Source organism: Bombina bombina, chromosome 6 (genome assembly GCF_027579735.1).
Source record: "Bombina bombina isolate aBomBom1 chromosome 6, aBomBom1.pri, whole genome shotgun sequence".
Classification (NCBI taxonomy): domain Eukaryota; kingdom Metazoa; phylum Chordata; class Amphibia; order Anura; family Bombinatoridae; genus Bombina; species Bombina bombina.
The window spans coordinates 439,013,130-439,085,218 of NC_069504.1; the positions used below are offsets into that span (position 1 = coordinate 439,013,130).

The 72,089-nt window shown below is 36.7% G+C and overlaps 1 protein-coding gene across 2 annotated transcripts; it reads right to left on the bottom strand.

Annotated features, from left to right (window-relative positions):
* Window positions 1–3,805: 3,805 nt before the first annotated feature.
* On the bottom strand, window positions 3,806–53,776 carry LOC128663058 (F-box/LRR-repeat protein 3). Of its 2 annotated transcripts, XM_053717198.1 has the most exons (7): window positions 53,657–53,776; window positions 50,701–50,763; window positions 34,749–34,844; window positions 23,387–23,762; window positions 21,290–21,412; window positions 11,538–11,709; window positions 3,806–5,496 (listed from the first exon to the last, which is right to left on the bottom strand). In XM_053717198.1, exons 3-7 carry the CDS (start codon window positions 34,808–34,810, stop codon window positions 4,853–4,855), a joined length of 1,377 nt encoding a protein of 458 aa, XP_053573173.1. In that variant the 5' UTR covers window positions 34,811–34,844; window positions 50,701–50,763; window positions 53,657–53,776; the 3' UTR covers window positions 3,806–4,852. The 2 variants fall into 2 exon arrangements, with proteins under 2 accessions (XP_053573173.1, XP_053573174.1); XM_053717199.1 differs by lacking the exon at window positions 34,749–34,844.
* Window positions 53,777–72,089: the final 18,313 nt, after the last annotated feature.

The following is a 72,089-nucleotide window of genomic DNA, read 5'->3' on the forward strand; positions in this document are numbered from 1 at the left end:
TTTTCTATAATTTTCAGTCAGGGTTAAAGAGTTTTATAGCCTGCCTTAAAGGGGGCTTACTTCCATAAACCACTCTGAAAGGGGCTTGGTCGGAAACATGACCGCAGAAAAAACTGTATTTAACTGTAATTTCAACCCAATCGTTTTTTCATCCTACATGGGAGGTTGTCGGCAACAGCGTATTTGACCATTCTTCATTCAATCTCCATGGAGCAGAGGCTATTCTTCTGGTAAAGTTATAGGTTCTATTATTTCCTCCTTTTTGTTTTATAAGACCTGTTTGCTGTGTGTGTTTTTTTTGTTTACTCCTTTTTTTATATAAATGCACTGTGAGTCTTTTTTGTGCGTAATAATTGTTCCTTTATTAAGTTTTGCCTTCGTCTAATATTTGAAACACATTAGAAGAGACTGATAATAATAGTACTGTGGTTTTTTTAGATTTATTTTTTAGATTTTTAATCTGAAGTCTGGGTTTTTTCCTTAGGAATTCCAATATAATAATCTTAAAGTCGTGGCAGCAGAGATATTTTAGTGTGGGTGGCATTATAGGGGAGTTTTTTCTAGGTCTAGTGCAGACAAAAGAGTGTTTGTTAACCCTTACAACCACAGAACTAAATTACAGACTTGTCTGGAGTGACTAGTCTTTTAAAAAAAAACTGGTTGAGTTGGAAAGGGTCTGTCAATACCTTCTATGACAAACTGTTGATTCTTGCAGGGTTGGCTAACCCTGTACGTCACATAAAGTATATATTTTTTTTTACTTATTTAATAAAAAAAAAACTTGATTCTATTAAAATATTTGCATCAGACCATAGCAGTGAAGCACCCCTGAGTGATACATAATCTCTTTTACAAACTGATTAACTGAAGCTAAATACCTTACCTAATCAATAAAATATTACTAAAAGGGCTATGGTACCCAAAAAAATTCTTTCATGATCTAGATAGAACATTCAATTTTAAACAACTTTCTATTTTACTTATATTATCTAATTTGCTTCATTCTCTTGGTATGCTCATGAGCTGAGAGCTAGCTGCTGAATGGTGGCTGCACATATATACCTCTTATCATTGGCTTACCAATGTGTTCGGCTTGCTTACAGTAGTGCTTTGCTGCTAATTCAATAATGGATTTTTCAAGAGAATGTAACTAAATTGATAATAGAAGTAAATAAAAAAATTTAAATTGTAAATCTGAATCATGAAAAAAATTGGTGGGTTCATATCCCTTTAACCATTATTAGGAATGGATATGATACATTATGTTTGTTAGGGTAAGCATTTTTCTTACTGAATGGGCAACTTCACATTTATAAAGTTATTATTATAATAATACTTAAGAAATATCATGCTGATAGAAGCATAGAATTTGACGGTAGATAAGAACCAAAAAGGCCCATCAAGTCTATCCATATTACATGTTCCTTTTTTCTTATGATAGCCTTATGAAATTCCCAGGCATTTTTAAATTATTTTACCGTCTTTGTGTTTACCACCTCAATTGGAAGTTTATTACATGAATCCACTACCCTTTCTGTAAAACAAAATGCTTCTTCACATTTCTCCTGACTCTGCTACACTCTAACATTAGATTGTGACCTCTTGTTTTGGCATTTTTTTGTGGCTTCTACTTTATAAAAGGGACATAAAATAGGTTGAGATCTGTGCATATCATGAAAGGGCTAATTAATTAAAAAATAGTTTGCATAAAAAAATTGTTTAAAAATTGCTGGCAAGTATTTTAAAATAATTTTCAAAAATAAGCAAAATTAATTACATAGCTAAGCTGCCTGAAGAAGCCAACTCCACTCCCCTTATCAGTGTTTAGACACAGGCATTGTATTTCAACTGAGTTCACAGCTTCTAGGCATGTTCCAGCAGATAATCCCTATGTATTTTTGCATTCTACCAAAGCAACAAAAGATATAGATACAGCCATAGAAGGAAATGTGTGGGGCGAGTAAGAGCTTTACAATTCAGAAACTAAAAAGAAATGGTTAATGGCGAGGCACTGCAGTATACATTTTTAGGTAAAGTAATTAAAGTACATATTATTATATTTTGTCTCTATCCCAACTTGTTTTGTGTCCCATCAACTCCCTTTATATATCTGAAGGTTTCTATCATGTCACCTCTTTCACTTCTATCCTCTAAACTATACATATTTAGGTCATGGAGTCTTTCTTTGTACGTTTTATATTTTAGTCCTTGTACCATTTTAGTGGCCCTCTTTTGGACAGCTTCTAGTTTATTTAAATCTTTCTGAAGATATGGTCTCCAGAACTGTACACAGTATTCCAGATTTAGCCTAACTAATGATCTGTAAAGTGTCATAAGAACCTTGCTATTTCTGCTAATAATACCTTTCCCAATGCAACCAAGTATTTGACTGGCCTTACTGGCTGCACTGCTGCATTGTGTACCCAATTGTAAATTATCTGAAATAATAATTCCCAAGTCACTTTCTTCTTTAGTTACAGTCAGTAATGTACCATTGAGAATATAATTGGCCTTTGGGTTTTTGGATCCTATATGCATAATTTTGCTCTTGAAATATTAAATTTCAGATCCCATTTATTTGACCAGTTCTCTAGTTTTTTTTAATATCACTGTTCATTTGATCAACCCCTCCTGGAACATCAACTTTGTTACAAATGTTTGTATCATCAGCAAACAAGCAAACTTTCCAGTTAAGCCCACTTCCAATATGACTTAAGAACATGTTAAACAAAACAGGCCCAAGAACTGGCCCTTGGGGAACACAACTAGTAACTGACCCCTCATTTTAATGTACTCCAATTAAACAAAACTCTCTGCTGTCTATCCTTAAGCTAACATTCTACCCACTTAACAATCTTGGCATCTACTCCTAGTCAATGCATTTTGTGAATACATTTGTTGGATGGGACAGTGTCAAATGCTTTGCTAAAGTCTAGATATGCAACATCTACGGCTCCTCCCTGGTCTATTAACCCCTTCACCCATATGGATGTAAATATACAGTGTGCGGTACTTTGGCTATCGTACCGCACAATGTATATATAAGTCCGAGCTTCAGGAAGCTCCAGCACTCTTGGCTGTTAAGTTATAGCCGAGAACTGGAGTTCCTGAAGCTCCAGGCATCTGGTGCATATGGAGCCGGAGTGTGATCAGTGCTCCGGCTCCATATGAGGGCAGATGCCTGGTTGTTACAGACAGTGAACCTGTGTGTGTCACCGTCTGTAAAAATCTTCTGCTGTTGCTGGCGGGAGGTGGGTGGGCGGATCAGCAGCATAGAGGGGAGGGAAGGGGAGAGAGTGGTAGGGCCCTACGCTACAGAAAAAAATAAATAAAATGAAGGGATATGGGGGCCCTAACAAAGATCATGGGGGGGGAGGTAGGGGGTACACTACGCTACAGAAAATAAAAAAAAATAATTAAAATAAATTGAAACCTCTTCCTCTGTAAAAAGAAAAGTACTACTCACATAATCATTTAAATTAACATCCCTTAAGAGAATCTCATTATATTTACCATCTGTTGTAAAGACTGAACAAAAGTAATAATTTAAACAGCTTGCAATTTGTGTATCTTCTTCCACTACTCTATCATCATTTGTGAGTCTTACTATCCCTATGTTAGTTTTTCTCTTTTCACTGATATATCTAGAGAAGGTTTTGTCACTGTCTTTTATAGTTTTTTGTACAAGGGGAATCTCTTGAGCAACTAGTAAAATAGCCAACACGTAAAGGAACTGTATTCGATTTAGTACTTACAAACAGTGATATAGTATCTGAAGTGTCTGTGGTGAGAACTTAGGCTCTAGTGATCATCAGTCTGTATGGTTTAATATTCAGGCAAAGGTACTGTACAACCATAGTAAAACAAAAGTTTTAAACTTTAGAACAACTGATTTTTCTTACATGGGCAGAAACCTAAATGAATCTCTAAAATGGATGGTGCAAATTTCAGGAGTACAAGAACAATGTGAATAAAGCTATTCTAGATGCAACTAAACGCTGTATTAAGCTTGTTTGTAAAAGTAAAAGAAAACCAATATGGTTTTCAAGAGAAGTAGCACATGTAGTTAAAACAAAAAACAGTCTACAATACATGTAATGGCAAAAATACAAAAGCATAATTTTACAGACATTTAAAAATAATCTGGCATACAACACAGTAATATATATACAAAAAACAAAGAACATTAGTTTCTTGCTAATGATTCCATTAAATATTATCGTAATGATATAGGGTAATGTATTTGTGGTGTGTTTTAACATACATATTCACCGCTGGTGCTATTCACATAGCATATAATAACTGTAAATTAGATAAAGAAAATAAGAAAAGTTGTATATGTGTATATTTGTGCGAGAAAGAGGGAAAATATCATCCAATATACAATGAACAAGAGGCATAAAAAGATAAATGTCTACCTCTACTTTGTATTTAGAATTGTCGAATAAATAGTTTATTCAACCAAGTGTGTTTAATTAATTATCTTAAAATATATCCAATTATTAATTACCTATACACAGTACAATTTACAAATTATACAAAACTATAAACATTTTTACACGTTAAGTTATTTCAGCATTTTAAGTCATAACCATCGGGCAATGGACATACATTTTAAATCTAGAAATATGTCCTTAAAAGTGCTTAAAAGTGATGCTCCATATTGATAACAAACATTATCATATTTTATACATTTGTGAAATAAATCAGATTTTAGAAAGCAATTATATTTTTTAACAAATTCCTTTTTGTATATACGTATACTATTCATATTCTAAGGATTATGCAAAAATATTGCATAGTTTGTAGAGCCAAAGGCCAACCAATTTTAGAAACTCAAATTTGACTCAAACTACCATGTAGGCATCATATCAGGAAACCACATTCTTCCAAGATGCTTTGAGACTTCATAATGGATTTGTTCCATGTTGTAGTCATTATCTGGGATAAGTACTTCTTCCATAATAGAAAGTTGTGTCAGTCTTTGTCCACACATTTTCACAAACTCAACAAAAGCACTGCAAGTAACTTCACACTCTCCAAGTCCAATAGCTGTTAAGTTTTTGCAACGATCTGCAATTCGAATCAGCTCATCGTCCAAAGGTTGAACTCCATTAGCACATACTACCAGCTCTACCAAGCGAGGGCAATTCAAGCCTATTCGACCTAGCATTGCTTTGCTCACTGCACGTCCAAAGTAAAGATGAGTGACTGGGGTCTCCTCTCTAAAAAATACATCAAATTCTTCTTCATATAAAAAGAAGTACATAACAATATTCACTTTAGGTGAGTGCTTGATAAGGGCATCCCAGCTTTGTTTCTTAATAGTATGGAATTGTGTTTGTCCTGGATTTTCACTTACAACATCAATACGAAGATGTTCAAGGCGCACATGTTTTTCAGTTGAAAGAGCCAGTAATAGTTCATCACTTAGTAGATGATAATTTAGTGCAAGTTCACGAAGTCCATGACATTGATCGGCCACACACAGAATTCCTTGGGAAAAAATAAAAATAAATATATGCATAGATGTTTATTTAAGCAAAACTCAGCTCTGCATTTATCTAGTACTTTCTATACTAAACCTATTTCTCAAGTGCACTAACCCGACATGAACTACTAATATTTCACGTTACAATGCTCCTCACATAGCAGAATATGTTCTATTTATTCATAAATTCACATTTGTATATATATATATATATATATATATATATATATATATATATATATATATATATACACACACACTATATATATATATATATATATATATATATTTAAAAATACTTAGAACACATAAATACATCTCTACACACACATACACATACATACTTAGACATGTATATGTATGGACTTTAACACCTGAGACCTCATATCTTTGAGCCCTTTAAAACTTTTTTTTTCAATTTTTTTAAAATAATTTTTATTAGATATTGTTATTATGAGTGTAACTTTACTTTCAAATGTATTTTTAATGTTTTTTGTGCAACTTTTTAGTCTAGCCTAACAGTTAACCAGAGCTCTGAAAACGTGCTATCCTGACACACGTTTAATTCTATTGCACTTGAGCGAGCTCATTTGATTTCAAGAATGTTAGTCTTTATGTGTTGGCACTTATATATTCTGATAGACAATAACCCATAACAAATAATATGGCACTGTACAATTATGTCCAACTGGGGCTAATTAAAAGCCCATGGAACTATCCTCCTCACTCCTCTTACCTCCAAATGCCACTTGGATAATGGTAACACTGCTAAACCCTAGGAGGTCTATGTATAATCTACCGACCTATATCTTTGGCTGGATTTCATTTGATTTCAACTCATAATACGCAAGGTACTTCCGAAGCATGCAAAGAGCCATTATAAACCCCTTTTTTGCTTGTGCGCAACTGATAGCGCGCCACTCGTAATCTAGCTCTAAAGCATATAGACAAAGAAATAAGTAGAAGAAAATGTATCTGTCATGAAGATGTATAAATTTAAAAAAAAAATGAATTACAGGTTTTAGGATAAAGATATATAGGTGTCTACTAACAGAGGAACGTGATACGTCCAGAAAATATAATCTAGTTAATCAAATGTATATAAATGACAGATGGTATAGAAAAGAGGTATTGTGGCTTATAAATAAAATCTAACAGTATCAAAGAAGATTGACTCTAGAGACTAAGAACTTTCTAGTCAAATTGACTAATTTAATAATCAGTTTAAAATGCAAGCGAATCAGGAGGAAAACAATTACCTGCTAAAATGACATGCTCTAACTATATCATAGAGCATACATTTCTATTTAACTACAATGGCCTTTTAACCTTTGAGTTTAACTGCCTATTAGCTAGTCAGTAAGGCAACATTTACTCTAATAAACTACAGCAAATCATTTTTGCATTAGAAAGTCTGTTTAAGATTGGTGAACATCAAATGCATGTTTGAAACAGGACACTTAGGCCTAGATTTAGAGTTCGGCGGTAGCCGTCAAAACCAGCGTTAGAGGCTCCTAACGCTGGTTTTGGGCGCCCGCTGGTATTTGGAGTCAGTGATTAAAGGGTCTAACGCTCACTTTTCAGCCGCGACTTTTCCATACCGCAGATCCCCCTACGCCATTTGCGTAGCCTATCTTTTCAATGGGATCTTTCTAACGCTGGTATTTAGAGTCGTTTCTGCAGTGAGCGTTAGAGCTCTAACGACAAGATTCCAGCCGCCTGAAAATAGCAGGAGTTAAGAGCTTTCTGGCTAACGCCGGTTTATAAAGCTCTTAACTACTGTACCCTAAAGTACACTAACACCCATAAACTACCTATGTACCCCTAAACCGAGGTCCCCCCACATCGCCGCCACTCGATTAAAATTTTTAACCCCTAATCTGCCGACCGCCACCTACGTTATACTTATGTACCCCTAATCTGCTGCCCCTAACACCGCCGACCCCTGTATTATATCTATTAACCCCTAACTTGCCCCCCACAACGTCGCCGCAAGCTACTTAAAATAATTAACCCCTAATCTTCCGACCGCAAATCGCCGCCACCTACGTTATCCCTATGTACCCCTAATCTGCTACCCCTAACATCGCCGACCCCTATGTTATATTTATTAACCCCTAATCTGCCCCCCACAACGTCGCCGACACCTACCTACACTTATTAACCCCTAATCTGCCGAGCGGACCTGAGCGCTACTATAATAAAGTTATTAACCCCTAATCCGCCTCACTAACCCTATCATAAATAGTATTAACCCCTAATCTGCCCTCCCTAACATCGCCGACACCTACCTTCAATTATTAACCCCTAATCTGCCGACCGGAGCTCACCGCTATTCTAATAAATGTATTAACCCCTAAAGCTAAGTCTAACCCTAACACTAACACCCCCCTAAGTTAAATATAATTTTTATCTAACGAAATAAATTAACTCTTATTAAATAAATAATTCCTATTTAAAGCTAAATACTTACCTGTAAAATACATCCTAATATAGCTACAATATAAATTATAATTATATTATAGCTATTTTAGGATTAATATTTATTTTACAGGCAACTTTGTAATTATTTTAACCAGGTACAATAGCTATTAAATAGTTAAGAACTATTTAATAGTTACCTAGTTAAAATAATTACAAATTTACCTGTAAAATAAATCCTAACCTAAGATATAATTAAACCTAACACTACCCTATCAATAAAATAATTAAATAAACTACCTACAATTACCTACAATAAACCTAACACTACACTATCAATAAATTAATTAAACACAATTGCTACAAATAAATAACATTAAATAAACTATCTAAAGTACAAAAAATAAAAAAGAACTAAGTTACAGAAAATAATAAAATATTTACAAACATAAGAAAAATATTACAACAATTTTAAACTAATTACACCTACTCTAAGCCCCCTAATAAAATAACAAAGCCCCCCAAAATAAAAAATTCCCTACCCTATTCTAAAATACAAATATTACAAGCTCTTTTACCTTACCAGCCCTGAACAGGGCCCTTTGCGGGGCATGCCCCAAGAATTTCAGCTCTTTTGCCTGTAAAAAAAAACATACTATACCCCCCCCCCCAACATTACAACCCACCACCCACATACCCCTAATCTAACCCAAACCCCCCTTAAATAAACCTAACACTACCCCCCTGATGATCTTCCTACCTTGTCTTCACCATGCCAGGTTCACCGATCCGTCCTGGCTCCAAGATCTTCATCCAACCCAAGCGGGGGCTAGACATCCACTGAAGAAGTCCAGAAGAGGGTCCAAAGTCTTCCTCCTATCCGGCAAGAAGAGGACATCCGGACCGGCAAACATCTTCTCCAAGCGGCATCTTCTATCTTCTTCCATCCGATGACGACCGGCTCCATCTTGAAGACCTCCAGCGCGGATCCATCCTCTTCTTCCGACGACTAGACGACGAATGACGGTTCCTTTAAGGGACGTCATCCAAGATGGCGTCCCTCGAATTCCGATTGGCTGATAGGATTCTATCAGCCAATCGGAATTAAGGTAGGAATTTTCTGATTGGCTGATGGAATCAGCCAATCAGAATATAGTTCAATCCGATTGGCTGATCCAATCAGCCAATCAGATTGAGCTCGCATTCTATTGGCTGATCGGAACAGCCAATAGAATGCGAGCTCAATCTGATTGGCTGATTGGATCAGCCAATCGGATTGAACTATATTCTGATTGGCTGATTCCATCAGCCAATCAGAAAATTCCTACCTTAATTCCGATTGGCTGATAGAATCCTATCAGCCAATCGGAATTCGAGGGACGCCATCTTGGATGACGTCCCTTAAAGGAACCGTCATTCGTCGTCTAGTCGTCGGAAGAAGAGGATGGATCCGCGCTGGAGGTCTTCAAGATGGAGCCGGTCGTCATCGGATGGAAGAAGATAGAAGATGCCGCTTGGAGAAGATGTTTGCCGGTCCGGATGTCCTCTTCTTGCCGGATAGGAGGAAGACTTTGGACCCTCTTCTGGACTTCTTCAGTGGATGTCTAGCCCCCGCTTGGGTTGGATGAAGATCTTGGAGCCAGGACGGATCGGTGAACCTGGCATGGTGAAGACAAGGTAGGAAGATCATCAGGGGGGTAGTGTTAGGTTTATTTAAGGGGGGTTTGGGTTAGATTAGGGGTATGTGGGTGGTGGGTTGTAATGTTGGGGGGGGGGTATAGTATGTTTTTTTTTACAGGCAAAAGAGCTGAAATTCTTGGGGCATGCCCCGCAAAGGGCCCTGTTCAGGGCTGGTAAGGTAAAAGAGCTTGTAATATTTGTATTTTAGAATAGGGTAGGGAATTTTTTATTTTGGGGGGCTTTGTTATTTTATTAGGGGGCTTAGAGTAGGTGTAATTAGTTTAAAATTGTTGTAATATTTTTCTTATGTTTGTAAATATTTTATTATTTTCTGTAACTTAGTTCTTTTTTATTTTTTGTACTTTAGATAGTTTATTTAATGTTATTTATTTGTAGCAATTGTGTTTAATTAATTTATTGATAGTGTAGTGTTAGGTTAATTGTAGGTAATTGTAGGTAGTTTATTTAATTATTTTATTGATAGGGTAGTGTTAGGTTTAATTATATCTTAGGTTAGGATTTATTTTACAGGTAAATTTGTAATTATTTTAACTAGGTAACTATTAAATAGTTCTTAACTATTTAATAGCTATTGTACCTGGTTAAAATAATTACAAAGTTGCCTGTAAAATAAATATTAATCCTAAAATAGCTATAATATAATTATAATTTATATTGTAGCTATATTAGGATGTATTTTACAGGTAAGTATTTAGCTTTAAATAGGAATTATTTATTTAATAAGAGTTAATTTATTTCGTTAGATAAAAATTATATTTAACTTAGGGGGGTGTTAGTGTTAGGGTTAGACTTAGCTTTAGGGGTTAATACATTTATTAGAATAGCGGTGAGCTCCGGTCGGCAGATTAGGGGTTAATAATTGAAGGTAGGTGTCGGCGATGTTAGGGAGGGCAGATTAGGGGTTAATACTATTTATGATAGGGTTAGTGAGGCGGATTAGGGGTTAATAACTTTATTATAGTAGCGCTCAGGTCCGCTCGGCAGATTAGGGGTTAATAAGTGTAGGTAGGTGTCGGCGACGTTGTGGGGGGCAGATTAGGGGTTAATAAATATAACATAGGGGTCGGCGATGTTAGGGGTAGCAGATTAGGGGTACATAGGGATAACGTAGGTGGCGGCGATTTGCGGTCGGAAGATTAGGGGTTAATTATTTTAAGTAGCTTGCGGCGACGTTGTGGGGGGCAAGTTAGGGGTTAATAGATATAATACAGGGGTCGGCGGTGTTAGGGGCAGCAGATTAGGGGTACATAAGTATAACGTAGGTGGCGGTCGGCAGATTAGGGGTTAAAAATTTTAATCGAGTGGCGGCGATGTGGGGGGACCTCGGTTTAGGGGTACATAGGTAGTTTATGGGTGTTAGTGTACTTTAGGGTACAGTAGTTAAGAGCTTTATAAACCGGCGTTAGCCAGAAAGCTCTTAACTCCTGCTATTTTCAGGCGGCTGGAATCTTGTCGTTAGAGCTCTAACGCTCACTGCAGAAACGACTCTAAATACCAGCGTTAGAAAGATCCCATTGAAAAGATAGGCTACGCAAATGGCGTAGGGGGATCTGCGGTATGGAAAAGTCGCGGCTGAAAAGTGAGCGTTAGACCCTTTAATCACTGACTCCAAATACCAGCGGGCGCCCAAAACCAGCGTTAGGAGCCTCTAACGCTGGTTTTGACGGCTACCGCCGAACTCTAAATCTAGGCCTAAGGCAATACATTGTCAGCAGCACTTCCAATGAAAATTTGATACTGAAAGGAACATGCAGAAACAGAACGAGAACCTATAACTCTTTTCTCTTAAAAATTTAGTGAGAAGATCTGTTGTTAGTAGCTACAATGGTAGGGCTTCTCCTTAGTCAAAGTACTGTCTGATCCATACTATTTTTAAATTCAGTTTAGCTAAAGCAACCACTATTCCTCATATTTACTTTCTTACCTGCAGGAGACACATGGGGACAGCTGCTCATTTTCAGTAGCTTTAATGTATCACTGTTATTCGCAACCAAAACCTTTAATGAAGGATCATCAACCGGAGTATCATCAATCTTTATTGATGACAGTGATTTTGAGTTAACAAAAACAACTGTCAGTGCAGATACAAAGTGAGACTACAAAGAAAGAAAAAAAAAAGGAAAATTATTAACAATATAAATTTGCTATTATTATTATTAATGACATATTAAAACCATTTCTTTAAAGTGCCATGCAGTGTAATCATAAAAATAAAGAAAAAAGGAAACATGATAAGGAATAGATATCAAGACCACAAAAAAAAAGAAATGATTAATAGGACATCATTCAGTAATCTGAAGATACATATTTGTTTTAGTGCAGAGTAACTGCAGTCTTATTTTTTAAACAAATATTTTATGTTTCTATCATTTCATGAAAAAACTGAGTTAATTTAATTAAAAAAAAATAAGTAAATATTTTCCCCTACGACATCCTGTTGAAATTTAATATTTTTCTATTATTTCATATATTTATACAAATAATACTTTCAACAAATAAACTATAAATAGTACATATATGTTTATAGAAGTCAATCATAAACCAAAACCATATCAAATCATGATAAACAAAGAAGAGAGAAAAAAAAAGGGGGGGGGCAAAAATATGTTTGTTCCCTTTCTTTCCCACACAATCCCCTCCAGGCTAATCATCTATGCATGTCCTTTGTCCCCTGAGTCTATACTCCAGCAATAGTACCGAGTGTGCAAAAGGATGTAGGATTTGTTTTTTAAATTCTATTTCTTGTGCCAATATAAATTACTCCCATTTCTGTATACATTTTTAGACCATTTTCTGTAAGAGATAAAGTGTCTATTTGCTCTAATATGATCTGAATACGAAGTTCAGATATTAAATCCTTTCACATAGGGGCTTTTCAGGATTTCCACATCCTAAGTATAATTTTTCTCCCTGTGAGTATTGTCAGGTTTAAGAATTTTGTATTTTCTTTAAATTTGGACCCGTGTAGTAAAATTTTTTTTATCTCTAAACATTCCAGATCAATTTTTATCTGAAGTATTGTACTCAACCAATTCAAGATTTTTTGCGAAAAGTTTCGAATTTTGTAACAATACCAGAAACAATGTAAGATGTTTACATTCCTAATAGTTAATTTGCTACATTGGGTCTCTCTATTTCAGCAACCTTTGATAACCTTTTAGGTGTTAAGTAGGTCCTATGAATAAATTTGATTTGCGCCTCTTGATGGTAAGCTGCCAAGGAAGCCTTTTTGACTCTTTTAATACTTTTAGCTATTGTATTATCCATGAGCCTGACTGACAACAGTCTCTCCCATTTATTATGACTTTTCATGATTCTTCTCTCGCTCTTTTTGTGCATTATAAATTTATATAAAAAGGATATTGAGAAAATGTTGGTTCTAAATTGTGAGAAAACTTTATGCATGAATTCATAGTCCCAGTTATAACTATATTGTTGAATTAATCTTATAGCACAACTTTTTGCTTGGTAATAGGCAAATAAATGATTATTAGGGATATTAAATTCTTGTTTAAAGGGACAGTCAAGTCCAAAAAAAACTTTCATGATTTAAATAGGGAATGTAATTTTAAACAACTTTCCAATTTTGCTTTGTTCTCTTGGTATTCTTAGTTGAAAGCTAAACCTAGGAAGTTCATATACTAATTTATTAGATCTCGAAGACTGACTCTAATCTGAATGCATTCTGACCACTAGAGGGCATTAGTTCATGTGTTTCATATAGATAACATTGAGCTCATGCACGTAAACCCTGGTGTGAACACTGAGTGGCTAAAATGCAAGTCTGTCAAAACAACTGAAACAAGGGGGCAGTTTACAGAGGCTTAGATACAAAGTAATCATAGAGGTAAAAAGTGTATTTCTATAACAGTGTTGGTTATGCAAAACTGGGTAATGGATAATAAAGGGATTATCATTCTTTTTAATCAACAAAAATTTGGGTGTTGACTGTCCCTTTAAGTTCTTGAAACGTTTTATATGAATTGTTTATTTTATTAACTAGTTGTGAGAGTCCTAGTCTCGCCCATTCTCGAAATGGTTGCGTTGTAAATCCGGCTATGAAATCGGGGTTACCTTGTATGGGATAACATTCTGAGAAATTAAAATTTTAATTGCCTAGTCAACATAGGTCTTGCCAGGCTTTTATGGGTTCCCTTATAACGGGCATCTTTTAATATATTATAGGTAAGTTTTTAATTTGTATCTGGGCTAAGGCAGCTAATGAGAATGAGGAAGCTATTTCTTGCTCAATCTCTAAGTCTGTATAATAATTTCCCTGAGTCAGCCAGTCGATCATGTATTTTGCTTAGACTGCTTTGTTATATATTTCACAATTTGGTAAATGCATTACCCCCATGTCCCTAGGCATTTGAAGCTTTTAAAGACTTAATACTGCTCTTTTCCCCTGCCAAAAAAAAATTGTTTTTGTTTAATACAGATATGTCCGATTTATGCAAGGGGAAAGGTATAGTCTGCATCAGATAAATATTTTAGAAAATAAAATAATTTTAACTATATTAACTTTGCCCATTAATGATAATGGTAATTTGAGCCATCTTTGTAGTCTTGCTATCACATCATTACATGTTTCCTTATAATTTAATTCATACCAGAGTTTTGGTAAGAAGGGGATACCTTAATTCCTAAAAATTTGAGATAGGTTTTTACTTTTCAAAAAGGATGGCTAATTTTAGAATGTTTCCTAGATAACCAGAGTAATTCAGATTTCAGTAAATATATTTTAAATCCAGAAAAGGATCCAAAATTTGTAATTAGGTGTAAGACTATTGGTATATACTTCTCTGCTCTATTCATACATAATAAGCGGTCATCTGCATATAGAGATATCAATATTTCCTTGCCCAGAATCTTGATTCCTTTAATGCTAGCTCCTAATGTAATTGCTAAAGACTCTATTGCCAAATTGAAAAGGAATGGTGACAGAGGGCATCCCTGTCTTGTCCCTCTGTATAGCGTAAATTAATTTGAAATTGATGAATTGACTATCAAGGAGGAGGTTGGAAAATTATAACATGACTTTAATAAGTCCAGAATTTTACCCTTAAAGCCAAATTTATTAAGAGTTGTGAATAAATGTTCATAGAATCCAAAGCATTTTTGGCATCTAAAGACAGAATTATAGGGTCAACTAACTTCAGGTCTTTGTCTAGGGAGTCTTGGACATTTAAGTAGGACAGTAAAACAAAAAAAATCCATAAATTTGATATAGATGATCTACCCTTTCTGAAACCTGATTGATCCCTATGAATTAATACCATTCATTACATTTTGTATCCTATTGGCTATAATAGATGTCAGAATTTTGTACCATTTCAAACTCTAACTAAATTGAAATATTTGCCTTCACTGTATTGTCTTTCAAATAAATTATTTGTTGGTGCAATCAAGATATTCCAAGTTTTGTTTATTTGATTCACAATTTAATTCCTTCCAATATATTGAATTTATTATTTTAGTTTTCCTGTTTGTTTAGAGGGGATTCAGTTTTGAATTGAAGCATTTTTGTAAAATACATGCTTTATATTTACAAGCTATAGATTATCTGGTAATGATTTGAAGCCAGGTTACAAGTGGAGCAGAACTTAACGCTCCCACTCACATGCTAACTCTACTAGAAGTAAGCTTTTTGCACGTATTCGGTAGCACTCGTATTACAAGTTGAAAACTGTAATTACAATTAAACGTTTTACAAGTAAGCTGTTTTTGCATGAGCGCTAACCGATGCGCGCAAAAAGCCAAACTTAGTATATTGCATAAATTAATGTATTCCCCAATAGAAGCCAATGGAGCAAAATAAATGGGAAAAAACTAACATCTTATTCACGCAAAAAAACGCATTGCATATTCTCAAGTGCGCTAACCAGATATGAAAATATTAATATTTCATATTCCAATGTTCTTCACATAGCAGAACGTGTTCTGTGTATTCATAAATACATATTTCTACATAGGTCTGATGGTGTATTGGTACAATATATATCTATATACATGATTATATATATAGGAATAGATATATACAGATATATTTATAGGAATAGCTACAGTGCCATTTACTAATATTGACACCCTTGGTAAATATGAGCAAAGAAGGCTGTGGAAAATTGCCTTTATTGTCTAACCTTTTGATCAAAAAATACACAAAAATACTCTGTTCTCATGGATATCAAACAATTGCAAACACAAAACAGGTTTATCAAAAAAAAAAAACTTTGTTAAATATATGTGTGACATAATTTTTGGCACCCCTATGAATTTATATGAGGAAAATATATTTGGAGTATATTCCCACTAATATTTAAAATGTTCTAGTACACCTGGGTGACTAGGAACAGGAAATTGTTCAACCATGACTTCCTGTTTCACAAGGGTATACATATGAGGTAACACATAGGGCAAATTCCCTTAGTCATTCATTACAATGGGTAAGACCAAGGAATATAGCTGTGATGTGCGGCAAAAGGTTGTTGAGTTTCACAAAATGGGAAGTGGCTATAAGAAAATAGCAAAAGTATTGAAAATGCTCATTTAGAACCACCAGGGCAGTAATTAATAAGTTCTAGTCAACTGGAAATTTTATGAATCAAACTGGAAGAGGACATGTGTCTATATTGTCTCAATGCACTGTGAAGAGGATGGTTCAAGTGGCCAAAATATCTCCAAGGATCACAGATGGAGAATTGCAGAAGTTAGTTGTGTCTTGAGGTCAGAAAGTCTCCAAAACTACAATCCAACGTCACCTACATCACCACAAGTAGTTTGGAAGGGTGTCAAGAAAAAGCCTCTACTCTCACCAAAAAACAAACTCAAGCGTCTTTAGTTTGCCAGTCACTAATTGGCGCACACAGAGAATTAGCCATATGGAAAAGTACCTCATGCTCACTGTTAAATATCGTGGTGGTTCTTTAATGTATTGGGGCTGTTTTTTGCCATAGGACCTGGGTAGGTGGCATAATAGACTATCAAATATCAACAGATATTAAATGAACACCTGACTGCCTCTCCCAGAAAGCTTTAAATGGGCCGTAGTTGGATCTTCAAACAGGGCAATGATCCAAAACATACATCAAAATCAATGCAGAAATGGTTTACTGACCACAAAATCAAGGTCCTGCCAGAGGAGAGTCCACCAGCGTCAACCTTTAAATTTTAAGAATCTGGAGAGATTCTGTATGGAGGAATGGTCTTAGATCCCTTGCCATGTATTCTCCCACCTCATCAGGTATTAAAGGAGAAGACTCAGAGCTGTTATCTTGGTGAACGAAGGTAGCACAAAGTATTGACTAAAAGGGTGCCAATAATTGTGGCACACAAATATTTAAAAAAGATTTTTTTTGGCTAAACCTGTGTTGTGTTTGCAATTGTTTGATATCTATAAGAGCAGCACATTTTTGTGTACTTTTTGAACAAAAGATCAAAATGTTAAACAATAAAGACAATTTTTCACAGTATTCTTTACTCATATTTACCAAGGGTGCCAATATTAGGGGAGGGCACTTTATTTATAAATACTAAAAACTATTCTGCTATGTGCAGAACATTGGAATGTAAAATATTTACAGTAAATACACAGTATAATACCTTTTTTTTTTTTTTTTTTTTTTATAAATATTTTATAGAGGTTGTGCGAGAACAATACAACTTAAATTAAACAGCACATCAGTAAAACAAACACAGATGTCACATTTCAATGTAACAATTTCTATATATGTTGAAAGATAAAATTCTCAATATGAAGTGGCTTATTAAAAAAAAACAGAAAACTGGAACCTCGTTTTCTTAATTAGTAGTGTAAATGATTGTATGTGAACCAATAAACTCTAATTAGTTTAGCAATTGACGCGTTAAGTATAAACACAAATGAAAATGCAGTTCTACTGTGTAGGTAATATGGTAAGATAGATAAACATAAATAGGTGGGTTGCGGCATAGACAAGAGAAGCCGCGTGGTTAGACCTCCTGAGTTAGGAGGTTCATTATGGGGGTGGGGGGGGGAGGTGGGAGAATGAATGCGATGGATAGGATATGTAGTTAAGGAAGCATTTAAATTGTAGATTATCACAGGCAGGGCAGGTAAACCTCAAGTAATGGCTTGTCAAACATTTTAGGTGAATATCAAGGCTAATAACCTGGAGTCCGATGGGAAAGTTCTAACAATACTAGTGGTATATTATGGATTTTAGATCTATTATTACCATAGTAAACAATCAGGGTCTTTATGGGTTTAATTATGAAATTATGAAAGATATCTCATCTCTGCTCCATGCATAATCAAGCAAAATGGAAGCCCACAAACATGAAGCAACATACGATTAGATATTTAGGCCACCAGCTAGAACTATGGAGTGAGGCTGACTAGTGTAAAGGGTCTACTGTTTTATCTCTAATACTACCTATATAGACTCGTGGCAGAATTGTAGCTATCAAGACAAGACTATTTGTGAAGTCGGAGTCTACTCCTATAATCATTTTAAGCCATGTCACCTGAGTACGGGCCCTATACCCAAGGACTAGTGTGTAAGTTATTTTGAGAAATGAGGTAGGCTCTAACGTAAAATCATTCTTTGACCCTAACAAACGTGATCATACATGTCAGCACAAGTTTAACTAGGTTGGGAGCCTGCTCCCAACATCTAACAGCCACACACGCTCATTTACATCTTCATGAGTTATAGTGTGTATTTCTTTCTTGTGTCAGCAAAACCCTAGTTTAGGTAAACAGTGACCTCCATCATATTTTTAAGAGTGAGAAAATGAGGCATACCGAGAGTGCTGTAACACTGATTGGCTCTACATAAATATACAGCAAAAAACTAATAGGTATTACGGTATTTGAGAAATATATATACAAATTCCAGAGCCTTATGACATTTGCAATATATGAAGTCAAATTAGACAAGAGAGCACTGTGAGGTGGGTTAACAACAGTTAATATGTATAGAGAACTGTGTCTAACCCAGTCTATGAATTAGCTATGGGAAAAATATCCTAACCTATACATCAAACGAAACCTTATGAGATAAATCTAGAGTCACTCATAGAACCATAGAGGGTGACTGCCTAATGAGCCTGAGCAAAACATATAGCGGCAGCTGCTGCAAACTCAAATAATACTACAACACTGTTAAACAAGGAATCATGATATGGTATAAACACAGGGTAACATATTACATCTTTCCTCCGCTCAAAGCTGTATTATAAAATCTATAGATTAGGTGGTTAACTTAAAAGTAATAGTATGCAGGGAAGGCAATATACAACAGAGGGGAAACATATACTATGAGTTACTCAGACCCCCAAAAAAAATAGGTGATGTTGCTGTCACTTGAGACTTGTAATGTAATATATACCATGTTAAATATCTTTCCAAGCTACCTAGATAAGCCTGAAAGCATGTGCTCATTAATAATAAAACGTAACAGCATGGACTTTTCCTAGAACTGGGATAAATACTGCGATCTGGTTGCAGATTATAAGCATGTATAGTGTAGAATTAGGTAGTGAATCTGGGCATAGCAGCTCCAAACACACTAGGTTAGAGGCCGTGGAGGGGGTACAGGTAATAGAGAAAAGTAAACTGGGAGAGAACTTAAAACTGTGCAAACTCATTGTCTCTGCTATCTCCAATACAAATACAAAGACCTGAAGGGCCAAAGTTAGTAAACCTGTGTCCCAATCAGCCAACTCCGGTGCGGCAGACCGAATGAGGAGACAGTCCCAAGCGCGTAAGGCAAGAGTCTCTCCTAGTAGCTATTCCTCTGAACCGATCTGTCCACGGCTGGTCCCAATGGACCCTGTGCAGTCCGCTGTAAGACACTAGGCCCTTCACCGATATTCTGCGACTGGTTGCATCGGATGACACACAAGGTAGGCTGCCGCAGTTCAGGAGCTGTGAGCATTCAGATGTGCACGTTTTTTCCCCAAAGTCCGCATCAGATACACAAGATGCCGCTGTTTCATAATTCACATCCATGGGATTTTGAATACGGCACTCTGTAGGTGGCGAGCTCTGCGAGCCCTCAACTCCCCCATTCTCCAAAACAGGTGTGAGTAAGTAGGCAGTGTGGGTTGTCCTCGTCGCTGCAGATTGCTGGAACTCCATTATAGGTTGGCGTCTTAACATAACGCTACACTCGTCTAGAAACCTATGCATCTGTTCCACAATGCTCTCTGCATCCTCCATGATAGGATAAATTAACGGTCCTCTCAGTTGAAGGTTAAGTATGACAGCCCTTGGTTAATTTTGCTCCCGGTTGGAAGTGTCAGTCAGGCCGCAAGATGGCTGCTTTAGACCACGCAGTTGGTTATAGTGCATCAGGATTGTGGGATCCCACATATGAAGTATTCCTTGCTTTAAGAGTGATCGTTGAGAACGTCCATGATTTCAGGCCATCATCAGTGGTTCCCATAAAAGAGTAGTTGAACCTAGACAGTCGCTAATTTTATTTGTTGTAAATGTTATAGTTGGAGCTGCTAAGAAGTGCGACCGTCTGGTTTGAAAGCTGGCTCCGCCCCCCAGTATAATACCTTTTTAAATATGAATATTGCATAAATATGCTTTTTCATGTTTTCAACTACTTGACAGCAAAGGGCACCAATGCACTATATACGTATAAATATGTATGTTTTAAATATGTATTTATGTGTTTATATGTGTATACATGTCTGTAAATACTTATATACAGATATAAATGCATATGTACACACACACATAATACGTATACATACATATTTAGACATGTATATGTATGTATCTCAATTTTAAAGCCCTTTGCTGCCTACATACACCTACATGTTATTCTCAGACTAATTTTTTATTTGAATGCATCATTCTATCTAGCATTTATTTAGTGTCTAATGTTTCGTTAATTGCTGACATGATAAAAGCTCTCTGGCTCTCTGAGCAGCTGTTGTATTTAAAAGTCTGGTGCGCTGAGAATATCTAGCTATGCTTCACATGCATGTGCAGAGAAAAATGTTAACACTAAAGCAGTGATAACTTTTACTAGAAATAATTTTGCCTTTATATATATATATATATATATATATATATATATATATATATATATATATATATATATATATATATATAATGCAAATATGTTTCTATTCAAAAATATAATTCATCTATGTGCATTAAAATTTTTTTACCGGAATGTCCTTTTAACTTGGAATTGATAGTTCCACTTCAGTTGATTAGGGACTTTAAAATATAAATATATTTTTTAGAATGTTTGTAAAAAACTACTACTTTTCTCATTGCTACATTAAATATGTACATGTGTCTGTGTTTGTGTATGCAAAACATTCAAAATAATATCTATTTACAAATGTGTTCTTGTTTTAAAAACTTTTTTTAAAAAAACTTTAAAAAGTAACGATTTTCATCTTTACAATATACTTGCTTACAGATCACTGACAAATGTGTTTATAATGAAATCTATTTGTTTATATGTAACCCCTTAAATTAGAGACAGTTATAAATAGGTCACTAGAGTGTGCAGCCAATGGCTGTGTGGAATAAAACTGTTCTGCACTTCCATTTTTAACAGGAACTGAAAAGCTCACAATCTCAGAATGGAAAATGGGACAAATAAATGATAAAAGTATATAACAGACTTAGTCACACTATTTCCATACAGTTGGGCATAATATTACCTTAGACACATTCATAAAGCTGGGTTTTGCTGTTGATATCAAGCCAAGTGTTTTGATGGAGCAGTTTACAAGCTGAGAGAGAATATCACATGCTGCTTCTGCAGACTCAGTACAGCTGTCAACCTAAAACAGACAGATAAACATAAAGTATACATATTATACAAAAGTTACAAATTAAGCACAAATCATATTTTTAATCCATGGCACTTGTATGAAAATAAATTATCATCTGATTGTTAATTAAGGATTGCAATGAAGAGTTTGGAGGTTTAAGCATGTGAATTATAATTTATAATTTGACTGGTTAAATAAAAAAAAAACAAGAAACAAAAAAACATTCTAACAGTCAACATAAATATTAAATTATTATAGAGCGTGGTTACTTTGGTTTGGTTGTGAATATTTGGCTTCTATGAAGGTCTGTGAAAACCCGTCTGAAATTCTTGATATTCCTGTTTGACTAGATTTTGCTTTCATGTTGAAATTTGACTTTGAAGATTGAGATTATAGGGTGTTGCGTGCATTTCTGTGAGGAGAAGTATGTTCAAATGCTGTACAGTATAGCATGTGATGAAATGTAGTATTGTAGGAATTCATATTCTGTATTTCGTATATAGAAATACATGCAACATTAAAATACAAATTAGCACTGCAAATAATTTGATTTGAATTTCATTGAAAGTTGAGCTTTTAGCAGTGCAAGATACTCCATGTAGCACACTGCACCTTGCTTTCCATACAAAGACCTTAATTACATCCTATGGTAAGCAATTTCTAAATATATTTAAATGAGAATTGTCATATAGTTAGAAGACCCACCATGTATTTATTAAAGGTATATGAAACTCAAACATTTTATTTTGTGATTCAGACAGAGCTTGCAATTAAAAAAAAAAAAATTCAAAATGACTTCCATTCTAAAATTTGCTTTGTTCTTATAATATTCTTTGTTAAACTGATACCTAATTAGGTGTCTTAAGCACTACATGGCAGGAAATAGTGCTGCTGATATCCAGTGTCCACTGCACATTCATGGGCGGACAGTTTCACAAGACTGAAACCTTGTCCACACCCGGCTTTGTACATGGGCCCCCTAAGAGTTTACTACTTTATCCATTTAATCACTAGGTAGACATTATATATAAATTGTCAGTTTAGATTTCTGTGCATATTTAACAGATTATATATCAGACAGATTTTATATAACTAAGGTCTAAGGTGTGCATATGCTTAAGTTTAAGAAAGGTATTATTTTCAATGATAAAACTGAAGGATTGCATTTCAATTTAATTTCTTCTAGTTATATTTAATTAATGCAAGGTAGTTTCACAATATAATTTCTGTAATATATAATATTATTTTTCATTTTTACAATGATACTTAAAGGGACAGTCTGTTCCATAATTGTTATTTTTTAAAAAGATAGATAATCCCTTTATTACCCATTCCTCAGTTTTGCAAAACCAACACGGTTATATTACCTTGTATGTAAGCCTATGCAGATTGCCCCCTTATCTAGGTTCTTTTGACAGGCTTTCATTTTAGCCAGTCAGTGCTGACTTATAAATAACTCCATGGTAGTGATCACAATGTTATCTATATGGTACACACGAACTAGCGCCGTCCAGCTGTGAAAAACTGTCAAAATCCACTGAAATAAGAGGCGGCCTTTAAGGACTTAGAAATTAGCATATGAGCCTACTTAGGTTTAGTTTTCAATAAGGAATTCCAAGAGAACAAAGCAAATTTGATGATAAAAGTTCATTGGAAAGTTGTTTACAATTGCATACCCTATCTAAATCACCAAAGTTTAATTTTGACTAGATGGTCCTTTAACAATATATTCAACTTAAATTTGCATAATGAGTACAGTTTTTTGTGCTTGTGAGGTGAGTCACTTTTCACCAGTAGAGTGTTGCTTATCGGCCAATAAGCAATCGGTCCTTGGGTTCAGTTGCACACAAATATACACTTCCAGCTAGCTAAAAATAAAAGCTAACAGTTTAAAATGTAACCTTTTCTTAATGCGAAAATATTTTAACAAGTTAAAGAGCACGCTTTCATAGTTCATACAATTTATTTGTCCTTTAAACTTACTTTGAAGCTAACATATTGAAGATGATCTGCATGCTTTTTAATAATCTGTTGAATAAGATCTGGATGGGTAGACTTCAAGTAGGAAGTAGCAGGTTGATTAAGCTCAAACTCAAACTTTCTCCACAGCTCAGGAATATGGAAAACTTCATTCCAGCGACGACAAACAGAGGATGCACGTGCACGGTCCACTAATGGAAGATACTGAAAAATTTGTAAGACCACATGATGTGGCAGATTAGCCCAGTCTATGTAGTTTTGTTGATGCAATTTGCTCAATCTTTGTTTTGGGGGACTTTCCATTTTCTGTCTTTTAATTCTCTGTGGTCCTTGTACAGATTGACTATTAACTGTAACAGTCAGTCTACTTCTTTTCATTCTGAAGAATAAAAAAACATGAAAAACAGGATTAATTAAAAAAAATGTAAATAGTTATCCCAATTCTTGAAGTCTGTGATTTTAATTATTTAAAAACCTAAAAATGACTTTATTATCATCATCATTTAGAAATATATATTATTTATACAAAATTTTCATACATACTTAGGGGCCTCGACTTATCATTGTTTTGTGATCACAACTAGTGGGCAGCAGCATACTGCCAGCTTTTATAATTGCACAAGTAGCTGCTACTGCAGCCCCAATTGCACAGGGGGTGTGGAGAGGTTAAGAGAATGCTGATACTTAACTATCATTTGCTGATTCAGTTGTTCGAGTCTGAAACAAAAGATCTCCAAAACTGCTTTGCCAGATTGATAAATGGAGTCATATATGTACACTAGAAGTGAGAATGGTTTTGTAGTGGACAGCGCCAAAAAATAAAGTACTGGCTCAACTTCTAGAAAATGACCGCCCAATACGGTCATTATAAGTTACAACAAGAGATAGAAAGAATTTAGGAGCGCCAAACAGGGAGGCTATAGTACTTATGATGTTGTTTAAATGAGATAATGAATAGTTAATGGATTAGCCACTAGTTCGTTAAAAAATGAATGAATCACTCAGAAGTATACGTTTTTTAAAAAATATATTTGATACAATAAACAATGAGTTCGGGTAGAAATAATGTATATATATATATATATATATATATATATTATCGGGTTATCAAACACAAATTAGATACATAAATTAGGAAAACATCTGCGCATGTCCCTTTGAGCGCAAAACACAATTTAAAAAGCCTAAAGCGCAATTTAAAATTATCTTGTGATATCTGTTAGACTAGTACATCCACTCGGAGGGCATCTAATAGAGCAATAGTAACATTTAGTGGATTTTGGAAAGTCAATAAATATAGTGATACAGTGTATCGGTGTAAAAACGAAAGTAGAATAAGAACACTTGTTAAGTGTGAATAGCAGAAATACAATGTATCAGTGCGAGAACAATAATAGTAGATTAAAGAGACACTTATCGTGTGTGAATAGCAAGAAAAAAGAACGTTATTAGAGAAAGTTTGATTGTTTAACTGATTTAGACATACATTAGTATTATTATCTATGACTTACAAGATTTGCTATTAGTTTGTTGTTTATGTATTATATTTAGATGGCGATTTTAGACTGCAACCCAAAATAGTACATTGTTACGATAGGTAAGTTACAGGTGTTGAATATATTGCCCATAAAGACAGGTTATAAAAGTTGCATATCACAGTTAGTATGCAAGAGGAGGGAATGGTCTTTAAGAATATTCTTAAAATATATCTCCTATCTCATTGCATATTCATGAACAAAAAAACAGTCTTTTAGGGGGTTTTTAGGTATTGATCGTAAAAAGGGCCAATATATATTATATTGACCAGACTAAAATAGATTAAAAGCATATAGAGACATATTATGGATGTTGATTATATTCCTTAAAAAATGGTTTACAAGTTTCACATATCGCAATAGGTATTAAAGACGTATTGGATTATAAATGTGTAATATATTTTATGAAAAATGTTTTACAAGTGTCATATATTGCAATAGATGTGCATAAAAGAGGGGATGATCTTTAGAGGTATTTTTAGTATATATCCCTTATTATAGTTTTTGTGCATAAAAAAAAGAAGAAAAAAAACGAAAAAAGGATAAAAAATGTGTTTCTGTTTTGGACATAGAAGGACCAATATATATTATGTTACCCAACTTAGATAATAACAGATAGAGTTAAATCCTAACTACAGCCTGTATTCTAGTTGTATTAGATATCAACAGACAACCTAAAGGATATATATATTGTTGAATGAACTTTTACTACTTGGCATAGTGTTACTGGAGAAGTTATGAATCTTGTAGACAAAGCCTGTAAGAAATAAGGGGACCTGAGGATAAGGTTACGTTTTCTTAGACTTTCTTAAAATTTCTAAATAAACTTTGCCTTACAGATTGAACTCTTAACTAGCATGTGATTGTAACTAGGTATAATTATAATGTTACTGTTAATAAGGACAAACTAATTACTTAGGCCTAGATTTGGAGTTTTGTCGGTAACGACCCGAAAAACTAACGCCGGCTTTTTTCTGGCCGCACCATAAAAATAACTCTGGTATCGAGAGTCCACATAAAGGCTGCGTTAGGCTCCAAAAAAGGAGCGTAGAGCATTTTTAACGCAGCTTCAAATCTCGATACCAGAGTTGCTTACGGACGCGGCCAGCCTCAAAAACGTGCTCGTGCACGATTCCCCCATAGGAAACAATGGGGCTGTTTGAGCTGAAAAAAACAACAAACACCTGCAAAAAAAGCCACGTTCAGCTCCTAACGCAGCCCTATTGTTTGCTATGCGGTAACCCTTCCTACGTCTGCACTTAACACTCTAACATGTACCCCGAGTCTAAACACCCCTAACCTTACACTTATTAACCCCTAATCTGCCGCCCCCGCTATCGCTGCCCCCTGCATATTATTATTAACCCCTAATCTGCCGCTCCGTAAACCGCCGCTACTTACAATATACCTATGTACCCCTAATCTGCTGCCCTAACATCGCCGACCCCTATATTATATTTATTAACCCCTAATCTGCCCCCCACAACGTCGCCTCCACCTGCCTACACTTATTAACCCCTAATCTGCCGACCAGACCTGAGCGCTACTATAATAGTTATTAACCCCTAATCCGCCTCACTAACCCTATCATAAATAGTATTAACCCCTAATCTGCCCTCCCTAACATCGCCGACACCTAACTTCAATTATTAACCCCTAATCTGCCGACCGAATCTCGCTGCTATTCTAATAAATGTATTAACCCCTAAAGCTAAGTCTAACCCTAATACTAACACCCCCCTAAGTTAAATATAATTTAAATCTAACGAAATTAATTAACTCTTATTAAATAAATTATTCCTATTTAAAGCTAAATACTTACCTGTAAAATAAATCCTAATATGGCTACAATATAAATTATAATTATATTATAGCTATTTTAGGATTTATATTTATTTTACAGGTAACTTTGTATTTATTTTAACCAGGTACAATAGCTATTAAATAGTTAAGAACTATTTAATAGCTAAAATAGTTAAAATAATTACAAATTTACCTGTAAAAGAAATCCTAACCTAAGTTACAAATAAACCTAACACTAGACTATCAATAAATTAATTAAATAAACTACCTACAATTACCTACAATTAACCTAACACTACACTATCAATAAATTAATTAAATACAATTGCTACAAATAAATACAATTAAATAAATTAGCTAAAGTACAAAAAATAAAAAAGAACTAAGTTACAAAAAATAAAAAAATATTTACAAACATAAGAAAAATATTACAACAATTTTAAACTAATTACACCTACTCTAAGCCCCCTAATAAAATAACAAAGCCCCCCAAAATAAAAAAATGCCCTACCCTATTCTAAATTACTAAAGTTCAAAGCTCTTTTACCTTACCAGCCCTGAACAGGGCCCTTTGCGGGGCATGCCCCAAGAAATACAGCTCTTTTGCCTGTAAAAAAAAACATACAATACCCAATCCCCCCAACATTACAACCCACCACCCACATACCCCAAATCTAACCCAAACCCCCCTTAAATAAACCTAAAACTAAGCCCCTGAAGATCATCCTACCTTGTCTTCACCATACCAGGTTCACCGATCCGTCCAGAAGAGCTCCTCCGATGTCCTGATCCAAGCCTAAGCGGGGGGCTGAAGAGGTCCATGATCCGGCTGAAGTCTTCATCCAAGCGGGCCAGAAGAGGTCTTCCATCCGATTGAAGTCTTCATCCAAGCGGCATCCATCCGGAGCGAAGCGGCAGCATCCTGAAGACCTCCACCGCGGAACATCCATCCTGGCCGACGACTGAACAACGAATGACGGTTCCTTTAAATGACGTCATCCAAGATGGCGTCCCTCGAATTCCGATTGGCTGATAGGATTCTATCAGCCAATCGGAATTAAGGTAGGAATATTCTGATTGGCTGATGGAATCAGCCGATCAGAATCAAGTTCAATCCGATTGGCTGATCCAATCAGCCAATCAGATTGAGCTTGCATTCTATTGGCTGATCGGAACAGCCAATTGAATGCGAGCTCAATCTGATTGGCTGATCGGATCAGCCAATCGGATTGAACTTGATTCTGATTGGCTGATTCCATCAGCCAATCAGAATATTCCTACCTTAATTTCGATTGGCTGATAGAATCCTATCAGCCAATCGGAATTCGAGGGACGCCATCTTGGATGACGTCATTTAAAGGAACCGTCATTCATCGTTCAGTCGTCGGCCAGGATGGATGTTCCGCGGTGGAGGTCTTCAGGATGCTGCCGCTTCGCTCCGGATGGATGCCGCTTGGATGAAGACTTCAATCGGATGGAAGACCTCTTCTGGCCCGCTTGGATGAAGACTTCAGCCGGATCATGGACCTCTTCAGCCCCCCGCTTGGGCTTGGATCAGGACATCGGAGGAGCTCTTCTGGACCAATCGGTGAACCTGGTATGGTGAAGACAAGGTAGGATGATCTTCAGGGGCTTAGTGTTAGGTTTATTTAAGGGGGGTTTGGGTTAGATTAGGGGTATGTGGGTGGTGGGTTGTAATGTTGGGGGGCTTGGGTATTGTATGTTTTTTTTTACAGGCAAAAGAGCTGTATTTCTTGGGGCATGCCCCGCAAAGGGCCCTGTTCAGGGCTGGTAAGGTAAAAGAGCTTTGAACTTTAGTAATTTAGAATAGGGTAGTGCATTTTTTTATTTTGGGGGGCTTTGTTATTTTATTAGAGGGCTTAGAGTAGGTGTAATTAGTTTAAAATTGTTGTAATATTTTTCTTATGTTTGTAAATATTTTTTTATTTTTTGTAACTTAGTTCTTTTTTATTTTTTGTACTTTAGCTAGTTTATTTAATTGTATTTATTTGTAGCAATTGTATTTAATTAATTTATTGATAGTGTAGTGTTAGGTTAATTGTAGGTAATTGTAGGTAGTTTATTTAATTAATTTATTGATAGTCTAGTGTTAGGTTTATTTGTAACTTAGGTTAGGATTTCTTTTACAGGTAAATTTGTAATTATTTTAACTATTTTAGCTATTAAATAGTTCTTAACTATTTAATAGCTATTGTACCTGGTTAAAATAAATACAAAGTTACCTGTAAAATAAATATAAATCCTAAAATAGCTATAATATAATTATAATTTATATTGCAGCTATATTAGGATTTATTTTACAGGTAAGTATTTAGCTTTAAATTGGAATAATTTATTTAATAAGAGTTAATTAATTTCGTTAGATTTAAATTATATTTAACTTAGGGGGGTGTTAGTATTAGGGTTAGACTTAGCTTTAGGGGTTAATACATTTATTAGAATAGCGGCGAGATTCGGTCGGCAGATTAGGGGTTAATAATTGAAGTTAGGTGTCGGCGATGTTAGGGAGGGCAGATTAGGGGTTAATACTATTTATGATAGGGTTAGTGAGGCGGATTAGGGGTTAATAACTTTATTATAGTAGCGCTCAGGTCCGGTCGGCAGATTAGGGGTTAATAAGTGTAGGCAGGTGGAGGCGACGTTGTGGGGGGCAGATTAGGGGTTAATAAATATAATATAGGGGTCGGCGGTTTTAGTGGCAGCAGATTAGGGGTACATAAGGATAACGTAGGTGGCGGCGCTTTGCGGTCGGCAGATTAGGGGTTAATAAGTGTAGGCAGGTGGAGGCGACGTTGAGGGGGGCAGATTAGGGGTTAATAAATATAATACAGGGGTCGGCGGTGTTAGGGGCAGCAGATTAGGGGTACATAAGGATAACGTAGGTGGCGGTCGGCAGATTAGGGGTTTAAAACATTTTTTCGAGTGTCGGCGATGTGGGGGGACCTCGGTTTAGGGGTACATAGGTAGTTTATGGGTGTTAGTGTACTTTAGAATACAGTAGTTAAGAGCTTTATAAACCGGCGTTAGCCCAGAAAGCTCTTAACTACTGACTTTTTTCCTGCGGCTGGAGTTTTGTCGTTAGATGTCTAACGCTCACTTCAGAAACGACTCTAAATACCGGAGTTAGAGAAATCCCATTGAAAAGATAGGATACGCAATTTACGTAAGGGGATCTGCGGTATGGAAAAGTCGCGGCTGGAAAGTGAGCGTTAGACCCTATTTTGAGTGACTCCAAATACCGGCGGTAGCCTAAAACCAGCGTTAGGAGCCTCTAACGCTGGTTTTCACGGCTACCGCCAAACTCTAAATCTAGGCCTTAATTAGCCGTTGGGGAGTCTATATAACTATATCTAATGTTAGTTATAAAAGATGTGCTATTTCGAATTTGGCATTTAAACCCTTAGGGTGTATCGTATCCATTTTGAAAATCTATTTATATTCAGCTTTAAATAGCCATTTCTCAAAATTTCCCCCTCTCCAATCTTTGTCGACTATCTGTAGGCCCATATATTTCATTGTCTTGATGTCGCCATTATGCTTTAGTGTGAAGTTTTTATATAGGGGGACATCAGTGTTCTTTGCTTATTTGTATTTTTATTGTGGTTTTAATATCTCATTGTACAACATATTCTACAGTTGCTTTTTGATATTATATGTTTGTATCGAATTGGCCAATCCATTCATATATTGTTGTCATATTTTGTGTATTCACTTGAAGAGCGCCGTCTCTTCTATATTTTATTTTAACAAGAAATTATTTACTATACACGTTAACACACTGATCTTTCACACACTATACTGTGTCTTCTTAGTTACCTACCATATACATTATATATATATTGATCAAAATATCCATTATTTCCAATAATTTTGGAAATAAACTTTTCTCTCTTCACGCAGTTACACTATTGTAACGCTTTTTACTTATATAGTCAAAATAAGCATCTACTCTAAGCAAGTTACTCAATAGTTTTCATGCTTTATTCCTATTCGCTATGCCAATTTCAGCAACGTTCTCTAATAATGTTCTTTTTTACTGCTATCCACACACGATAAGTGTCTCTTTAATCTACTATTATTGATCTTGCGCTGATACATTGTATTTCTGCTATTCACACTTAACAAGTGTTCTTATTCTACTTTCGTTTTTACCCAGATACACTGTATCACTATATTTATTGACTTTCCAAAATCCACTATTGCTCTATTAGATGCCCTCCGAGTGGATGTACTAGTCTAACAGATATCACAAGATAATTTTAAATTGCGCTTTAGGCTTTTTAAATTGTGTTTTGCGCTCAAAGGGACATGCGCAGATGTTTTCCTAATTTATGTATCTAATTTGTGTTTGATAACCCGATTATATATATATATATATATATATATATATATATATATATATATATATACTACCCGAACTCATTGTTTATTGTACGAAATATATTTAAAAAAAATGTATACTTCTGAGTGATTCATTCATTTTTTAACGAACTAGTGGCTAATCCATTAACTATTCATTATCACATTTAAACAACATCATAAGTACTATAGCCTCCCTGTTTGGCGCTCCTTCTAAATTCTTTCTATCTCTTCATATATGTACACTAGAAAGTTTAAAAAATATCTACACAAATATTCACAGTGTCCAATAAAAAAAAAACATCTTAATAATAAAAATATGTTAGTAAAACCTATAGGTATTAATATATTAGACAAAAAATAAATCTGGATGTTTGGTATAACAAATAATTGAAATCTAAAGAAAAATACTAGTAAAACAATAAAACATATACAAGGATTTGTCCTCAGGACTCCCCAATAGGCCAGGTTTTCATGATTACCTTGGGTGAGAGCAGGTAAAATAACCGTGTTTACTAAGCAGCCGATTATTTCACCTGTGCTCCAGTTCAAATATCCTCAAAATGTGTCCTGTTAGAGAGGCCTGAGAGCAGGTTTAAAAACCAGTGCCTTAGGCAATAATTAAAACTTGTGCTCCTGCAATGCAGACGCACTATTGACACTCACAAGCTGGTGTCTTCTTGCTTCCACTATCAGTCCAATGAGTACTGACATGGATGCCAGGGCCTAATGGCAGATTGCAACAATCTGAAGCTTAATTATTTTTAGGGGAATCAGCTAATGGAGCGAAAGAGGAATAAGGGGGGGGAGAGGAGGGAGGGGTTGTAGCTATTACTTGACTAAGCTCTGTCTGAAGAGGGGAGGGTCAGTCTGAGGCAGCTACTGTCCTCTCTGTGCTCCTTGAAGCTCCTAAATGTGATTGGTTCATAACCTATGGCCCTCCCAGGGGTTCCATATGAGCATGTTGCTGACAAAGGTGTTGTAGGCCTAGTGGTCTGGTCTATGGTTCTGTGGGCATGTGTTCAACTTAGGGGAGGCAGTGCCTGCAATTTCATCTGAGGTTTAATGTGGCATGTCACTGACAAAGGGGCAACAGGGACTGGAGTCTGATATGAAATCACAAAAAAGTTATGTCATGTAGTTATGTAACTTACAGATGAATGACAGTGGCAGAAATCTGATTTAAGGTCCAATGTGGCATGTGGCAAACAGGAATGATGGGACACAAATGTAATCTGAGGTCTTATGTGGCATGTGGTTGAAGGAACAGCATTGCTTGAACTGTGATTTGATCCAAGGTAAAATGTAGTTAGGAGAAGGGCTCTAGGTCCAAGAGCTTGCTCTGGAGATTAATGTGAGTGACAAAGACAAAAAGGCTGGGGGTCTAAAACTAGATTTGACTTGATATGCTGATTAAATGGGCTTCATGGTCATGGGTCATTTTAGTGTTCTAATGTGGCTAACAGAGAGGCTCTATATGTTACTGTAATAAGAAAAAAATGAACCTATTTTTATGTTTGTGAGGTTTGTCAACCAGCCATAAAGCATAGTTCTGCTTATCAGACAGTGAGCAATTTTTCAGTTAAGCCCATTATATTCAGACATACACTTCCTTTAAGCTTAATTTTAGCTTCATTATGAAAATAAAAAGCTTCAATATAACGTTTTTAATGCACAAAAGGTTAACATCGAGAATCCTCAATTTCCTTTGTAGCTAGGACTCCAGCAGGCTTTTCTATCTATAGAATGAAAAAAAACTGAGCTGTAGCACAGGAGGATTAAAGGTCATACCTCAAGAAGCCCAATACTGTGATAAAGGTTTCTTCTGGTTAAATTGCTGGCTTTGAGTGGAACAGCAAAAGAGATATAAAAAGATCTGTTTTATAATAAAAAAAGCTATGGGTTATACTCAATAGAAATTATTGAGCTATGAATAATTAATTATTTTAAAGGATGTTAACTTTCATTATTTTTTTTTTAACTTTGCTTGTGTAGGGTCTATTACTTCAAGTCAAAGTGCTACAAGGGGGCTGTGGTCTGTACAGGAAGGCAAATGAGTAGCTTGTGTAGGGTCTATTACTATTAATTATATCTCCCTTACTTCTATAAAGGCAGTGGCTACAGTGAAAATTTCTAAGAAAATATTTAATACTAACATAATCCACCTTAAGATAACTAATTCTGCATGTGCGAGAGAGAGAGAGAGAGAGAGAGAGAGAGAGAGAGAAAGAGAGAAAGAAAGAAAGAAAGAGAGAGAGAGAGAGAGAGAAAGAGAAAGAGATAGTGGGAGAGAGAAAGAAAGAGTGGGAAAGAGAAATAGAGAAAGAACAAGTGGGAGAGAGAAAGAGAGAGTGGGAGAGAGAAAGAGAGATTACTACACAAATAAATTAATGGGGCCCTCTCATTGAGATGAGTGAAGCATATATCATAAAGATCAACAGGCATAGTTTATTTAATGTTTCTTCTGTACTGGGTGAATAAATATAATTGAATGCATTTTATCCTAAAATTTCTAATATCTTCCCTCAGTAGAGGACAATTTTATAAAGGAGCAAACATCAAAACCACAGATTTTGAAATGAAAATGGGACATTGTTTATTCATGTCTGAAATAAAACTAATTCATTATAACAAAAAGCATTTACTCCCTGGTTTCTAACAAAATTCTTCTGATAGCAACTGTGTTTCTGCTTTTATTTTTACTTATCCTCTTACTCAAATATTTTTATATAGGTGGTGTTCAGTGATTTACTCCCAAAAATAATGTAGCTAAAATGTTGTCTTTTACTATGATGTAACCATAATTTCACTAACATCAATGTTGTGACTACAAAATGTCCCAGGTTATGAAAGTAATAGATGTTACATCAGAATCACCCAAAATGTTGCAGAATGTGCCTTAAAAGGATATGAAACAATGCACCTATAGTAAAAACAAATATATTAAATTAAAGTAATCATAAAACGAGAGCAGACGTTATGGAACCAACCTAAGTTCTACTGTCACATTATTTTTGCAGTAAAAGCCCTCTACTGAACATGGCAATACACTAAGAGGTCGATTCATCAAAGGCTTAGTTAGCCTTTCGCCCCACTATTGCTTCAGGTTCTCACATCAGACCGCTGCTTCCCTAATCGTTTGCCACCTCTAAAGTGGCTAAATACAATCTCTGCGGTAGTCCGATTCACTGTGCGTGGGCAGGATTGCACGCAAGGGCAAATAGCGCTTGTGTGCAATGCTGAATTCCGCCAGACTTTAACACAGTTATTCTCTTGCTGTCTCTCTCTGTCAGAGCCATTTTGAAATAATGAGGTTAGGTCTAGATTTAAGAACTGCCGGACAGACAAGGGTGGACATCTCTGCCCCTGTCCACCCAGGCATCGCGACTAGTGTAATGCCGCCCCCCGGTGGCACAAGCAGGAGCTGTCAATTTTCTTGGACAGAGAAATCCGGAGGATTGAGATATGTCACTTTGGAGTTGGAAAAGCAGGTTAAGAAGCAGTGTTCAAAGCTTATTCACAGCATGGAGCCCTATGTGTAACCCATAAAATGGAATAAATTATCAGTGGTCTTTGTCTTCTATTCAATACCAAGAGTTGAAGCATTATTGAAACTAATTTCCATAAAGGGAAACATTTTTTCTTACCTAAAAAATGATTCCAAGTTAAAGGTTGCACTGGATGTATTGCATGAGGTAGCCGCTGCCATGAGGTGTTCACCAGCATCCGTCCACTTTCACTTCCTATCTCAGTAAAATACCATGAAAATAAACCCATCAGAAAATATGAAAATCAAAATAGCATATTCATATTTTAAAGGCTCCTTCTTTATTATCATTAATATATAAGATAAATCCAACATAGAAGGAAAATATGGCTGATGTATTAAGATCATAATGATACTGAAAAAAACAAAGACAGTTAAAGGGACATTAAACCCAATTTTTTTCATTCATGATTCAGATAGATAAAACAATTTTAAACAACATTCCAATTTACTTCTATTATCTAATTTGTTTCATTCTTTAGATATCCTTTGTTTAAGAAATAGTGATGCACATGGGTGAGCCAATCACACGAGGCATCTATGTGCAGCCACCATTCAGCAGCGTCTGAGCCTATCTAGATATGCTTTTCAGCAAAGGATATCAAGGTAATGAAGCAAATTAGATAGACGTAAATTAGAAAGTTGCTTAAAATGTCATGCTTTTTCTAAATCATGAAAGAAAAACAATTGGGTTTAATCTCCCTTTAATGTTTAGAAGGTGCCATTATAAGTTCTAACTCATGCATACTTGACAACTGCCCCAATTTACCCTGGGCTATCCCAGTGTTTGGTCTACAGTCCCAATGTATATTTGTCCCAGGAGACTGCCCCACATTGTATACTGTAAATGTGCCCTGAGATATCGGTTTAGCATGGATGTCTGTTAGTCATATGTATATATGTGTTTGCATTTTGTGGGCAGTACATTAAAAAAGTAATGTATCTAATGCCTGCAAAAAGATTAAACACATTGTTAAAGTCGGCTTTGAGGCAGCAACTCACAACCAGGACAGAGCTGAACAAAGGGAAGTGAGCCAATGGAGAGCAGCATACATGTGTAGCCACAAATCACCAGCATTGTTTACCTCTGGAGCAGACATCTATTTCTTCGTCAGAGCTGACTTTTTTGCAGGGTTTAAACACAGTTTTATGCATGTAATAACGCAATAAAAAAATGTTCTAACCCATTAGAGTATTTATTGTTATACTTGTATACCCCTTTAATATTTTATGCATATTATGTTCAATTGATATTAAGGGTCCCATTTATTAAGCTGCAAATGCAGCTTTGGGTCCCATTGTTTCAGGCTTGAAAACACTAGTTAAGTAGCTGTGGTCTTAAAACTGATGCTACTTAACTGCTATGACACAAACTTTAGGTGATTTCAATTAACCGGATCCGATCAGCAGGGGACGGCATTGCACAAGCCGCAGTTCATGATAGCGAACCTAGTCTGCCCGGCACATGATACATAGAGCCCTAGGTGTTTAGAGGTGGATCAGAATGGACGAAGCTATGGAAACCATTGATGGGTCTAGTTAAAACTGCTGTATCCTTATTTCTTTGTTTTATTGAAAACTATCTCTGAATTTTTTTTTCGAAAATGTTCTCCACTAGGCACCTTCACTTGAATACTATAAAATGTAAACCCAGGCAAAAAATGTAAAGCTGGCTTTATGCTGGTTTTATATAAATTGATCGGTAGAAAACAAACTGGGAAATTTCCTTTTTTTCTGGAAGATACAAAAGTATGTTTGTATTTCCATTTTTATTTCAGTTATTTTTATTTTAATCACTTTTACAAGAAAACAGTTGGCCATTCTGAGTTTGCGTTGTCTTTTTATCTTTAAAAAGCTACTTTAATATGGATATCAGGTGGTATATTTACCAAGCAGTGGATACTGCTTATTCCGCGCCGGAAACAGAAGTTAAGAAGCAGTGGTCTTAAGACCGCTGCTCCTTAACTCATCCGCCACCAGATACGACCAGGATGATTGATACTCCCTGCTAGCGGCTGATTGGCCCTGAATGTGCAGAGGGTGGCATTACACAAGCATTTCACTAGAACACTTGTACAATGCTAAATGCCGACAGCGCAAATCATGTCCGCCCACCATTTAATAAATTAGACCCCAGGGGGCCTATTAACTATGGTGCGAGCGGACATGATACGATATAGCAGATCATGTCCTCTGCACATCGATAAATGCCAACAGCATACGCTGTCGGCATTTATCATTGCACCAGCAGTTCTTGTGAACTGCTAGAGCAATACTGCCCCCTGCAGATTTGCGGCAAATCGGCTGCTAGCAGGGGGTGTCAATCCTCAGAGAAGGCGGACAAGTTATAGAGCATTGGTCTTTAGAAGGCTCGAAGGAAACACGGGGCATCAAGCTCCATACGGAGCTTGATAAATATGCCCTCAGGAATCAACAGTAAGGCTGAAAAGTAAAAACATATTGCATGATGGTCTTAGGGTTCATTTTTAATACTTGGAGTAAAATAATTACTATTTTAATGCTATTAAGTTATTTATTGAGTTAACCAGTGCTCCTTTCCTTATTCCTTTTATCACATGGGCAAGTTGTGCACAAACATGCACTTCCTGTTAGTTTCAAAATCAAAATTACAATCTTAAAGTGAAGGTAAACTATGGTGAATGAAAGTCTGTTTTTTAAAAATGCTATTAAAAACAGGGGCACTTTCATTCATCAAAGTTTACAAATCAGCCGTTTTGATTAAAAACTTACCTTTTTCTCTTTCACAGCCAGAGCAACTTCCCCCACATAGAGATCCTCTATTCACACGTCAGCAATGACTAATCCGGCTTCCTCCAATCACAGCATGGCCTCAGGCAATGACTACCCTGGGGGGAAAGCCGTGATTGGAGGAAGCCGGATTAGTCATTGCTGACGTGTGAAGAGAGGATTTCCAGGAGGGGGAAGCTGCTCTGGCTGTGAAAAGATAAAAAGGTAAGTTTTTAATCAAAATGGTTGCTTTGTAAACTTTGATGAATGAAAGTGCCCCTGTTTTTAATAGTATTTTTAAAAAACTGACTTTCATTCACCTACCTTCACTTTAATCATAACTTTTTTAAAACTAAAAATTGCTTTAACTTGCATGAAAGATTTTCTCTTTTTAGTTTAATGTCCCTTAAATTGTTAGAAATATATTAAAAAGAATATCTACCCCGAACAAGTTTACCTTTCATAGTTCACAGAGCGGGTCATAAAGCAACTGAAAATAAAAATAAACTTGCAATTTGCATTACAGGTGCTTGTTTTAACCCATTCATTGCAAAGGATATTGCAGAAGTGTTTTTGCTTTAACTCTCCCAGAGCTTGGGACATATCTGAGGCCACCTTCACACTAGTGTTACTTGGGGTATGATGTCAACTTTTTAATAAGCCAAAAAAAACGAACTATCGGCTAGATTACGAGTTTTGCGTTAGAGGCTATGCGGTGCTAACAAGCAGTTTACTCTCACCGCTCACTTACCTACAGCCCTGGTATTACAGGTTTTTACAAACCCGGTGTTAAAAGACAAGAAGTGAGCGTTGAGCAAAATTTTGCTCATTACCGCACTCCAATACCAGCGCTGCTTAAGTCAGCGGTGAGCTGGTCGTACGTGCTCGTGCACGATTTCCCCATAGGAATCAACGGGGAGAGCCGGCTGAGAAAAAGTCTAACACCTGCAAAAAAGCAGCGTAAAACTCAGTTACGCAGCCCTATTTATTCCTATGGGGAAATAAAATGTATGTCTACACCTAACACCCTAACATGAACCCTGAGTCTAAACACCCCTAATCTTACACTTATTAACCCCTAATCTTCCGCCCGACATCGCCGACACCTGCATTATATTTATTAACCCCTAATCTGCCGCTCCAGACACCGCCGCCACCTACATTATACTTATGAACCCCTAATCTGCTGCCCCCAACATTGCCGCCCCCACCTACCTACACTTATTAACCCCTAATCTGCCGCCCCAACATCGCCACCACTATAATAAACATATTAACCCCTAAACCATCGCACTCCCGCCTCGCAAACATTAGTTAAATATTATTAACCCCTAATCTGCCGCCCCTAACGTCCCCGCCACTATACTAAATGTATTAACCCCTAAACCTAAATCTAACCCTAACCCTAACCCTAACACAAATATAATTTAAATTAATCTAAATAAAATTACTATCATTAACTAAATTATTCCTATTTAAAACTAAATACTTACCTATAAAATAAACCCTAAGCTAGTTACAATATAACTAATAGTTACATTGTAGCTGGCTTAGGGTTTATTTTTACAGGTAAGTTTGAATTTATTTTAACTAGGTAGAATAGTTACTAAATAGTTATTAACTGCTCCTGCAATCATCTAAATAATAACTTGGGCCCATCTGTGCCGCTGGGACACATCCCCATTAGTGTACTAAACTTAATAAGTACATGTAAGTAGAGAGACTCCTTCACTATCATCTGTATCTCTCTACATTTCTTATACTTCTCTTTTTCCAAATCTGATTTTTCTTCCTCCTCTCTTCTTCACTATCGTTCCCCTTTTCCTACCCCTTTTCCTCCCCCATTAAATAACCCTTCTTTTCCTAGCTTCCCCCTCTTCCCTTCACTCATCCTCCCCCCTTTTTTCCCCTTTTTTTTTTCTCCCCTCTCCCACCACATTACAAATACAAGATGAGTAACAGGCACCCTTGCAGACCAGACCACAGCATTACGCTAATGTCAGTTAACGTACACGGTCTTAATAGCCCGAACAAAACATCTATTACATTAAGAGAAATGAAAAAAATGCACAGTTCTATAGTTTATCTACAGGAAACGCATTTCCAAAGAGGAAAGGAACCAGGCTGGTCGGCAGCTAGCTACCCCACAACCTATTTTGCCTCAGGCCCTCACAAAAAGAATGGGGTGGGCATCTTGATGCATAGTACTGTAGCCTTTCAATTGACAACACAACACAAAGACCCAGACGGTAGATATATACTCCTTACAGGCCTCCTATTCGGGAGACCAGTTACATTGCTTAACATCTACACCCCCAACACCCAACAGCACAAATTTTTCAAAAAAATAGCGAGACTGCTTCTTGATCATGCAAAGGGCCCAATCCTGATTGGAGGTGATTTTAATGTCCCAATGTGCCATTCCTTAGACACCTCTAACTCAGGGTCTAGCGTCTCCAAGACTATATTGAAATCCATAAAAAACACTCTTGCAGAGCTAAATTTACACGACGTCTGGAGAACATTGCATCCCACAAGCAGAGACTATACTTACCTATCCAACGTATATAATAAATACTCCCGTATAGATTACTGGTATATGGACTCAATAAGCCTTCAAATAGTTCACTCCTGTGAGATTGGCACGATTTCATGGACAGATCACGCCCCTGTTGTGTGTGAAGTGGTTTGGCCAGAGGCCCCCTTAACAGAGATGATTTGGAAACTAGATGACTATATATTACATGACCCAACAATAGTGTCATCTATTAATACCACACTATCAGAATACTTTTCTCTCAACAGTTACACGGATACTTCCCTTCCCATAACCTGGGAGGCTCACAAATGTGTTGTCCATGGGGAACTAATAAAAATCAAAGCCAAAATAATGAAGGAAAAAAGGGCCAAATATGAACAAACCCATACGTTAATTAGTGACCTGGAGGGCCTACACAAAAAAGACCCCACTAACCACAAAATCTCACAGGACTTACAGCAGGCTAAAAGAGACCTGAAAAACATACTGGACAATGACTCACAAAGGCAAGCTTTTAACCTAAGACAAAAATATTATGACCAGGGGAACAAACCAGGCATATTGTTGGCAAGGGCGACCAAACGTAAAAGACTTAAATCATTTATACACTCCCTCATCGACTCTGACGGAATCGAGACAAGAGATAGCGGGGGTATAGCTTGAATATTCCAACAGTACTACCAGAAATTATATAACTTGGATGCCCCTACATTGCTGTCACATGCTCAAGAACAAACACATATAAAAGATGCACTCACTATAGACTATTTAGAGAACCTCAAATTGACACAACTATCGGACGAAGGCTCGAAGTCCTTGGACTCCCCAGTCACGCCCGAGGAAGTTACTAAAGCGATAAAGGATCTCCCGTCAGGGAAAAGCCCAGGACCAGATGGTTTGACCCCCAGATATTACAAAATCTTTCAGACCATCCTGGTTCCCCACATGCAAGCTCTCTTTAATGACTTATTTACCACTAAATCACTTCCACCCTCTATGCTGGAAGCCCATGTCACAGTTTTATCGAAACCGGGCAAAGCACCGGATAGACCTAGTAATTTTAGGCCCATATCTCTCCTAAACACGGATGTGAAAATCCTAGCAAAAATATTAGCATATAGACTCAATAAATTCCTCCCAGACTTAGTTTCCACGGACCAAGCCGGGTTTGTCCCGGGCCGCGAGGCCAGGGATAATACCCTGAGGGTCCAACAAATTATCAGCCACGCCAAACATAAAGCAATCCCAATAGCCTTATTCTCGTCGGACGCCGAAAAGGCGTTCGACAGGGTAGATTGGCATTTCCTTAGGAAAGTGATGGAAAAGATGAATTTTGGCTCCCCATTTCTAAATTTGATTTTCTCCCTTTACTTACAACCAAACGCAAGAATCAGAGTTAATGGTACTCTCTCAGACTCATTTACCATAACAAATGGGACACGGCAGGGTTGTCCCCTATCCCCTCTACTATTTGTGCTATCTATAGAGGCCCTAGCGGTCAAAATTAGATCAACACACTCCATATCAGGTATTACAATAGGAGATAGGGAACACAAAATGATAATGTACGCTGATGACATCCTGTTTGTAATGACCAAAGTAGAGAACACACTCCCAGATATATTAACCAAACTATCAGAATACGGTAAGGTCTCAAACTTTCATCTCAACATCACCAAGTCGGAGCTTCTAAACATCACAGCCCCTTCTTCGGTTGTATCAGAGTTAGAGGCAACACTCCACGTTAGCATAGCTAGGAAAAAAATGAAATATCTGGGGATTAATCTCACAAGTAATGACAACGACCTTATCCAATTAAATTTTCAGATGCTTAAAACAGAGATAACACAAGACCTACAGTCCTGGAGTAATAAACCCATATCTTGGTTGGGGAGAATGAGCATAATAAAGATGAATATCCTTCCACGGGTATTATACCTCTTACAGGCTTTACCTGTGCTACTACCCACCTCTTACCTGCCCGCATTGCAAAATATCGTAGACAATTATATTTGGAAGGGGAAACGTAGTAGAATAAATAAACAGACCTTACATTTACCAAAACACCGAGGGGGAGTGGGCCTCCCAAATCTCCAACTATACCGCAAAGCGATCCTATTACAACACATTGCAGATTGGAGCCATAACTCCATACAAAAAGCTTGGGTGCATTTAGATAATCAAATATTCAACAAAGGAAATACAGCAACATTGGCCTGGTTGGAACCACGCCATAGACCAGTCATATTGAAACACTACCCCATAGTCAATGAAACACTACGAGTTTGGGACAGAGTAATTACCACATCCCGACAAATCTCTACGAGATATTCGCCACTTACCCCCATTAGGGAGCACCCAGCGATACTGTTGGCTCATGCCAAACTGGCCAGCAGACACCCATACAGCTTGAGGGAGGGAGCCTTGTGTTTTGTGCTAGAGGCAGGTGACATAGCACCATTGACAGCGTTGCAGAAATGGGACGAAACGCTCTTTTCAACATGGTTCTCACGATCACAAGTCAGGCACTTTGTCACAACACACAAACACAAGAGCGAAATGAGCAGAGATCTAACCCCTTTTGAACAACTGTGTTCACAGCAGGCACCCCCCAGACACGCTATATCTCTTATATACAAACTACTTCTGGTACCAGATGAGGAAGCAATACCTTCTTACACAAAAGCTTGGGACAGGGAGATGGGCTCAGACACACCTTCTTTGGAATGGAAGAGAGCATTTCAAATAGTGACTAAGACATCATCCTCCGCTGTAATACAGGAAATGCACTTTAAACTAATTAGTAGGTGGTATCTTACCCCTACCCGATTGCATAGGTCTAACCTACATATTCCTGCAACTTGCTGGAGGGGTTGTGGGCAAGAAGGGACGATGTACCACATCTGGTGGACATGTCCGATCATAGCTCCCTTCTGGGAAGGGACTTTTGCAACAATGTCAAAGGTAATCGGAATGATCCTGTTCCCGAGGATGAGCACACTGTTGTTTTTGCATATTCCAAAAATACAAAATAAAGCATTAAAATCTCTCCTGATGCTAATGATAAATGGAGCTAAAAAATTAATCCCGATGGGATGGAGATCAGCAACCCCTCCAGCAATATCTGACTGGCATAACCAGATAGAGGACCTCCTCTCTCTTGAGAAATACCACTACATGACAACAGATAAATTGGAAACATATAGCCTCATGAGGGAAGCTTGGGACCAATATAAAATCCCATGCACCACATACACAGCTGACCTGGACACAACAGTCCCCACAAGGGGGGTGATAGTCGACGGGGGGCAGCTAAACCTTCCACTACTGCCCCATCCTCTTATAGCGTTTACTTTCATATGCCTTACAATTGCTCAAGACACTCATTATCCTCTACCCTTTCCCCACCATTCTTCCCAGGGACTTTTTTTTTTTTTTTTTTTCTCTCCTTCCCCCTCTACTATCTTATTTCTTCTTATCCCACTTTCTTCTTTTCCCCCCTCTCCGGACCTCCACTCATCCTTATGTTTCTTAAACTACTTGTATACCTTTATTTTCTAGTATAATTCACCTTTGTTGCACTTGTCAATTAAGAGGACACAATTTACTTATTAATTACCACTTACACGCAAATGTCAAATTCTAGACCTTCGGATCTAGATGAAGGGACTCATATAGAAATCGTAAAGTGGTCAATTTTGAATTTTAGATATTATAGTTTATTATATCTAGGTAAGAATATTGCAGAAATTATAAGTTTGGCACAATGAATAATTTTTACTAATAACAGAAAATACCTCTCATATGTCATATGTTTCCTAGGCAAATACTCTGTATAATGGTTTGTTGCATGTAAAAAATGTATGTGCCTTAATTTGGTTTGCCATTTATTGTAACAATGAAAATTTTCAATAAAAAATTAATAAACAAAAAAAATAAAAATAAATAGTTGTTAACTATTTAATAACTACCTAGCTAAAATAAATACAAAAGAACCTGTAAAATAAAACCTAACCTAAGTTACAATAACAACTAACACACAATTAAATAAATTACCTAAATTAAAATGAGCTAAAGTACAAAAAAAAAAACACTAAATTACAGAAAATGAACAAATTACAAGATATTTAAACTAATTACACCTAATCTTATAGCCCTATCAAAATAAAAAAATTCCCCCAAAATAAAAAAAAAACCCAGCCTAACCTAAACTACCAATAGCCCTTAAAAGGGCCTTTTGTGGGGCATTGCCCCAAAGTAATCAGCTCTTTTACCTGTAAAAAAAAATACAAACAACCCCCCCCCAGTAAAACCCACCACCCACACAACCAACCCCCCAAATAAAAGCCTAACTAAAAAAACCTAAGCTCCCCATTGCCCTGAAAAGGGCATTTAGATGGTCATTGCCCTTAAAAGGGCAGTTAGCTCTTTTGCAGGCCCAAACCCTAATCTAATAAATAAAGCCCACCCAATACACCCTTATAAAAACCGAACACTAACCCCCTGAAGATCGACTCACAGTTCTGAAGACCAGACATCCATCCTCAAGGAAGCGGCAGAAGTCTTCATCCAACTGGGTTGAAGTCCTCAACGAAGCCGGGAGAAGTCTTCATCCAAGCCGGGCGAAGTGGTCCTCCAGATGGGCAGAAGTCTTCATCCAGGCGGCATCCTCTATCTTCATCCATCCAACGAGGAGCGGCTCCATCTTCAAGACATCCGATGCGGAGCATCCTCTTCATTCGGCAGACTAATGACAAATGAAGGTACCTTTAAGTTACGTCATCCAAGATGGCGTCCCTTAGATTCCGATTGGCTGATAGAATTCTATCAGCCAATCGGAATTAAGGTAGAAAAAATCCAATGGCTGTTCCAATCAGCCAATAGAATGTGAGCTCAATCCTATTGGCTGATTGGATCAGCCAATAGGATTGAAGTTCAATCCTATTGGCTGATTGCATCAGCCAATAGGATTTTTTCCACCTTAATTCCGATTGGCTGATAGAATTGTATCAGCCATTCGGAATCTAAGGGATGCCATCTTGGATGACGTAACTTAAAGGTACCTTCATTTGTCGGGTAGTCGTCAGATGAAGAGGATGCTCCGCGTCGGATGTCTTAAAGATGGATCTACTCTGCATTGGTTGGATGAAGATAGAAGATGCCGTCTGGATGAAGACTTCTGTCCGTCTGGAGGACCACTTCTCTCGGCTTGGATGAAGACTTCTCCCGGCTTCGTTGAGGACTTCGGCTCGGTTGGATATAGACTTCTGCCGCTTCCTTGAGGATGGATGTCGGATCTTCAGAACTGTAAGTCGATCTTCAGGGGGTTAGTGTTAGGTTTTTTAAGGGTGTATTGGTTGGGTTTTATTTTTAGGTTAGGGTTTGGGCCTGTAAAAGAGCTATCTGCCAATTTAAGGGCAATGCCCATCCAAATGCCCTTTTCAGGGCAATGTGGAGCTTAGGTTTTTTTAGATAGTATTTTATTTGGGGGGTTGTTTGTGTGGGTGGTGGGTTTTACTGTCGGGGGGGTTGTTTGTATTTTTTTTTTTACAGGTAAAAGAGCTGATTACTTTGGGGCAATGCCCAGCAAAAGGCCCTTTTAAGGGCTATTGGTAGTTTAGTTTAGGCTGGGGGGGTTTTATTTGGGGGTGGCTTTTTTATTTTGATAGGGCTATTAGATTAGGTGTAATTAGTTTAGATATCTGTAATTTGTTTATTATTTTCTGTAATTTAGTGTTTGTTTGTTTTTGTACTTTAGCTAATTTAATTTAATTTATTTAATTGTATTTAATTTAGTAAATTTATTTAATTGTAGTGTAGTGTTAGGTGTTATTGTAACTTAGGTTAGGTTATATATTACAGGAACTTTTATATTTATTTTAACTAGTTAGTTATTAAATAGTTAATAACTTTTTAATAACTATTGTACCTAGTTAAAATAAATACAAACTTGCCTGTAAAATAAAAATAAACCCTAACCTAGCTTCAATGTAACTATTAGTTATATTGTAGCTAGCTTAGGGTTTATTTTATAGGTAAGCATTTAGTTTTAAATAGGAATAATGTAGTTAATGATAGTAATTTTATTTAGATTTATTTAAATTATATTTAAGTTAGGGGGTGTTAGGGTTAGGGTTAGTACATTTAGTATAGTGTCGGTGACGTTGGGGGCAGCAGATTAGGGGTTAATAAATGTAGGTAGGTGGCGGTGATGTTAGCGACGGCAAATTAGGGGTTAATAATATTTAACTAATGTTTGTGAGGCGGGAGTGCAGCGGTTTAGGGGTTAATATATTTATTATAGTGTCGGCGACGTTGGGGGCGGCAGATTAGGGGTCAATAAATATAATGTAGGTGTCGGCAGTGTCCGGAGCAGCAGATTAGGGGTTACAAATTTAATTTTAGTGTTTGCGATGCGGGAGGGACTCGGTTTACGGCGTTGTACCATAAAACTCTTAACTACTGACTTTTAAATGCGTTAGGACTCTTGACGGGGTAGGGTGTACCACTCACTTTTTGGCCTCCCAGGACAGACTCATAATACCGGCGCTATGTCCCATATCCCATAGAAAAAACACTTTACGAAGTTTACGTTAGTCGTTTTGCGGTAAGGCCAAAGAAGTGTGCGGTGGCCCTAAACCTTCAAGACTCGTAATAGCAGCAGTAGTGAAAAAGCAGCGTTAGGTCCTCTTTATGCTGCTTTTTTACCTTAACGCACAACTCGTAATCTAGCCGTATGTTATTAAAGGGACAGTAAAAATGTAACTTTCAGATAAAGCATATTATAAAAATAAAGACAAAAACTTCCATTATTCAACAGTTTTTTTTATGCACACTTTCTAGGACATCAGAACCTACTGAGCATGTGCAAGAGCTCAAAGTGTATAAGTATAAAAATCTGTTATTCACTGAGGACTAAATGAATGATTTTTCAGCCTCCAGTAAAAGATTAAAAGACCTTTATTTTCTCTTTACAGGGTCCATCATACAAACAACAACGTTTCAAACCACAACCTGGTTCTTAATCATGTCTGACATGATTAAGAACCAGGTTGTGGTTTGAAACGTTGTTGTTTGTATGATGGACCCGGTAAAGAGAAAATAAAGGTCTTTTAATCTTTTACTGGAGGCTGGAAAATCAGTCATTTGGACATTACATTGGGATTTGGCTAATCCTTTCCTGTGCCCCAGAGTATTACCAGAGGTGCTGTCTTTCATTACAATATTCACTGAGGACTGTCATGTGGTACATGGCCAAGGAAATGGAAGGAAATTTTGAAGATTGTCAGGAAAAAAAATCTGCTCATTTGAAATTCAGAATAATTACTATAGCATTGTCTATGTATTATTTATGTGCTGATTATTCAATTCTACTGTATATAAAGGGCCACTACAGTCAACATTAAAGCTTTGTGATTCAGATAAAGCATACAACTTAAAAAAAGCTTTCAAGTTTTTACTTTCATTATCAAAAAGGGGACATTTTTTATATGCACACTTTCTGAGACAGCAGCTCCTACTGAATGTGTGCAAAAGTGCCAGTATATACGTATATTCATTTTGTGATTGGCTGATAGCTATCACATGGTACGGGGGATTGGATTGATTTTGAATTTAGAAAATATTCTACTGCTCATTTCAAATTCAAAGTAAGTGCTATTGTATAGTATTTTTATTGTGCATGTGTCAATTATTAAATTTTACTCTATTTAATGGTCCTTTAAGATATGAATTGAGGATGAACAAAAATAATTAACACTGAATATTAAAATGAGAATATCCGAGATATGCACTCAGCCAACTATCTGCAAAAAACACTGGCAATGTGTTTTCTGATGGAACAAAATATAACTGTTGAATTTTCCTAATAGAGGCTATGAGTGGTGCTATTACATTAAAATTGAAAAAAGGCTGTGCAATTCTGGACTAGATTACAAGTGTCGTGCTAACATTAGTGCATGCAATATTGAAATATCACTGGCACTTTTGCATGTGTATTACAAGTTGAATGTAAATGCTAAAGGGATAGGGGTAAAATAAAAAGGTGCACCAAACACAACATAAATACTTTAAAATAAACTGTTACACTCATATAAACACTCTGATAAAATTTTTCATAGAAATATTAATACAAAATATTTATAAGATTTCAAGGGTATATGGCCATGCATTGACTGCAAAGCACTATATATATATATATATATATATATATATATATATATATATAAAAAACTTGCACGATTTAGATAGAGCATGTCATTTTAAGACACTTTTAAATTCCCTTCTATTTTCAAATGTGCTTCGTTCTCTAAGTATCCCTTGTTAAAAAATGAATACGCACAATTCATACACTAGTGGGAGCTACTGCTAATTGGTGCTGGAACATATTTGTCTCTTGTGATTGGCTAAATAGATATTTTCAGCTTCCTGTCAGTAGTGCAATGCTGTCCCTTCAGCAATGGATAACAAGAGAATGAAGAAAATTTAATAGAATTAAATTGGAAAGTTGTTTAAAATTGTATGTTCTATCTGAATCATAAAAGAAAATTTATTAAATATAAAATGATTAGACATAGAGAGAACAATGGAAAATGATAATTTTATTACTTAACTATCCTGCATCCCACTGAGAATGTAATCTCTTCTGCTGGCTGTGTATACATAGACTATTCAATAGCCTATACTCCAGTATTAATTTGTTCAGTGTAGGTGGCAATACCACAGGCTAAATCAGCTATTTCAAATGCTGAAATAGGAGTAAAGGAGCTACTTGTAACCAATTTAATACACTCTAGCAGGTTAAAAGGATCATTGGGAATAATTTAAAGGGGAGACATTTTTTTGGGTGAACTGTCACTTTAAATAATACTTTTATACTATAAAAATTGTACACAACTTAGAAATGATCATGCAAATATTAATTATTGGAATTATTTATTTTGATGTTTAAACATATCAATTATAAAATTAAGGAAAATTATATTAAAATATAAATTGCCATGGACTGATGATATTAATGATATAAAATTAAGGAAAATTATACTAAAATAATTATTGCCATGGACTGATATTAATGGTTAGGTGAAAAACCTGCATTCAAACATATTAAGTATAGTAAAATATTTCTTTATATAACAAAAAAAAAATCCTTATCATATTTATATTAAATGACACATTTATGATAACACAATATATGTTTGAACGCTCAGAGAATTCAGTCTCAGCTTGGTTGCTAAGATACAAGAGAGGGAAACAGATTTAATAAACCTCTATATATATCTATCTATTTATGTGTTTTACTGTATATTTACTGTACATATTTAACAATGTTCTTCACTTACAGGGTAATGCAATTTTTATTGTAAATACATATATATCTGTATAAGTATAGATATCTATTACATTAACATTATATATATATATATATATATATATATATATATCCATGATATGCTCATGGTTAAATATATATATTTAACCATGAGCATACTTTAAGGGACATTAAAACTGAACCTCAATTATGGCACTGGAAATATAAATGAATTAAAACAACAGTGTGAACTACATAGATCTGAGAGACTCATTATGGCTCCTTACTGTATCATAGATACAAGTTACTAATTAATTCTTGTTTTTCATGATGTTCATCACAAAGTAAGGAAATTAAGGATACAAAAAACAATGTATTTGACACATTCTATTTTTTTTTTAAAACATATTTTTTAGCTTTAGAAAGAAAATGTAAAAAAAGACTTTGAAACATGGTTTTGTTTAAAAACATTTGTGTTTTGTTTTGTTTTGTAATTTAAAAATAATGTAAATCCTTAGAGAGAGATATAATATAGCCAAAAACCATATATATAATATTCCGGCCACCACATAAAGCCTGTTCATTCTTGCTGCCAAGCAAACAGAAACATGCCCTTTCTGAGGGTGTGAAGTCTACTTTGACAGTAACTTAAAAAGGGACATGAAACCCCCCAAAAATATTTCGTGATTAAGGTAAAACACCATTTTAAACAACTTTCCAGTTTACTTCTATCATCAAATGTGCTTCATTCTCTTGGTATCATTTGTTGAAGGAGCAGCAATGAACTACTAGTTTTTAACTGAACACATGGGTGAGCCAATGACAATCAATATATATATATACACACATTATATATATATATATATATATATATATATATTGCAGCCACCAATCATCAGCTAGAACCTAGGTTATTTGCTGCTCCTGAGCTTGCCTAGATAAACCTTTCAACAAAGTATAACAAGAGAAGGAAGCAAATTAAATAATAGAAGTAAATTGGAAAGCTATTTAAAATTGTATGCCCTGTCTAAATCATGAATGTCTAATTTTGACTTTACTGTCCCTTTAAGATGTGGTTGCAGAGCAATTTTAAACAACTTTCCAATTTACTTTTAGAACCAATTTTGCTTTGTTCTCTTGGTATTCTTAGTTGAAAGCTAAACCTAGGAGGTTCATATGCTAATTTCTTAGACCTTAAAGGCCGCCTCTGCCTTTGACAGTTTTTAACCACTAGAGGGCGATAGTTCATGTGTTTCATATAGATAACATTGAGCTCATGCACGTGATTGGCTAAAATGCAAGTCTGTCAAAAGAACTGAAATAAGGGGGCAGTCTGCATAGGCTTAGATAGAAGGTAATCACAAAAGTAAAACATGTATTAAATGGGTAATTAAGGCATTATCTTTCTTTTAAAACAACAATAATTCTGGTGTTGACTGTCCCTTTAAGTCTTACCTTAAGTTTGTTAAACCACAAGTTGTATTTGCTTGGAGGTCTAATTCTCAGCTTTAGATGTGACTGAAAAAGGATACGCTAAACATTATTATGGAAATGAGATTCAAAATTCTTATATTTTAAGTTAACCGTGCTATATGAGAACTACAAGTATATATCAAAAAGATAGTATAGAACTAATCTCTTCTTTAAAATTAGACTTTATATATTACCCATATACTCATTTCACAAAGGAGTGCAGGGGGTGCCCTAGTGGTAAAAAAAGAAAAAAAAAACACTCTCTGGCACACACTTAAACACATAGGTAAATCGGCAAAAAGGAAGCCAAAATCATAAAACTTAACTTTTACTTGCAGATATTAAAATACAAAACATCCTACATGGGATAAATATAAAAAACACATACAGTTTAAAAACAATTTTTTTTATCTCAGTGGACATCTTACAATGGGCTTCTGACAGTGTTGGAATTTGCTTGATGCTGTGTACTGAGAGCTGTTTTGATTATTGCTTTAAAAATACATATTGTACTGTGTTAAATCCAGACACCCCGACAGTGCTACTTTGTTTTTAAACTGTATGTGCTTTTTTATATTTATCCCTATGTGTTTAAGTGTGTGCCAGAGAGTGGTTTTTCTTTTTCAGAGATACTATATCAGAACTACTACTGGTGTGAGAAAGAAAAATAAGCATGTTTGTAGTATACTTCTATTAGCAAAAATGCTTCTAGTAAAAGTCATTACTCTTTTTCTGCAGCATACGCACATATCCTGTGAGGGCCTGTGCACCAGTATTGAAGCTCAGAGAGCTGAAGATGGCGTGTATTGCTTCTGTGAAAACTTAATTTGTGTCATGCAAGTCACCACTGACTCTCTAATAAGGTGTAGAATTTGTATACTGGTGCACAGTATCACAGGATATGTACGTATGCCTCATAAAAACAGTAATAACTTCTACTAGAAGCATTTTTGCTAATGGAAGTATAATGCAAAACAGCTCCTATTTCACATTGAAATACACTAATGCACATTTCAATTTTGATCTTTCTATCTCTTTAAACTGTGGAGAAAAGAGACTGTCGCTGCACATGTCAGATGCATGCTCCCTCACAGCCTGATTGGAAAAAAGTACCCCTACAATACTACTGAGAACATTTTCAGGTAAAATAGCTTAGACACACATATATATATATATACACACACACACACAGTATAAACGGTAAAGGTGAAGTTTAGTGTCCCAAATTCAGAAGGTACCTGACCTCAATCCCACCGTGGGGGTATGAAAAGGTTCCAAGTGGCGGTTGTGGAGCCCAGGGACAATATCGGAAAAAAGCGATCTGTTCCAATACCTGCACCGGGCGCCACAACCACTGCTGGGAACCTATCCATGGTCCCCCCCCCCCCCTCATGTTACCTTTCTGAAGTAATTTCCACGGTAAAGTGTACGTTTCTACTTTCTGAAGTAATTCCAATGGTAAAGTGTACGTTTCTGAAGTAATTCCAATGGTAAAGTGTACGTTTCTGAAGTAATTCTAACAGTAAAAATATAACATGTTTAGGTAAATGTGGAGTTGATATCCATGGTACCCTCAGGGCGGGATGTGATACCTTCAGAATTTGGGACGCTAAACTACACCTTTACTATATATATATATATATATATATATACGCACACACAATATATATATATATATATATATGTGTGTGTGTAGAAATATTTACACTATTTATCTATCTCTCTCATAACCATTCCCACTTGTCCAAAGCTAGTAAAATATTTCAGAAGATAGGTACAGAATTATACTTTTGCCTTTAACACCGAGTAACTTTTGACACATATACACATGATTATGTTAAATTAAGCAGTACTTTGCATGTGATATGAATCCCATGTAGATTCAATAAAGTTATATTTTTCTAAGCTTTCAAAAAGGTGTTAAATAGCAGAATACTTACACATATTCAGTTTTAATGCCAGTGCAAAGGTTCTAGTCTTTGGTCTATTTTAGTATCTTTCTGTAGCGTAGGAAAGACGTCAGAGACATGATATCCTATAATGGTATTAACTCTGATCTTTATAAACTGTACACCCACTGATTCACACCAGATTAATGATCTGGCTCTGTTTACTTCCAGTGTTTTGCAGAGGGGCAAGTTTACAAATCCCCTTTGTCCTCATGACCTGAGCAAAGCATGCTCCAGATATCTCAAAAGGATCACACTGCTGCTTTTAATCCATGTACTTTTTCAGAGTGCGTCATATATGATCCTAAAAAGTGAGCTGATCTCTTCAAGTGCTATTTGACACACATACAGTACTTGAACGCAATAATAAGAAACAGCTCAAAGACAACACTAAACACAAAAAATGATTGTATATCTTTTTACTGTAGTATGACACAGTGATTCATATGCCAGGGGTTTATATCACGACTCATGAGAAAAAAAAAAAAATCAATGGATCCAAAATGGCATTGCTCAAAATATACATAAAATACACGTACAGAGTAATGCAGGGAGTTACATCTGCACTTGATTATCTTAAATAGGCTAGATTTCAGTTTTTTTTTTTCCTTTTAGGCCACCTGGAGGGAGGTAATTAATTATTGTGGTCAATGAAGGTTATTTATTGACACCCTCTCTGATGAATCAACATTAGTACAAAAACACAAATTGGCACATCAATTAGCTTGCTGTGGTATTGATTAATGTTTAGAAATGCAGAACATGCTAATTCAGCACAAATTGAACCAATGTAAAACATTGAGCACAAAATGATCCTACGTCCAGTTGTTGTTTTTTTATAGTGATTAACTAACTGTAGCCTCCCTTGCTTACAAAAATGGATGCACTGCATCGACTCATTAGTAATTTCTGCATCTTTATCTGCATTACACACACCAGGCAACAAAGCAGACAGCATTTCTATTACATTTACATGAACAAAAACGTACCTTTACCAGCAATCAGGATAACATCAATATACGTATCCCTCCATTTTGCAAAAGCATATGACAGCTTCTGTGTTTCTTGATGACTATTCTTTCTATGCCTGTGTCCCCTCCCTCTCAGCCTCTGTCTCTCTGCGTAAGTAGGTCACTGTGTCGTGAGGTAGTTGGCAAAGGAGGAGTCTTGGCACAGCTTCAACCTCAGTCACAAACCACTATAACAGACAAGTAGAATTTCTGCATTGACTACAAATTATGTTTTGTTTTTTTGTGTGCAAAATAACACAATATAAATAATATGCTAGCTTAAAACTAAAGATACAATACTATAGAATACTATATTTCAAACATTTTACCTGCAAACACTTTACCTGCACAATAATCTCAAAGGATAACAGCAAATGTTTTGTTTTATGTGGAAACCCATAGCATATACTTTTAAAAATCATATTCACCATTAACCCCTTAAGGACCAAGGCCATTTTTCAATTTCTTTCCCTTAAGGACCAGGGCTATTTTTACATTTCTGCGGTGTTTGTGTTTAGCTGCAATTTTCTTCTTACTCATTTACTCTACACACACATATTATATACCGTTTTTCTCGCCATTAAATGGAATTTCTAAAGATACCATTATTTTCATCATATCTTTTAATTTATCATAAAAAAAAAATATAAAATATGATAAAAAAATGGAAAAAACACACTTTTTCTAACTTTGAACCCCAAAATCTGTTGCACATCTACAACCTCCAAAAAACACCCATGCTAAATTGTTTCTAAATTTTGTCCTGAGTTTAGAAATACCCAATGTTTACATGTTCTTTACTTTTTATGCAAGTTATAGGGCAATAAGTACAAGTAGCACTTCGCTATTTCCAAACCATTTTTTTTTTAAATTAGCGCTAGTTACATTGGAACACTGATATCTGTCTGGAATCCCTGAATATCCCTTGACATGTATATATTTTTTTTAGTAAACATCCCAAAGTATTGATCTAGGCCCATTTTGGTATAGTTCATGCCACCATTTCACTGCCAAATGCGAGCAAATAAAAAAAAAATGTTCACTTTTTCACTAACTTTTTCACAAATATTAGGTTTCTCACTGAAATTATTTACAAACAACTTGTGCAATAATGGCACAAATGGTTGTACATGCTTCTCTGGGATCCCCTTTGTTCAGAAATAGCAGACATATATGGCTTTGGCTTTGCTTTTTGGTAATTAGAAGGCCGCTAAATACTGCTGCGCACCACATTTGTATTAGGCCCAGCAGTGAAGGAGTTAATTAGGGAGCTTGTAGTGTTAATTTTAGCTTTAGTGTAGTAGACAACCCAAAGTATTGATCTAGGCCAATTTTGATATATTTCATGCCACCATTTCACCGCCAAATGCGATCAAATAAAAACAAATGTTCACTTTTTCACTAACTTTGGGTTTCTCACTTAAATTATTTACAAACAGCTTGTTCAATTATGGCACAAATGGTTGCAAATGCTTCTCTGGGATCCCCTTTGTTCAGAAATAGCAGACATATATGGCTTTGGCATTGCTTTTTGGTAATTAGAAGGCCGCTAAATGCCACTGCGCACCAAACTTGTATTATGCCCAGCAGTGACGGGTTAATTAGGTAGCTTGTAGGGCGCTTGATGGGTTAATTTTAGCTTTAGTGTAGAAATCAGTCTCCCACCTGACACATCCCACCCCCTGATCCCTCCCAAACAGCTCTCTTCCCTCCCCCACCCCACAATTGTCCCCGCCATCTTAAGTACTGGCAGAAAGTCTGCCAGTACTAAAATAAAAGTTTTATTTTGTTTTTATTAATTATAAAAAAAAAATATCATATTCTGCTGTGTAGGATCCCCCTTAGCCCCCAACCTGCCTGATCCCCCTCCCATGAGCTCTCTAACCCTCCCCCCACTAACTATTAGCCACCATTTTGGGTACTGGCAGCTGACTGCCAGTACCCATTTTGCATAATAACTTTTTTTTATTTTTATAACCCTAACTTTTTCTGTAGTGTAGCTGCCCCCCTCCATACCCTACACCCTCCCACTCCCAGATCATTTCCTGATCACCCCCAGATCACTGCTCCTCCGCACCCACCACCCTTTCCCACCAAAAAAAACCCCCAGCATTGCCAGCAACTGTCTCGCTTAGATCACGGGTGCGCACGCTCCGGTGCATGCCCGACATAGAGTATAGCCGGAAGGAACTTCCCAAGTGATGGGCCGCCCACCCACCTCCCTTCAATGGCTCCCACCCACCAACGATCGGCACCATCACTGGCCGATGCAGGGAGGGCCACAGAGTGGCTCTCTCTGCATCGGTGTGCCTAAAAAGGTATTGCAGTGAGGCCTCAATATCGAGGCATCACTACAATACCTTGAAAGCGGCTGGAAGCGATCAGGATCGCTTCCAGCCGCTTGAAACCCTTAACGACGTACAGGGTACGTCTGTGGTCTTTAGAGACCATTTTGTGTAAGACGTACCCTGCACGACATGCGTCGTTAAGGGGTTAATGAGCAGGTATGTTTACCTTCTGCTATTTCAAATAAGTGTGGTTATGTTAACCCTTTAACGGCTGAACCATTTCCACCCCTGTGCTGAGCTGCTTTGCAGTTTTTAGATGCTGCTTATATTTAGGCCCTACTGTAGCCCATTATTCAATGAGAAACCCACACATATTATATATATATATATATATATATATATAATATACATCTTCCAGCTTAACCCACCAGATGCCGGCAGCCTGGGTGCAAAGATAAGGCAGTATGCAGGAACAGACGTTTGCACTCACAGGTCTTTTTTTTCAAACTTTTAATGTGGAACGTTTTCGGGGTATTATAACCCCATCATCAGCATACAACAGTGATAATAATAAAGCATTTTTTAGTGTTTTACAAACAAAGTGTACCAATCACAAACCTCACATCTCCCCCAGCTTTCGCGGCAAAATTATCATCAGTGGAACGCATAATGCGTTCCACCGTCATGGCTAAGACCAGAAGTTTAAGATAGATGGGAGAACTATTGGACCAGTATAACTGATCTGAACATATGTGTGCAGTTCACATCTCTGTCTACCTTGAGACCAAATGTGATAACACCGGGCGTACATTATATCAATAGATAAATACATTATATCAAAAGATAAATACTTAGCAAGATAGAAGATAAATGTGTATAGAATCAATAGATAAATATATTAATAGGATCAACAATAGATAAGCTACCTAAAAAACCTAATGGATATGTTATATTGATCAGTAAATATATTAGTTAGATCGAAGATAGAAATATTACCTATACAATAAACCTAATAGGTATTAGGTAGCTGCCATCTTGATATACACAGTGGGGCTCATTTGAGGACATATGTTCAAGACACATCTGGGTCACATTCCTATGATAGATTATGTTAATCGCACTTAATACTTGATATCAATTGATAAATATTTTTCAAAAACAAAGGTAGATATACTGTGAATGCATTTTGCAAATTGGGTATCAATATGTCTTTGAAACAAGAAGTACATGCGACATATATTCTCATATAATCACACAGAAATCCCATGTTGCCTAGACTGTTAAGATTTTAGTGCAGATGTGAGTAATTAGCACAGGTAGGCCAGGCTTCCACATTGTGTATTGGAATAAAAAATTATCCCAACCCACAGTGCTGAGAGAATAATGCGGGGAGCCCCCTACCTACAACTCAGAGCCACCATGCCACCCTGGCGGTACCCCAAGTAGGTAGCACATTAAAGAAGATTTTTAAGTGCGATTAACATAATCTATCATAGGAATGTGACCCAGATGTGTCTTGAACATATGTCCTCAAATGAGCCCCACTATGTATATCAAGATGGCAGCTACCTAATACCTATTAGGTTTATTGTATAGGTAATATTTCTATCTTCGATCTAACTAATATATTTACTGATCGATATAACATATCCATTAGGTTTTTTAGGTAGCTTATCTATCGTTGATCCTATTAATATATTTATCTATTGATACTATACACATTTATCTTCTATCTTACTAAGTATTTATCTTTTATTATAATGTATTTATCTATTGATATAATGTACGGCCGGTGTTGTCACATTTGGTCTCAAGGTAGACAGAGATGTGAACTGCACACATATGTTCAGATCAGTTATACTGGTCCAATAGTTCTCCCATCTATCTTAATGTCTGTAGTTGGTTCAGCCTTATCCCAGCACATATCTATCACAGGTATTTCTGCAAGGAAGTTTGGATTAACCCCCTATAATCATTGGGGATGTGGCAGTATTGGCACAACAGTGTAACCCAATTTTATTCTGTTTTTAATTTTTGTTATGTTTAACTTTAGGGATAATGTATTTATCATATACCGTTTTAAATACTTTAATATATAGAAGTCTTTTCACCTATACGGTCATTGTTATTCACTTCAATATGTATATGCACTTGAACCGTTGTTTATTATTGTTTCTATGGCAGCGGTTGCCATAGCAATATATACATACACCTACACAGTTTTGACACGAGAAATCGAGTGTAATAATGATGCTAATTGTCTAGGCACTGATCACTTTACACTGACACACTGTGTGTACAACCTGGAAGCTAATCAGGTTTTTTTGACATTTGTTGTTTGATTATAGATAATACGTAATTTGGCTATGAACCGGAAGTGACGTTCCAAACTTCCGATCTTAGCCATGACGGTGGAACGCATTATGCGTTCCACTGACGATAATTTTGCCGCAAAAGCTGGGGGAGATGTGAGGTTTGTGATTGGTACACTTTGTTTGTAAAACACTATAAAATGCTTTATTATTATCACTGCTGTATGCTGATGATGGGGTTATAATACCCCGAAAACGTTCCACATTAAAAGTTTGAAAAAAAAGACCTGTGAGTGCAAACGTCTGTTCCTATATATATATATATATATATATATATATACAGGGAGTGCAGAATTATTAGGCAAATTAGTATTTTGACCACATCATCCTCTTTATGCATGTTGTCTTACTCCAAGCTGTATAGGCTCGAAAGCCTACTACCAATTAAGCATATTAGGTGATGTGCATCTCTGTAATGAGAAGGGGTGTGGTCTAATGACATCAACACCCTATATCAGGTGTGCATAATTATTAGGCAACTTCCTTTCCTTTGGCAAAATGGGTCAAAAGAAGGACTTGACAGGCTCAGAAAAGTCAAAAATAGTGAGATATCTTGCAGAGGGATGCAGCACTCTTAAAATTGCAAAGCTTCTGAAGCATGATCATCGAACAATCAAGCGTTTCATTCAAAATAGTCAACAGGGTCGCAAGAAGCGTGTGGAAAAACCAAGGCGCAAAATAACTGCCCATGAACTGAGAAAAGTCAAGCGTGCAGCTGCCAAGATGCCACTTGCCACCAGTTTGGCCATATTTCAGAGCTGCAACATCACTGGAGTGCCCAAAAGCACAAGGTGTGCAATACTCAGAGACATGGCCAAGGTAAGAAAGGCTGAAAGACGACCACCACTGAACAAGACACACAAGCTGAAACGTCAAGACTCACTCTCATTTCATCAGTCCATAAGGTTTTATGGACTGATGAAATGAGAGTGAGTCTTGATGGGCCAGATGGATGGGCCCGTGGCTGGATTGGTAAAGGGCAGAGAGCTCCAGTCCGACTCAGACGCCAGCAAGGTGGAGGTGGAGTACTGGTTTGGGCTGGTATCATCAAAGATGAGCTTGTGGGGCCTTTTCGGGTTGAGGATGGAGTCAAGCTCAACTCCCAGTCCTACTGCCAGTTTCTGGAAGACACCTTCTTCAAGCAGTGGTACAGGAAGAAGTCTGCATCCTTCAAGAAAAACATGATTTTCATGCAGGACAATGCTCCATCACACGCGTCCAAGTACTCCACAGCGTGGCTGGCAAGAAAGGGTATAAAAGAAGAAAATCTAATGACATGGCCTCCTTGTTCACCTGATCTGAACCCCATTGAGAACCTGTGGTCCATCATCAAATGTGAGATTTACAAGGAGGGAAAACAGTACACCTCTCTGAACAGTGTCTGGGAGGCTGTGGTTGCTGCTGCATGCAATGTTGATGGTGAACAGATCAAAACACTGACAGAATCCATGGATGGCAGGCTTTTGAGTGTCCTTGCAAAGAAAGGTGGCTATATTGGTCACTGATTTGTTTTTGTTTTGTTTTTGAATGTCAGAAATGTATATTTGTGAATGTTCACTGGTAAAAATAAATAATTGAAATGGGTATATATTTGTTTTTTGTTAAGTTGCATAATAATTATGCACAGTAATAGTCACCTGCACACACAGATATCCCCCTAAAATAGCTATAACTAAAAACAAACAAGCTTTGATAGTATTTAGTTTTTTGGGTTCATTGAGAACATGGTTGTTGTTCAATAATAAAATTAATCCTCAAAAATACAACTTGCCTAATAATTCTGCACTCCCTGTATATATATATATATATAGATAGATAGATAGATAGATAGATAGATATGTTTTTAAATGACCTAGCATATTAATGATGTGTAAGAAACCTGGAACACAAATTGGGGAAAAATGCACTAGTATGTTTGTTTATTTCTTAAATAAAATTGTAAAAAGGAGTTATTCTCAAATAAATAAGGGCCTTTTAGCCTAGCTATGTAACTTTAATCTGCATGTAGAGGCCCCCATTAACTTCTATGCAAATGAAAATGTCTTCACGCCAGGTTACCACAGTGATCACCTTGATATTAAAACTTATATAGGGTCTTTATTTTTAAGAGGGGCTTAGGGTTTTTTAAAACAAGGGTCATGGGGGTCTATAGGCATTTTGATGGCCTGTTATAGGGGTATATAAAGGTTAAGTGTTTTTGTTTCTCAAGAAAGTGCATACATTTTATCAACCAAGACAATTTGAAAGAGCAGATGGCTTTAAAATGGTGGGTCTTGGGAGTTTCTAGGGTTAAAAGGAGCTGAAATGGAAGCGATTGAACATGACCCCATCTAAAAGTGCCTTTACATTGCAGTCTATGGGAACTTTGTGTTCCCAGTAAATATATATGTATATGCTTATATACATATATATTTATGTGTTAATATGTGTATATACACATATTATCACATAAATATACTGTATATGTATATAATTATATATATTAACACTTTGCTGCTATCTCTGCGCTACTTACCCCCTTCGCTGCGCGATGTTCTCATGACTTGTCTCACGGCATGAGAACGAGGCTCCCTCGCAGGCTATGTAAGTGCACTGTCATGAGCGCAATACTTCCCAGCAATTGCTTCCAACTTGTAATACCAGCGCACATTAGTATGCACTGTTATTACACAGTGGAGCACAAATATCGCTTTCACTAAAGCAATATTTAGCGCTCCACTTGTAATCTGGCCCTTAGTGTTTAATGTCCTCTTAAAATGTTGCTGCTTCTAAGCATGTGTATGACCCTGACAGTTTATTGGACTGGGATTTTTGAAAACCACTGCCATCTTATCTATTGCTGCTGAATACCTTGGTATGACCCTGCTTTGTATACTGCCCTTTGATCTTATTAAACTACAACAGTTTACTTTTTTCTACTATTTAGACAAAAATGTGAACCCAGACATCACTGATAACAACTGTTGCATTAACTATTTGGTTTTCTTATCCAGTTTAAACATACATTGTACAGGAAGAATGTAAGTTTGAGTGATCATATTTCCCCATCCCTTTTAAGAAGTATTACATGCTCTATAGCAAATTACATTGCACTTTTCATTTCTCCTATTAAAAATACAATTTAATTTTCCCAGAAAGCTTTATTACTTTCTATGTGCCAGATAATCAAAATTCTCTAGTTTGGAGAGAAATTATAGTGCAGACTTCACAGGTTCTGAACTTACTGAAAAAGGAGCAGAACCTAGAAATCCCAGAGAGATGAGAGGTGCCTTCCATAGGAAGTAATAAAGCTCTCTGGGATACAATATTTCATATGGGAGAGAGAAGGTAACTGGAGAACCCCTGGGGCTGATATAAAGACCCCATTTACAGCAATTACAAATTAAACTGAAATATTTTCACTACAATTTAACTTGCTTTTGTCTATATTTTAGTATATATTAGTTTTCTGTGTATTGTGAATTTTGAGCAAACATCACCTGCATACAGCTGTTGAGACAAATCAGTCAGACCAGCTTGTTTAAAATATTTAGACAATTTCATAGGACTTGTGAGAGAGCTTCAGACATAGCCTGGGAACTCCCCTGTTCAGCTCAGGGAACTGCCCTGTCCCTCCAACTTTCTGAAACTGTTTTACTTTAGAATGGAGCAAATACGAAGTGCAATGTCATTTGTAAAAGATACACAGAAATATACAAAGTATGATCCTAATTTGTTAAAGTAACAGAGAAGCATTCAAAACATAATCAGAATTTGGAAAATCACTGCTAGATCTAAATCTAAATGTATTAAAATATAAAAGTGAAAGAGCAAAGCTTAAATGTAATAATACTGAAAGGACAAACTGTAAGTGTAACAAAACTCTTATATCATGCAGTGCTATATTGCACTAGTCTTGTCTCTCCTTCACATACAGAAATGAGAGAGCTCTCGCAGTGCTGGAGGGTTTAGCCATTTTTCTTTTGATCATTCAGTGAGTTGAGCCCCAGTGAAGTCTGAACTAAAATTTGTCTTCAAGCTGGAAAATTTTTGATCGTCAGGTCCTAAGTCAGAAGTTACAGGTATTTTATTTGATATTACTTTTTTCATTAATTGCAATACCGCACATGTGGTTTATTTGCTTACTCGTATGTAGGCAAAAGGAAAAGAAGTAAGTTTTATCGTGGGCCCAGAATCAGATACGAACATAAATTGTTATTTTCATACAAATCACTTTATGATGTCAATTTGCAGGGTATAGACTATTTACTGATACCTAAAAGAGGTGGCGACAGAGAAGCAATATTGTTTTTTTGGAAAATCTTTTGGATATTCAATTTGCTTGCTAGTGTTCCAAATGGTTGAAATCCAGAACAGATGTTAACTTTTTTGTTAAAATCTACATTTGTGGTTATGAATATATAATTATTTAAGTAGTTTATGGTTCTTAAGGAAAGGTCATGTTTTTTGATATTTGTAGTATAAGTGAGTCACACCTTTATCTCTATATATTATGTATAGTAATGTACCTATCAATACACCTTTTTACATTAAATAATAGAGGTATATGCTATATTGTTGATAATAACCGTGTTGATATGAGTATGTTTATTATATTGTGTCCCTAAAAAGTTAGTATATAAAAGTTGAAGACTGTAGCTATGGACAACAGAGATCAAGTGTGCATACTCACAAAACCCAAGCTGCGCAATCTCCAGTATTCGAAATGTAATAGTGTTTTAGGGTGGTAACGGGTGAGGAAGCTCTGGAACGATATAAAGTCGTTGTTTAGGTAGAGGTCTTTAACTGTATGTCTCTCTCTGTCCATAGGTCAGAGTGTGTATCTGAGAGTTTAAGTAGGAGGCCACAAATGGTGTGGGAAGGGGATGGGTGTGGAGCTATCATTGGTAGGTTATGGATATTATCCCAAAATTTCACATTAGAGTTGATTATGTAGTTATCTAAGGGTATATTTTGCCTACTGTGCTTAGGAAGCCAAAGCAGGTCTTAAAGAAGAATCCCTGGTGGCAAGCACGCTTGTTCTTACTCATGCCATCTACTGTTAGAGGTAGTTGCACTCCATAGAGTTAGATAATATAGTTGTGCCGCTTCTGAGTAGAGTAGTATATTGGGAGAACCAGCTCTTCCTGATGAAATAGGTTGTTGCAGGATCCTCGTGGCGACTTGTGGGATTTTATTTCTCCAGATAAAGTGGTTACATAGTTGTTGGAGTTGCCAAATTAAGGATATGGGTAAAGGAATTGGGAGGGAGCGGAAGAAGTAAGTGAGTTTGGGAAGTAGGTTCATTTTGTAAGCTGCTATTTGTCCTAACCATGAAAGAGAAGGGACACTCCATTTATCGGTTGAGATTTTGAAGGAATGAAGAAGGGGGTCAAAATTTTTAGAGAGGATAGTTGACAAGTTATGGGAGAGAAAAACTCCTAAGTGTTTTATGTCTTCAGTGGACCAGTTAAATGTATATGGGGATTTAAGGGTAGTAAGGTGTTCATCTGAGATATTGATAGCATAAGCTTCAGTTTTAGATATGTTTAATTTCTAATAGCTTACGTCAGAAAATGTGTCTAGTAGTCAAAAGAGGTGCAGGAGTGAACGTAAGGGATCTGAGGTGAAAAGGGTAAGGTCGTCCGCAAATAAGGCTGTTTTGTGTGATATGTGATGTAGTTGGACTTCACTGATATGTGGGTTGATGCCGATAGCTTCTGTGAGAGGTTCCATCACAAGGGAAAACAATAGAGGGGACAATGTGCAACCTTGGTGGGTACAATTTGTGATGGGGAATGGTGGGGTACAGAATCCAATTCCCTTGACGGTTGCTGACGGGTCTGAGTATAGTGCCATAAGCTGAGTAATGAAGAGGTGGGATAATCCAAATTGTTTTAAAGATCCGGGACATGTATAACCAGTTCACCCTATCGAAGGCTTTCTCAGCATCCATCGACAGGGTGACACATGGAATTCCCAACCGTTTAGCCTCGAAGAATATATTTAGTAGGCACCTAGTATTATCAGGACCTTGGCGGCCCAGTGTGAAACCTACTTTGTCTGTATTAATCAGGGTAGGTAGGATAGGGTTTAACCTAGTGGCAATGATTCTGGCATACATTTTCACATCTAAATTAAGTAGGAGATGGGTCGGTAGCTGTGATAATGTTGGTTTGTAAATATTCTTTAGGGAACCTTCCAGTGTTGCCAGCTAATGAGAATACCCGGTGTAGGATAGGAATCAATTGGTTTTGGTGCTTCTTATAGAATATATCTGTGAAGCCATCTGGGCCTGGGGATTTAGGAGGTTTTAATGATTTTATGGCCTCTTTTACTTCAAGTTGTGTGATTGGGGAGTCCAATAGGTCTCTTTGTTCTTGGGTCAGGGATGGAAGTTTAAGTAGGCGAAGAAACGATTCTAGGTCTGCAGTAGATGGAGAAGGTGAGTCACCTTTTTGAGTCAAATTGTAAAGTTACGAGTAGTAGCCTTAAAATGATGAGCCAATATCAGTTGGTTTAATAAAAGTGTGGTCATTGGTATTTATCGAATGGATTCAGGCAGCAGCTGTTCTTTGTCTCAGTTTGTTTGCTAGTAACCTGACTGCTTTGTTGCCTTTGTGGTAGAACAGTTGTTTTAGTTTATGGAGTCTAGTTGTGGTGTTTTCAGTTTCGAGCTGTAGAATTTTATGTTTGAGGTCTGCAAGTTGGTTTAGGAGAGCTGGAGTAGGGGTCAATTTATGCTGTTGTGAAGTGTGTCTAAATTGAATGTGCAGTTGTGCAAGATTAGCTCCACTCCTTTTTTTAAGTGTTGCAGATATTTTTAGAAGGGAACCCCTAATAAACGCTTACAGGGATGCCCACAGCGTAAAGTCAGTGACCTGTCCATTGTCATTAGTTGATGGTAGCAATCACCTCAGGAGACAACAGTTGTTTAGGTAAGAGCCGCCGCCAGTGAGGTGGTGAACTTGAAATAGGGGGGGAATCTAAATGTAATTAAACCGGATCTTGATCCGACCAGGGTTACAAAAGATAAAATCTATGCGAGAGTATGAGTGGTGAACGCTTGAATAGTAAGTATAGTCTTGAGAGGTGCTGTTCACCGCTCGCCAGATGTCAAATAAATTGAATTGGGTCATCAGAGTTTGGAATTTGTGAGCAAGATCTAACGTAAGTTTGTCAGTTTTTTTGGGGTAGAGGATTTTTTAACTAAAAGTGGATCCCAAATTACATTAAAATATCCTGCTAGTAGAAGATGACCCTTGCTCAACTGGTCAAGGTGTAGTAAGAATTTACGTAGTGTGGTGATCTGCTTTGTGTTGGGACCATAGTAAGAAGCCAGAGTGTATAAAACATTGTCTAATTTGCAAATAAGAATTATATATCTCCCCTGTGGGTCTGCTTCAGTGTAAATCTTTTCAAAGGAGATTGACTTATGTTTTAAGATCGCAACCCCCTTTGATTTTTGGATAAAATATGCTGTTTCTATGATTGGGAATAATTTGGTGTGCAATAAGGGTGTTGTAGAGAGGGACCAGTGTGATTCCTGTAAGAAAACTATATGAGCACTGCTTTGGGAAATAGATTGCAGGAAAATGCTGTGCTTTGTTGGGGAATTGAGGCCCCTGACATTATAGGTCATTGTTGATAATGGAAGGATGGATTATGGAAGATAAAGAAGAAAACAAGAAAAAAAAGGGGGGGGGACTGAGGAACCCAGTGTAGTAGTCTTTATTAATGTAGCTATAGTAGGGGAAACCTACTAGGTGCTGGGGTATATAAAAGCAGATAAAATGTGTAAGTAGTCTTTAATCGCTGTCAGAGTATGTTATTGGGGGGAAGGGCTAGTAGCACAGAAGTGCTATTGGTTAGTTGGAGTACTAGAGAGGTGTAGAGTGAAGTTTTAGAGAAGAAATGAGGAGGTGGTAGTTGGAAAGTGGGTGCCAGGCCTAAAGAGGAAAAAAAGGGGATGGTGAGAGGAAGTAGAGAGGGAGAGTAATATGCTGGAGGTTAGATATACCTGTTATGCCAATGTATTGTTGAAAAATCAGCATAAACTATTGTATAACCACATTATCAAATAAAAACAAGAATCAAACAAAAAGAATCATAACAAGGGATGCATATTAAGGTAAGCTGATAGAACTTGGAATAAACTAAACGTTGCATAATATATTGCCGTTGCATAATAACGAGTTAGCAATGAGTCAGTTAGTATTCCATTACAGTACAATGTCAAGCCCAAGCATGGGATATGGCACTAGTAAGATCTAAATATAAAGAAGTTACAGTAACAGAAAACCCAGAGCATTAGAAACTTAACAATGATAGTAAGTCATTACATTTAGAACTTGGTAATATTCTAACTTTTGGAGGAAATCCCTATGATATTGGAACAGTAAAATTAACCTGTGCTGCAGACCTGAGTGAAGTGTATTATTAAGGCAAATAATCCAACAATTGCATTGGAGATTAATAAGGTAAAATGTGATCTGAGGCCAAGGGGGCCTCTATACTGTGTCTAGTTGGTTATCCGTTTGTAGTAAGTGTAATAGATTATTATCATCACGGGACATAATGGCGTTAGTGTTTGGGCACAGGTTTGCATAGGCTAGTTACCTAGAGGAGTGTATCTTTATGGATAGGAAATTACGACTGGGGATAGAGGTCTGTATTGGCCAGTCTCACTTGACATGGGTCGCTATGGGGGAGTTACAGGTATGCTATTTCTGGAAAGCACATAAGGTTAGAATTAAGTTTAAGGGCAAATGTAGGTGGTTAATTAACACTCTATAGCATTGTAAGGCTGTGCTCAAGCATAGGCCCCGAGAGGAGTTAGATGGAGATACTAAGATGTTAGTAAAGGTAAGTAGTGTAATACCTGTGATACATGGCATTAGTTGTTGTGCAAATGTGTAGAACTTAGTGAAAAGCTAACCTTTAAGGAAAGTTTTTTAGAACAATAGAACAATAAAACAATAAACGTGTGTCAAACCTGAACAAAATTATATTATTAAACTAGAGAAGATCATAACCGAGTGGTATATCGGTAAAGTAAGATAAATCCTGGATTAGGGAAGTTCAAGTGGTTATCATATCAGTCTGTACTGGGAGTATTAGGTTGTTGTCACTATGGTAGTGGTTCCCAGATGCAGGCAGAAGTATTCAACATAGTTGGTTGAAGGTTGTTGGTATGCAAGGGGAAATTCCACATCTTCAGTAGGGTAGTCCCTTATTCAACAGAAGTAACCATGTGCTGGAAGTTATTCTTGGTGATGAGGAGTTTAGCTGGGTATCCCCAGCGGTACTTGAGGTTGTGAGCTGACAACGCTCTGGTGAGTTCGCTGAAGGATCGTCTCTGCTGCAAAGTCTTAGGAGATAGGTCCGCAAAGATGTTGATATCCTTGTAGGTATCTGGTAGATTAGGGCGAGCCTGCGAGGCATGTAACACTATTTCCTTGTATGTATATAAATGCAAGCGTACCACCACATTCCTGGGTTTATCTGTGGCCAGATTTCTGGGTCTGAGGGCCCTATGAGCACGATCTATGAGGTACTCAGTCTGGGTGTGTGGTGGGGCTAAGAGACCAAAGAATTCTGATAAAAAGGCATTAAGTTCTCCAGGGGGAACTGTCTCAGGGATCCCCATGATCCTCAAATTGTTCCACCTGGAGTGGTCCTCTTTATCAGCCAGCTTGTCTTCCATAGTTGTGATTTGATCGGCAAGATTTTGGGCATAAGAGAAAAGGTTGGCCTGGTCTACTACTGAATCTTCCTATTTCCTTTCTACTGCATCCAACCTTTCGTTGGTTGTGGTCAAGTCTTTTTTTTATGCCAGATATGGAAGCCAGGATTTAGGATTTAAAAGAAGAGTGGTGACATTCTAGTAGTGATTTCAAGGAATCTAATATAAAGGTGGGAGTTACTTGAGCTGGAGCAGAGGTTTGCAGATCCTGCAGGGTAGATGCTACCAGATCTGTGGGCTCACCATCTTGTGATAGCAGTGTTTTTTCAGTATGACTATCCTCTATAGGATCAGTTGGGGCTGCAAAGTGGTCCATAACTGTCTGCGTACATCTGCGTAGGTACCTTGTCAGAGGAGTATGCCAGGGCTGAGGATGAGTGTATGTTTTCCAAACTATGGTAGGTGGGGCCAGGTTATCAAGGACCTATGTGGAATTATAGTGGCAGATGAATTCATCAGGACAGGAAAAGGAGGGGATGGAAGAGAGAAGAGGTTCGAGAGAGCTAGCGAGCTGTTACTGATCTAATGACTTGATTCTTCTGTGAAGTTTAGTGTGAGAGGTAGAAGGAGGGAGAGTTGTAGGGAGGGAGGTGATGGTACAAGTGAGGAGGTGGTGGTCAGAAAGAGGAAAAGGTGAGTTTGTGAAGTTTGAGATAACTGAAAATCAGATCAAGGGAGTGACCATCTTTGTGAGTGGAGAGTCAGTCCATTATGACAGGCCGAGAGAGGAAGTTAGTTGCAGAAGTTGTTTTGCAGAGGAGGCAGAGGGATTATCAACAGGGAGGTTTAAGTCACCGAGAATGAGGGCAGGGCTATCCGAGGAAAGGAAGTAAGGTAGCCATGCAGCAAAGTGATCTAGAAATAGAGTTGCAGAGCCAGGGGGTGGTATATGACTGCAAAATGCGTATAGAGAGGGGAGAGAATAAGCAAATCATGTGTGTTTCGAATGAAGAAAATGTGAGGGAAGAGAAGGGCTGTATTTGTTGAAAGGTGCAACGAGAGGAAAGTAAAATACCAACACCACCTCCTTGTCTATTGTCAGACCTAGGAGTGTGGCTGAAGTGGAGACCCCCATGTGACAGTACAGCAGAGGAAGCAGTGTCTGAACGAGAGAGCCAGGTTTCTGTGAGAGCCAGAAGATTGAGAGAGTGGAAGATAAAGATGTCATGGATAGAAGTGAGTTTGTTGCAAACAGAGCGAGAGTTCCATAGTGCACAAGTGAAGGGGGAGGTGGCTTTAGATGCAAGAGGAATAAGATAAAAGTTACCAGAGTTTTGTTTTTGAAGTCTATTGAAGGGCACACATGGGTGTGCAGGGCATGGAAGTTGTGGGGGACCAGGATTAGGGGAGATGTCGCCAGCAGCTAGTATATGCAAGAGGGAGAGTAACATGGGATGAGATGCGGATTTGCAGTAGTGAGACTGTTTTAGTGATGAGTTGCAAGGGGGAGAGAGAGTCTTTAGGAATGTGTGAAGTTCATGAATACAAAAGTAAGGTGTGGTTAAGAGAGATGGGCTAATTATCAATGAAGGTGGTGAGGGGTAAGGAGTAATTGAGTAAAGTAGTTTGTTGAACAGATAAATGGTGGCATAAAGGGATATTAAGATATTGTGCATTTTTTACAAAATAGACTCAGTATAAAACTCAGTATAAAAGTCAGTATAAAAACAGAACTTGCCTTATCCCTTGTCCAATCCTTGTTCTATTCTTGTATAATTCATTGTGCCTCACTTATAAATGTTCACTTAAGAGATGTGAACAGATGATCTTACTGGGAGAGGAAGCAGCATACAGAAGAGGCATCCTAGGCTCCTGTACTTGAGAATAAGGTAGGCATATTTCTTAATACTCTGCTATTGTGCCCTTCTTCTGCTTTGTGGTCCTTTCTAGCTGCTCCTAAAAATTACTAAAAAAAATCTAAGCTATCCAAAGCTGTCATTTGGTGTCTGAGAGGTTAATGGATACTTATATTCTTCTTAGTGTGTCCCTGCTTGCATAGTTGCTAGGCACATTTTTATTTCAGGTGTGAATTATTATCACTATTCCTGTATTACACAAAAATAAAAGTTGCTTATATTTGACACTAGTTCTGCTGTTTTGGATACTAGGGTCCCTTTAAGAAGCTAGTGCCCCTTTTAATCCATTATACCAGGAGAGCAGAATTTTGAAACACAGTGGAAATATTAAAAGAAATCTCAGTTTTTACATGGTTTTACTATTGTTGCCTTTATTTTAATCTCAACAACTCACGTGTTTAATGATTGGTTTTATCTCATTAATCAACCTGTACTACCTGAAAACCTATATTTCCTTTGTAAACAGCCTATCTTAAATGTTCAAACACAGGCAGATGAACACAAACTCATAGACACCAACATACAGTACATACACACACATTTCATCATAAACACACACACTACACACAGGCATGCACATGTACACAGACACGCACACACTATGCAACTACAAATACCCACAAACATGCACACGTATGCACACAAATACACACACACACATAAATAAACACAAATACGCACACACTATCGGCATAAATGTTTTTAATTTTATTTTAAAATATACTAATTTATTGTATGTGCTTATAAATAGTATTATATAAATTTAAATATTTGTGTCTTATGTGTCTTTGTCTGTGAGTGTTTGTGTGTGTGTCAAGTACGTATAAATATGTGTGTGTATGTCTGTAAGTGTGTTTTTGTGGGTGTTTGTGTGTGGGTGTGTATGTGTCTGAGTATATCTGTGTATGTATGTGTGTATGTCTCAATGTGTCTACATTATGTCTTTGTCTGTGTGTATGATTGTTTATGTGTTTGCGTATGTGTGTTACTACCTGAAAAAATGTATTTAAATTCCATTACACTCAAGAACACACACATTTTAGACAGTTGGACAAAATGTTTACAGGTCAAAGGGGGGGGGGCAACGACGATGAATGGTTTAGTAAGGGGCCCCAACATTTCTAGTGGCGGCCCTGATTTGTACACTTATGATTCCTTCTTAGTCATACACTTTGACATATCCATTTTAAACAAAATTATTGTTTTTTGTGTTTACTTTTTTATAAAAATACTTGAAATTCCTTTGTTCTTCACAAAATGTTCTCTTTCATTTTAAATCTATCTATCATCTATCTATCTTTTTTTATCCCCAGAAAATATTTTAGTTAAATATATGTGTGGCATAATTATTGGCACCCATATTAATTCTCAGAGAAAGATATATTTGAAGTATATTACCAATGAAATTTTACTGTTTCACAGGGGTATAAATATGAGGTAACACATAGGCCAAATTCCCTTAGTCATTCATCACAATGGGTAAGACCAAGGAATATAGCTGTGATGTGCAGTAAAAGGTTGTTGAGCTTTACAAAATGGGAAGTGGCTATAAGGAAATAGTAAAAGCATTAAAAATGCCCATTTCCATCATCAGGGAAATAATTAAAGGGACACTGAACCCAAATGCTTTCTTTTGTGAAATCCCTGAGTATTTCTGTAAACATTTGCACCCTACAAATCTCACTGATTTTTCTTGCAACTTAAAAGGTGGCAAGCTTTTATCAAAATATTAAACAGACAAATTACTATGAAAGAAAAATCTATGCATACAAAAATAACAGTGAATTTAAGGTACAGTACATTTGATTTGTATTAGGCATAATATTAAAGTTTAGACATACGCCGGGGTCTCCCTCTGTATTTCATCCCCCATTGTGAACTTTTAAGTAACAGAGCGCTCTCATTATTTCTATGGGAGACATTTCGCCACTCAAAAGGACAGCCTCTTTGTATAGAATTCCATGACGGCTGCCCCTGCGAGTGTTGTAGTGGAAAAACTCATCTAGATTGGCAAATTATTTAGAAGCGGCCCCTTAGAGAGACAACTGAAAAGTAAATTTGTACGGTCAATATTCCCAACCTTTTATACTATTTTCTCATGGTTATAAAGGGACATAAAACCCCACATTTTTCTTTCATAATTCAAGTAGAGTATACAATTCTCAACAACTA

What these genes read in the sequence shown, in the direction of transcription:
- LOC128663058 (XM_053717198.1), bottom strand. Translation starts at nt 34,810, where the DNA reads ATGGCAGCGGCTACCTCATGCAATACATCCAGTGCAACCTTTAACTTG. An exon ending in TTCAATATGTTAGCTTCAAA is followed by an intron (nt 21,413 to 23,386) that starts GTAAGTTTAAAG and finishes TGTCTGTTTTAG; the next exon opens with GTTGACAGCTGTACTGAGTC. An exon ending in TCCCCATGTGTCTCCTGCAG is followed by an intron (nt 5,497 to 11,537) that starts GTAAGAAAGTAA and finishes TTTTTTCCCAAG; the next exon opens with GAATTCTGTGTGTGGCCGAT.